The following is a 72,089-nucleotide window of genomic DNA, read 5'->3' as shown; positions in this document are numbered from 1 at the left end:
AGAGGCTTCAATGCTGAAATTTGTGTACTCTTTCTTCCCCTTTCCTCTGCGACGAAGTCAGAGAAGTGATATATCTTGCAGAGTGATGTTTTGTCAAGTCAAAGATGAGAACAGGAAGAGAAGAAGTTAAATAAATACTCTTAATTTCGTGGAGTTGTTCACCACTACAGGAAGTAAATGTGTTCCTCTGAGCCGTATACGCAACACATTTCCAGTCTGCTTTCGTTTATAGGGTTGAAATAAGCGTCATTGCCCTTTCCGCGACCCGTTCTCCACTTGTTCAAGCAGTCGACTGCCTGATAAATTCTTGTCGGGAGTCATTCGTTATACTGGCATCTCTGATTTGCTATCGCCTCTCGTGCTATCAGAAGTTTCTAAAAGGAGGGTTTCACAGCGCCACGAACAAATACCGATAATGCTATAAGTACAATTCAAACATGAGTGCTGCACCAAACGTTAAAAGTATCATATAATAAGAGATAAGTGTGCGTTCTTGACGTGAATGAGTGCATTAAACAACCATTTATTGTGAATTTAGACCCACCGACAAAAGCCTTAAACTTGTTCTTAAAGCTTCCTTTCACTTTTATTAAGATAGTCAGGATTTTAAGTGAAACGGGGAAGTTCTAACTGGTAAACGCTGCCATTAGTATACATTACCTCCAGATGATCTATTTTCCGTTGTACTGGCAGCGTCCCCTAGACCGAAATAACTTAGGATATGTATCTACACAATAACTGAAATAATGTAGAAAAGTGGCACTATTGAGATTTTGCTGCTAGAGGAGGTGAAATGTTCACTACGGATTCTCGTTTATTGATGAGGTATGCTTCAAGTGGGTCGCAGATATCGCTAGCACTCACGGCCACGTATCGGGTGGTGTACCTGTAACTTCGTAATCATTCGCTGAGGCTTCCTATTCCGCTCCCTCTAAATATCGTTTAGAACACACTTATGGAGGATGTTACCCTTACTGTACTAAGAAGCACATGGGTCCAGCGAATTCTTGCCAATGATGCTGTAAAGCTGAATAAAGCAAAGGAGAGCAGTATATAACAGTAGCGTGAGAAAACATGCTACATTTGTGAAGCTTGTTGCTTGGAAGCACAGTCTCTGCTTGAGAAGGTATTGGAAACCCACCTCCGTAGAGACGCTGAACTCGGAGGTAGCTGGTTCTAATCCTGGCAGTAGAAGAAATTTTCATCGCAAGTATTTGTTATCATCAGACACTGTGTCGGTGCCCTGTATTACATCCGAAAACACTCCGCTGTGACTCGCAGTGTGAGCGCAGGGGATACTGTTGATGATGATCAGTCATCCACGCGGCAAAGTTAAGCTCATGGCCAGCTTGGAGCTGTTCAGCCGAGTTTACGTTCTCCCTTCTCGCAATATCCACACCCCACATACAAGATTACACTCAAACGCTCTCATCAACGATCACCTAATTTCGATAGATGATACACTTAAGACAACTCTCATACTTCGCAAAAGAATGTTGCTATTATATCCGAAGAAAGAAAATCCTGTTAATTACGCAACTGCCCGTTCTCTTCGGGATCTGCTATTCAACAAAGCTATACAAATTTTTCGTTGGATTGTAGAAGCATTCGCAGCCTTTGAACAAATTCTGCATGAACCTCAGATGCTCTAAAGAATGACAATTATTGCTGTGGTAGTATAATGAGTGCAATCAGTTTCAACTTGGATATTTTCACAACCTTCAATAAACTGATCGCAAATGTACTTGAAGAATAAGAACATAATTTACTACATTTCTCTATCTGACTGACCCATCAACGTTTCTCTTTTTGATAACTCCTAATTTCGGCTATTAGCACTTTCTCTGTTTACGCAAGTTTCTCACGTACACAGCGGGTGGGAATGAGCACATACAGACTCAAATCTGTCAATTCAGAGATAGTTCGCCGAACTGCTGACAGACTCAGCGCAAACTCGAATTCAGAAGCAGTCATATAAGTGGCGAGGTGATAGGGAAAATTCCGTCAGTTATTAGATAGCAGAACGTTCGCTGATTTCGAATCGGTGATCACGGAAATATGATGGTTGACAACAGAGTGCATATATGTATTATGAGAGGCCCACCACTGTACTGACTAGATTCAGATCGTACTTGGGACACTTTGATGAGCTGCTACGGAGAAATCAGCACCCAGACCACCACTATAGCAACGGCGAGTTAACTCATCAACAACATACTGATGGAGCACATAAGGCCCGTGTTATGTATCGGAAAAAATGACGTAGAAAGGCTGAGGTTAATTTTAACGGACCTGGACGAAAATGTAAGCGACAGCAGAAAGGAAAATTTTGTGCAGACAAGAAAACATCACGAAAACCCAAATAGAGATGAACATACATATAGAAAACAAAAAAAAACAACAGTAACAGATTCCAGAAAAATAAAACTAATTGTCTGTATCAGATGCAACAAAACAATACTGCCAGATTTTATACAAGACCCCAGAAGGCAGTAGGAGAATGATGAAAATCGTGGGAATCCTTAATCTGGCTCCAGATGCCAGATTAGAAGGCGTGAGGTACATACGAGAGTTAAACAGTATAGATGAGGACCAGGCTTATACCTTAAACATGTTGAATTATGAAGGTATGAGGTACGACCTTCTGGCTGAGATGGATAATGCTGAAATGTTGGCGTGCCGTGTCATAATGATAAAAATAGGAAATAAAGTGTTCTGTTACTCTGGATTAACGAAATCTCAGAATCCATATTTCTTGCCTGAGCAGGTGGAAAATGGGACAGCATTCTGCTGCAGAGAACATAGCTGAGAAAAGCACTGAAAGGCGAAACAATATACATGAAGAAACAGGCAAGCTTTTCTTTTCGCTGCCAGGGACTAATGTTCGATACAAACACTCCAATAATTCCACACCTCACTTCAAGGGTTAGTTTGGGTGTGGAATTCATGCAACAGCATGCCGCTTTGAGAGACATGGGAAAACATGAAATTTCTCTCGTTATAGGGAGACCAAATGTTACTCTCTGTTTCAGAACAAAACCAGGCGGAAGGTTCGTTGGACAATTAATTTTTTCTAGGAGTTTCCTGGAGAATGACGTTCTGGAATCTCGCAGACTGTGCACTCTCAGAAGTTAAAAACGGCCCATAGACCTGGGATGAGGAAGTTTAATTCATTAAATCAAGATGTAATGAGCACGCAAGTCCTAGCTCGCCCTGATATCAGTATTCCATTTTTCCCATTTTGTGTCCCACGTACAACCGCAAAACTGGAGTTGTGGAGCTGTTTCTAGAAGTGAATGTCAAAGGAGAAACACAGCACAGAATGATTATGTTCACAAATGAAGGGCTGAACAAGTGTGAACAGAGCTACTCTGTCATGGAAATGGAGGCTTTAGGCATCACCAACTACTTCGAAAAATTCCATTATTACCTGATGACTGAGGTATATACAGACCCAAAGGCCACAGAAATTTTTATGTTGGTCAAGCTGACACATTGTCTATGCTAATGATCTGCAAGAATTCTATTTATAAGCAAAACATACCTCCAGAATTTAGAATAAAGTGCAGACGCACTATCTCGCTCACTTTTCAGGCTGAGTCACGGAACAGAAGAAGAAATCAATTAACACAGACTTATTATTTCATTCGTGAATAACATTCCATTCGAAAATATCATAGAAAATACCTTAATGAATATAGGTCAGGACAAGAGAAAGTAACAGCACTGCGATCAGTAGAAGAAAAGGTGAAAAATATGAACTTGCCAGTGGTGAGGCAGGATCATCTGCTGAAGGGCAATATGTTACTCCATCACCGAAATCCTAAAGGCTCCATATGGCAGGTATGTCTGCTGGAGGGGCTAATAAACAAACTCAACTGGTACACATGTGAGCTATGCCTATTTTGAGCCAGGCAAGTGCGTAATTTAATTTAAGGAGTCGATCTATTTCAATAGCATGGATTGGTGAGCGAGAAAGGCACTTGCTGTTGTGTGAAATACCAAAACCTCAGACTACAAAGCTGGCTGTTCCCTTTTTGGCATTCTTTCCAAGCAATTAAAAGACTATGCTGCCATCGATCTCTACACACCGGTAGCGAGAACAAAAATCGTTACCATTACATCTTCATAGCTATTGAGCTGTTATCTAAATATGCCACCTTAACACTACTTAATAAGGCTACAGATAGCTCTGTCTCAAAATCATTTACCAGATATTTTGTGAGAATTGTGGGATATGGCATGAACGGTTTGTATGACAATGGGAAAATGTTTCATGGAAGTGGAACGGAATGAAATGTTGCTCAATACAAAATAAAGGGAATAATCATTGCAAAATACCATCCACGGCCCAACTCAGCAAGAGGAATGATTCGAGATTTCGGGAAGATCTGTTGCACTTACTGCAACATGCAACATGACACGTGGGATATGTTCCTTAAGGATATAGAGTTGGTACTGAATCAGCTGCCACATCATCCAACAAAAGACGGCATCAAACAAGATCTTGTCAAATAAGAAATCTGCAGACATGATTATCAAAGTAGTGGCGTTTCTATCACAACAAAAAGCTAGACACAGACAGAATATTGCAGAAATAATCATTAACTTCAAGAAAGTGGCATTATAGACACAGAGACAGAGGAGAAACACCAAGGGTGCGAAGCAGCGATTTTTCCACATGGACCAATAGGTATTCGCGAGGAATCACCATCTGTCTCTTGGAGTGAAAAGTTGTTTCTTTTTGTACACAAGCCCATTTCGTCTAGCGCTCAGAAATGCAGCAGTCTTGGAAAATGCTAAGCTAAAAAAAGACAATAGGTTTGCAGCACCTATCGAATTCAAAGCCTTCCATTCATTAGAGTTTATTTCTTTGTGTTAAACTAAGTTTCTGTTATGATATGCCTAACTTTTAATTTGTGCTCTTGGCCAATAAGTATTTATGTGCCACATCTAATAGGCTGTGAACGTGTCTGTTTTGTAATGTGCTGGAAAAGCACACATATACCACACTATCTGTGTCAATCATAAGGTTTTATTTGATATTCAGTAGATATTATTACTGAACTGTTTGTGTTTAAAAATGTGTATTTTGATGGTATCCACAGAACAAAATGATGTTTTGTCGAGCTGAAAAATCATACGAAATACTGACCAAGGTGTTGTTGAGAGGCACTCCTGAGTCAGCGATCATGTGCATTAACGTATTCTTAATTCTATATTTGAATTGTGTGTAGGGCGTCGGAAAAAGATGCACCTCACAATTCCATAAAGTAAGACATAAGTTTGAGGAAACCACCTTGTCACTCAGAATGAGTATCTTTGTTGTGTCTGTCAGATTTTCCCTTTCGTTTTTATCAGTCAGTAAGTGCCTTGCTTTGTAATCTTTTCATGCAAGAATTAAAATGCTATAGCAATAGTCACTGAAAAGTGTTGGCAGGACCCATCTATATATAGTTTATTTCATTTTACTCTGTCACAGTCTGACAGAAAGGTAAAAAAAAAACCCATCAAGTATTGTTCCTCCTTAATTTTGAAATTGTAGAAACGGTGTCTCATTTCATTTCTATTTCGATTATGAATATCTTGTGAAATTCTTAACTTTTTAAGAAGACCATGGGTTCCTTTCTTTATGTAAAGTTTTGAAGAATGAGGCTGTATTAATTTATGTATGAGTGTTTGGAGTGTATAGTCCAAGGAATATTTGCAGGATTTTCTTAGGTGATCTGACTGGTCATAAGGATGCACTGCAGACTCTTTTTGTTATTGCATGCCACTGTTAACAAGTAAATGTGCTTAGGAACCGGGCAGAAGGTTTGATGTGGTTTATGAAAGTTTTATCAGACACCAGTTTACCAAGAAGGCGCTGATGAATTTTGAATTTTTTTTAATGTTGTGAGAGTTATCATGAAATGCATTTGCCTAGAAAGCACTAAGTGATATTGATTTTATTGATCTTAGGGACTACGTTTTTCTCTGCGTCAATTTGAATTGTTACAAAAAGCCAGTGGCAACAGTTTTTCTTTTTTGTCATCTACATCTACATTTATACTCCGCAAGCCACCTAACAGTGTGTGGCGGAGGGCACTTTACGTGCCTCTGTCATTACCTCCCTTTCCTGTTCCAGTCGCGTATGGTTTTGGTGGGAAGAACGACTGCCGGAAAGCCTCCGTGCGCGCTCGAATCTCTCTAGTTTTACATTCGTGATCTCCTCGGGAGGTATAAGTAGGGAGAAGCAATATATTCGATACCTCATCCAGAAACGCACCGTCTCGAAATCTGGACAGCAAGCTACACCGCGATGCAGAGCGCCTCTCTTGCAGAGTCTACCACTTGAGTTTGCTAAACATCTCCGTAACGCTATCACGCTTACCAAATAACCCTGTGACGAAACGCGCCGCTCTTCTTTGGATCTTTTCTGACTCCTCCGTCAACCCGACCTGGTACGAATCCCACACTGATGAGCACTACTCAAGTATAGGTCGAACGAGTGTTTTGTAAGCCACCTCCTTTGTTGATGGACTACATTTTCTAAGGACTCTCCCAATGAATCTCAACCTGGTACCCGCCTTACCAACAATTAATTTTATATCATCATTCCACTTCAAATCGTTCCGCACGCATACTCCCAGATATTTTACAGAAGTAACTGCTACCAGTGTTTGTTACGCTATCATATAATCATACAATAAAGGATCCTTCTTTCTGTGTATTCGCAGTACATTACATTTGTCTACATTAAGGGTCAGTTGCCACTCCCTGCACCAAGTGCCTATCCGCTGCTGATCTTGCTGCATTTCGCTACAATTTTCTAATGCTGCAACTTCTCTGTATACTATAGCATCATCGGCGAAAAGCCGCATGGAACTTTCGACACTATCTACTAGGTCATTTATATATATATGCAATGGTCCCATAACACTCCCCTGTGGCACACCAGAGGTTACTTTAACGTCTGTAGACGTCTCTCCATTGAGAACAACATGCTGTGTTCTGTTTGCCCAAAACTCTTCAATCCAGCCACACAGCTGGTCTGATATTCCGTAGGCTCTTACTTTGTTTATCAGGCGACAGTGCGGAACTGTAACGAACGTCTTCCGGAAGTCAAGGAAAATGGCATCTACCTGGGAGCCTGTATCTAATATTTTCTGGGTCTCATGAACAAATAAAGCGATTTATGTCTCACACGATCGCTGTTTCCGGAATCTATGTTGATTCCTACAGAGTACATTCTGGGTTTCGAGAAATGATATGATACGCGAGCAAAAAACATGTTCTAAAATTCTACAACAGATCGATGTCAGAGATATAGGCCTATTGTTTTGCGCATCTGTTCGACGACCCTTCTTGAAAACTGGAACTACGTGTGCTCTTTCCCAATCATTTGGAACCTTCCGTTCCTCTAGAGACTTAGGGTAATGTCACCACCCAAAACAAACTATCCGTGCAATGCGCAAGTCTCGCCAACTCACCAACATGATTACAACTACAAATGAGTGAAAGGGCATAACGATAAAAATATCTTTTAATAGACATTCATTTCTGGGGGGGCAGCACTTCATATAGTGTAAACTTAAAGAAAGAGTTAAAAATTTTGCACAACGAAAGAGATAACTGTGGAAACTTTGTTGGTATCACTTTTTAATTTTGACTAAATGACTCAGGAGTTAATTATTACAACTCTCATTTTAAAGTTCACACATACACATTTTTGCTTTTTTCTGAATCAGATATGAAATTATCTGATAGGAGTACCAACTGGCTAGCTAACACTGTATTTAAGTACTAAATATGGTACTAGTAATCTCTTTCCATTTTGTGGGAAAGGTGAGATATGACGTGAATGAGAGGACACATACGGGAAAGAGACAGCGTAAAGAGCAGACAAAGAACGAATTACTTTATCGGCCAGCCACGGAAGATCCTTAGCACCATGTTGGCCATGTCACTAACGCGACTGCCGACGGAAGCTCCAGAGACCTGCCTGATATAAGCCGCCAGGTAGTGAACACCCTATATCAAGGCGTTGTAAATTACAGAATAGTCAGAACTGAAAAGGAATTAGTTTTAAACATTCTTTTTGGCTGATGGTCTTTAAACATAGACTTTTTGTTTGCCTTTATGCTGGCATGTCATTTTTGTCAACCAATTAATTTTTTAATAACTTGTGTACTCAATTACAAGTTTTTTTCTTGTATGAATACTTTTGTCACCTCTCACGAAGTTAAATTTTTAAACAGAAATTTGTCGTTATGCTGGCATGTCATTCTTGTTAAACAATCAATCTTTTTACAAACTTGTATAATTAATTGCAAACTTTTTCTTGTAAGAACCATTTTGTCATTTCTCTCAAAGTCAGGTTTTTGAATGTAAACTCTTTTCCTTTTGCTATTATGCTGGAATGTCGTTTTGTTAAACTAATTTTCTTTAAAGCTGCATACTCTCTTATAAGCTCTTTCTGGTGCAAACACGTTTTCCCATCGCTTTGTATTATCCTCAAGAATTGGGAACGAAAAGTTTTGTATGAATTTGTATAGTAACACAGGTGAGTAATTCCTGAGCTAAATATTTGTTCATACCCTCTTTAATTTTATGCATTTTTTTGTGTTTGACATAATCATATTAGCATTCACATGATTCAGCAATTTGCTCTTCAGTGATTTGTACAATAATTTTAAGAATTCTGTTCAAATGAACAGACAAATTTACTAGATCTTAAGTCATTTATCTAGTCTTCCGTTGCCGCCCAGGGTAGCCGCGTGGTCTGGGGCGCCTTGCACGGACCGTGCGGCTCCCTCGGAGGTTCAAGTCCTCCCTAGGGCATGGGTGTGTGTGTTGTCCATAGCGCAAGTTAGTTTAAGTTAGATTAAGTAGTGTGTAGGCTTAGGGACCGATGACCTCAGCAGTTAGGTCCCATAAGACCTTACCACACTTTTTTTTTTACACTTGCGTTGTATCAAGCTTCTCAGCTGTCAAAGCAGGTAGGAAAGTAACTTATTTTCAGTTTTATGTGGGACTGAATTTTCAATGCATCTTAAAATTATTTTGTTTCTGTTAGTTGCTCTAGTGCAAGACGTGGTATCCAGAATTTTTATTTCCTTTTATCTTCCTGTAAAAATCACATAAGTGGCAACGTGTCTTGCCAGTACACTCTTCGGGTAGGAAGACTGTTAGGTTCCATTTTCTCTTATTTTATGGTATCGGTAAATTTTTTGCAGTGCCCAAGCCAGGTGAAGAACGAATGTAGCTAAACAAGAAAAGAAAGTACCATCAATCTTTTCTTGTGTGTTTTGAGGGAATGAGGAGGTGATGTAAGATGGCTCATACAGATCTCTTTACGATTCAGTTCATTTACATTTATTTCATAAAAGCAGGCAGTACAAACTATGGGGAGATGATTGAAAGGTTCTCACATAAGAAAGCAGATTCTGTGACACCCCGCGTTTACTGTCGAGTTGCGGCAGAAAAGCTTTCCTCAAGACTTGGGTAGTGTTCTGGACGGTTCCCAGAGACTGTTCGCCATATTTACGTTCGTCTGAAATGTGATAAATTTCATACCATCTCAACAGAATTTCTGTCCTTCCTATTCTGTACTGCCTGACCTACTTGATACTATGTGTGCTACGTCCGCCCATAGTAAAAGGCCATTCAGACTTTGTACCAACCCAATAAATTTTTTATGCACATTTTATCCACACAGTATAGTCCTTAGAAGGGGAAATATCAGATTTAGCGTTCTCATGTAATTTTAGATTACAGTGTTTACGCGAATCTAATGCGCCATCGGATGTGATGCTCACCCATATTTAAATGCTTAAAATCACAAAAAAAGAGTTTGTTGGCGCGTCACTGGTAGGGTACATTTATTGTACACAATAATGGATGTGTACATGAACTATCAACTCAACAATTTTTAAGTAACCCGTTCTTCTGTGTCACAGTCATTATTAAAAGAGAGCGCGTAACTTGATAATCTACATGACACGCCAACAAGCATACCGTAAATTACAGGCGCTACTCATCATTATTCACTAATGTCGTAATTAGGTCTACTTGTATCCTCGGAGGAGTCTACATCAGAAAGAAATTCATTTTCTCTTTCTCCATCATCTCCGATGTCGTTCCAGAGCACATCATCTTCACTCCGTCTTGAGTACCTGATTTTACGATCATTGGTGTTTCGATGGTTTTCTAGGGAGCTGCAACACAGAGTGCAATAATGTGGGGTGCAGAACACTTAATTTTTTTTGTCAACGTCAGTTCACGGTTCGGTTCGCAAAACCATTTTTCGTACTGTTTCTGAATGTAACCTTTGAAAGGTTTATTTACAGTGAGCTCTAGGGTTGTAACACAGAAGTCATTCCTCCAGGAATGTCGCTGGTCACTGGCTAGGCTGTGGATCTTCTTTGTTAGTCGACAGTGAAATGACAACGAAATGCATCAAGACAAAGCATTGATGGTAGTTTGGAAAGCCCACCAGGACGGAGTTCCCACACGTTTCGGAGACAGTCAAGCATTAAAGTTTTAGTCATCCAACCCTTCTCTCGGTTTCGAACAATGAAGTCATTAAGGAACTGTTTTTCAGTTTTATGTGTAGTGTAGCTTGTTTCCCGCATAAAGATTAAGAAAGCGGGAAGTCTGCGCCCATCTGCTGTGACTGCCAGCATTACAGTTATGCGCTGTTTTTCACAATCTGATGTTCTGATGGCAACTTATTTTGTGCTCTTCTTATCAACCGTGTAATGACATGGCATAGCCAACAAAACTGGCGTTTTAACAGCGTTGCCTATATGGTCCATCGAAAAATTCTTCTCTTTCGGAAGTATGATGATATACCGCTGAAATTCTTGAAGTTTTTAACATAGTGTCGTAGAGATAAGCCCGCCCGTTTCATAAAACGATCAACCCATCCACGGCCAGCCTTAAACTCTTGCCTCGGTGTAATTAAGAACTACAGTCACCACTTTTTCTTTGTTTCTTACGATGTCACTAGTCACAGGCTGCTCATTCTACTTCCATTCACGGACGAACTCCACAACTTTTACTTCAACGTCGGGATGTCTTCCTTTAAGAGGATCAGTGAATTTATTTCTAGTAGCGGCAGTTGCAAATAATGCCAATTTCTATTTCTTCCATAATCGAACGTTGCTCTCAGCTACGTTCAACGCTTGTACCGCCATCCTGTTACCATATTTTTCAGCGCAAAGAGTTATTTTACACTTGAAAGTAGCATCATACGATGTTCCTTTCCGCTTGCCTTCTACGCTTGCCTATTGGCGCAGTTATAGGCCAACAATAATGTACGTAATTGAGAATTACAACAGTGAATAGTTAATTTTAGTTCTTGTTGTTGCGGTCATCAGTCCAAACGGTCGTCAGTGCAAAGACTGTTTTGATGCAGTTCTCCATGCTACTTTATCCTGTGCAAGCCTCCTTATCTCCGCGCAACTACTGCAACCTACATCTTTCTGAATCTGCTTACTGTATTCATCTCTTGGTCTCCGTCTACGATTTTTATCTCCCCCCCCCCCCCCCCCCCCGGTTTCCTCCAGCACTAAACTTGTGATCCCTTGATGCCTCAGAATGTGTCCTACGAACGGATCCCTTCTTCTAGTCAGGTTGTGCCTCAAATCTCTTTTCTCTCCAGTTCTATTCAGTTCCTTCTCATTAGTTACGTGGTCTACCCACCTAATCTTCAGCATCATTCTGTAGCGCCACATTTCAAAAGCTTCCACTGTCTTCTTATCTAAACTGTTTTATCGTCCATGTTTTATTTACCTACACGGTTACACTCCATGCAAATACCTGCAGAAAATGTTTCTTCACACACAAATCTACACTCGACGTTACAAATTTTCCTTCTTCAGAAACGATTTTCTTGCCACTGCTAGTCTACATTTTATATCCTCTCTAATGCGACTGTTATCAGTTACGTTGCTGCACAAATAGAGAAACGTATGCACTGCTTTAAATGTCTCATTTTCAAATTTTTCAGCGTCACTTTATTTAATTCGGCTCCATCCCATCATCCTCGAACTTTAATTTCTACTCCAAACTTTTCCTCTTATAGTCACGTAAGAAACACCAAACAAATTTCAATGATGTTGCCGGTGAACGATGAATTCAAGTTTGTACTCGAATGTAATGCTCCATCGAATCTTATGCGCATCCCAATTTGAATAGAGCATATGGTAAAAAAAGAAAAGGTGCTCATCAGATTCGCGTAACCACGATGTATATGTAGATAATCTCATTATTTCGGATAGTTTTCTTCCGTTTATGCAATCAGAAAGTCTTCTAATAATTAGGAACATCATGTGTTTATTTATTGAAACAACGTCTCTTTTTCATAAAGTGTCTTAGAATAAAATTTTTACCCGTACACGGTCGTCATCAGAAGTGGAAAATCCTGAACTATCGTCCTCTCAAAATTCATGCAAAACTTCCTAGAAGCCCAAAAGCTTAATAAGTTTGAGTATTGTATCATTTGTGAGTCTACATATGCACTACATAGTCTTTGTTACGCATTGTTTGTACATTGGGCTACATATACATATCAAATGCAGACAAATATTTTCTTAGCAGAGTCATGTATGATCTACTGTGCAGCTGGTCCCGGCGGAGGTTCGAGTCCTCCCTCGGGCATGGGTGTGTGTGTTTGTCCTTAGGATAATTTAGGTTAAGTAGTGTGTAAGCTTAGGGACTGATGACCTTAGCAGTTAAGTCCCATACGATTTCATACACATTCATGTATAATCTATTATTATTATGATTCAGATCTGGATGACAAACTATACTCAACAGTTACTTTTAGAGGTGAGGACTGATATTCAAGACAGTGTTCAGAAAAGTGAAAATAAGAACTTAACATGGACATACACATAGCAATATTTTTTTTAAAATGCTTGGCAAATATTAGTTTCCGCTTTGTGGTTCAGATCTCTCACTACTCTATGAATTATTACGTTATTTCATTCACAGAATGACGATCAAAGCTGCATGTCGTGGAGACATCTTAAGATCTTCAGCGGAACATGACGATGTTCTCTGGTAAGTTCAGAATCTCTGCGTCTCACTCAGGTTCCTCATTTCCGAGATCAACAGTGAGTTGCCGACTACTTCCGCCGAATCGAGCGTCCATCTCCTGGTTGATCTGCGCGAACGTCTTGCCCTTGGTCTCGGGCAGCAGGAAGTAGGTGTACACAGCGCCGCACACACACAGCACGGAGAAGGCCCAGAAGGACCAGTAGGCGCCCACGCTGTCCGACACCACCTGGAACATCTTCTTCAAGAAGAAGCCGTACAGCGCTATCACCGTCGTGTTGATGGGTGTGGCGGCGCCCTTTACAGAGACGTGGTATATCTCGCCTATTATCGGGTAGAGGACTGAACCTGCGCCGAAACTGAAGGAGACCTGCAACACAGTTACAAACTTTTACAACAAGGTGCAATGGTATGTCGACCTATCAGTAAAAGTCTAATGCTTGGTTACTGCCAACACCACGCCAAGTTTCGTACCACATTTAGATGATATGATGAGTTCTATTAAAGGAAGAAATGCGCTCATAATCAGTCACTGAACAATTCGCGACGCGCTTCGAAGGCTTTGTTTCACCTTTTGCTGACACTCTTGAATTTTTACCCCTCATCGCATCTCTGATGAACGCAAGATCGTTAAAGATTTAATTGAATTTTACCTCAGATAACATAGAATAAGACTTCTTCAACACCGTATGCGCTCCTCTCTTAAGTTTGCTGCAAACACCAGCAGTTTAGTTACATTTTGTTGTATACTTCAGTCTAAGAATTCTGAAACAGAACTCTAATATGTTGTTGTTGTTGTGGTGGTCAGTCCTGAGACTGGTTTGATGCAGCTCTCTATGCTACTCTATCCTGTGCAAGCTTTTTCATCTCCCAGTACCTACTGCAACCTACATCCCTTTGAATCTGCTTAGTGTATTCATCTCTTGGTCTCCCTCTACGATTTTTACCCTCCACGCTGCCCTCCAATATTAAATTGGTGATCCCTTGATGCCTCAGAACATGTCCTACCAACCGATCCCTTCTTACTCTAATATGATCAATACCAAATATTTTTAAACGTTTAATGCTAGTTTGAAGTTACAAATATTCCTAAATGGCTATACATTTAAATACAGAGCTCTTGAAGTTATTACCGCAATATACAGAAACAGTCGGAAAAGTTTGTAACAGTGTTGCAGGGTAGTTTGTGCTGAAAAATAATTGTTAAGAAGCAAAATCGATAGTTTGCGCCGTTTTCGAGTTAATCAGCAGTGAAGTTAGCCAGTCAGGTTGTTGCGCGCACAAATCCAAGCAACCTGGCAGAAACGGTGTCGCCAGACGTGTTCTTTGTCTGGTTTCTTAAAAGCGAACAAGAGAGCGATACAAAAATCGGACAAGGGACTTTAGTACGGACTGAATCCGACCCTAAGGCTGAGCAGTCTCTTGCGCTATCATCTGCACTTTTAGGACGACCGTCACTAATTGTACCTAGCCGGCCGCTTGAATCTGCTCGCGCAACGGCCTGAATGGCTGGCTTCAGTACTAATTAACTCGGAAACAGCACAGCGTATCGAATTTTTTCTCAACAACTATTTCTCATCACAAACTATCCTGCAACACCCTTACAAGCTTTTCAGACTTTTTCTAACCATCCTGTATATTGTATATTCCTTGAATGATTTGGGGTAGGTGTGTAAAACTAGTGACGTACTAGCGGGCAGTAAGTGTGGATAAAACACACATAGTGTTACTGGGTCGAATACAGGGGTGTAAAAGAAGTAATATATGAAATTAATAAAAAAAACTACCTACAATGGTGTCGAATTCGTATTCTGGTGTTTCTACAGTGATTTCAGACTGTTACGATGTCATTTAAGGTCAAGTTTAGATGGTAATAGGAATAGTATCCTGTACGACCTTCTGGATTGACTAATGGGGCCAGAAACATTACTCCCGTGTCTCTATCGCTTGAGAAAATGGAATAAAAAATAATCGAGCACACTGTGTAATCAGTCACTTGCTGACAAAATTCTGATTATGTATACGATACTTTTACTTCTTTTTCCTCAGATGTTTTTTCCAATAAACAGCTGTAGTCAGACATGGTACTGTGCATACGCTGCAGCATAATATTATATAAAAACAGACGTCTCTTACATTGAAGCCAATCATGGCAGCGAGTGGCACCCAGGCGAAGGCGGAAGGGACGTCTCCTCGGACGTCGTTGACGTAGAAGTAGGCGCCCTCAACAGCGAGGCAGACGCCGCAGGTTACCAGAGACACCATGGCGAGCGTCTTCCGACCGAACCGGTCAATCACTAACGACGCACCGACACTCGACAAGAGCTGGACAGAGATCTGCATAATAGAGGACAAGTTCGGATCGAGTTCACTGCCGCTCATTTTGTATATCGTGTTCGTGTAAGTCGACAGCGCTATAGCGCCGGTGGACATTTGCAGTATAATGAAACCTAATGTTACGAGCAGTGTCCGACGATGCACTGGTATGGTCAGCAAGTCTTTAAGCTTTCCTTTCGTTTCTTGCTTCCGCCGTATGCTGTCATGCATCATGTCCAGTTCCGCCTTTAGCTCCTCGGGGCTGAGATTTCCCTTTATCTTCTGAAGTGTATTGACGGCATCTTGTTCCGTGCGTCGCATTAAAAGGAAGTACGGTGATTCGGGCATCCATACAAAGGTGATGAAAAAAATAACGGGTAAGGTTGCACAAATAGCAGCGGCATTTGTAATAGAGAGGTAAGGGCCGAGGCAGTAGATCAACAAACTGCCAGTATCCGTCAGCACATTGTGAACAGTTATGATTGTGCCCCGTATGTCGGCGTCGGCAATTTCAGACAGGTACATTGGCATCACGGTGTTGATGAGTCCGCCACTGAGGCTGCCGATTGACCTCGCGGCAAGCAGCATGCCGAAGGAGTCGGCGAAGGCGACCATCAGCCACCAGACGAGGAGGGGCACGGCGGCGGCCAGCAGCAGCTTCTTCCGGCCCACGCGGTCCACGGTGAACCCGGCGGCGAATATGCCGACCAGCATGGTGAGCGAGTTGATGGACGCCAGCCACGAGCCCTCGTCGGCCGTCAACAGGACGGGCGAGTCCTCAGACTCGAGGATGAGCAGAGTCGGCGCGGGCCATCCCATGAACGACCCGTACGACGCGTAGATCAGTGTCGCTACAACAGACAGATAATGTAATTCGTCAGTGCCCCTTCAGCATTGGAGACAGTTTTCAAAGCGCGGATACACGATGTAAAAAAGAAGGCTGTTGAAAGGTTTTTAGAGGTTTCTAACTGAGTACCCAGTGTTGCCCAGGTATGTACTTTATTCCAACTTTCTGTTAGTCCACCTCCCTCTTCCTTCTCTCTCTGTTCACTTCCTCCTCCCGTCCTCTATGTCCATCTCCTCCTGCCACTCCCTCGTCCATCTGCTCCTTCCCCTGTTTGCCCATCTGTTCCTCCCTTCGCTCTCCGCCCATTTGCACCCCCCCTCCCTTTGTCCATCTGCTTCTTCACCCTCTGTCCATCTCATCCTCCCTCCTCTGTCCTCCTCAAGTCCTCTGTCTCCTCCTCCCCTTTGTTCATCTCCTCCTGCCTCTCCCTCTGTCCATTTCTTCCTTCCCTCACTCTATTCATCTCTTCTTCCCTCTCCCTCTCTCTCTGTCCGTCTCCTCTCTTCTCCCCCGTATTTATGACCAACTCATCCTTTCCCGTCTCTGCCTGACCATCTGCTCCTTGCCCATTCTCTCTATATGTTATGGCTCTCACAATATTTCTTTCCAGATAGTAAGTAGTATGTGTACGAAGTTTTGTTGAAATCGATCCAGGGGTTTAGGAGGAGCTTTTTACTTTGGACTTCGACAGCATACTCACTTCTCATATTTTTCACATATGTTTAACATATTTCATAAGTGTTTGTACAAATATTTCACTTGTACCTCTAGTGATTTCGCTCTGCAGTTTCGTTTTCACGCTGGTCAATGTTTGTGACATCATATCTCGTGAACTATATGTCGTGCATTAACATAGTTTTTTTTAGGTTCATCCAGCGGTACATGTGAATACTGTCTACGAAATCCGTTGCGAATAGATTTAGTAGTGAAGAAGTAATAAATCAGTATGTCGTGCATTATACAGCTGTTTTCCACGCATCTCAGTGCTTATGGCACCATATCTCATGAACTGTATCGCACAATGCTTTATTTTTGCAAGTATATTCAGTGGTATATGTGAATACTGCCTGCAAAATTTGTTGCAAGCTGAGTTAGAAGTAAAAGTTCATGCCTGATGCCGCCGTTTTACTACAACCGCAGCAAAAACGTAGTAAGCGCAAACGTTTCTTCCATTCACTATTTTGTGGGGCGTGTCAGCTAGTAGAAGTCTCGTAAAGTTCGAAATCATGTGTGTAGGTGGTTGCAAGTCACTAACAGCTCTCATTCTCAAATACTGGATGAATATAGTCTGCCTATTTGTGCATCGCTAACTACGCGTCTGCCTCACCGCCACCCCCACTCCTACTCTTTTGGGAGGTAGGTAGTTCTTACCCCGACAGTGGTTCTTTCCAGACAGTAAGTGATATCCAGTTTTGGTTGAAATCCAACCAGTAGCTTAGGAAGAGATGTGGAGCATACATTCACTGATACTTTACACTTTCATGATATGTGTGGATTACTGAGAAACTTCACCATTTTGTTGTTCCCATGTAATTTAATTCACCTAATAGCTGAACAGAGACGTTTATAGAAAATTCGTAGAACTTATCCGTCCGCACTTTCTGGAAGTTGTATCGCTGAGAATTAGTTTTCAACACGGCACGGAGCCTGTTATGAACTGCACTAGATATTTATACAGCAGTACCTAACACGTCCAAATCATCGTGTCTAATGGTCAAACTCTTAGACCGAAAATAGTTACAATAAATAAACAAATAAAGTGGGTAAATTAATTCGCTGAATTGGGATCAAATTATCTTTCAAATAATAAACAGCCATTGAGAATAAAATAGCAAGATTTGTTCGGTGTTTGTATGAGGAGAAGTGGCAGTAGTGTTCTACTTCTTGCCACAGGATCTTGGTTCCTGACATAGATCTTCAAGGTTTCCATAATTAAAGTTCCACTTTCAAAACGCCGTAGAAAGAGAACTACTGCTTATAATGACATCAAATTTGAACAGCATATTTTGATGCAGAGGGAACGCTCATGGAAAAAAAGAAACTTAGATTTGACCAATAGATAGCGCTGTGTCAGATTATGCTCACCAACGAACGCGCAGCACACGGCTCTTACTCATTTTGCGCCCGAGACTTCCAACGTGACTGTCTGCACTACAAATTGCGCGCTCGTGGTCGAGCTATTTCACAAGAACACTGACTATTCTGATGGCCCTACAGAAGTTCCAGACACTGAAGGGTATAAAAAAACGTATTCGTCTGATGTTTGCCAAGTGTCTGGAGAAAGTAATTACAATATTCGAAAAGACACATTCTTTTGAACTCCAGTGTGGCAGAGGCAGCAAAGCAGTTGATCTGACGTCTGTCGCAAGGTGTGGCCATAGGACTGCGGGAGGGGTTGTAACGTGCGCGTGGGGCACACAATACTCGTTAAAGCCTGTACTATGGTAAGTGAGCGGGGTTCACCTTATGAGACAGGATTTTCATATAGATATCGACCGCGTGTACCTGAATGGCGGCAAATCAGACTTACACCCACTCTGTAATAACAATGATCCGTCGAGCAAGTCCGAAATGTAAGTACACGTCAGGATGGACCAAAAGCAACACCGAAGATACTACCAATTTAATAATAATACGGTCGCCAGCCTAATTAGGCATTAACTGAGTTTCTTCCCTGTACAAGTTGGTAGATATTCATGCAAAACAACAAGTAGTAACACTGCATAATATAGCAGAAATTTAGAACCAGAAAATCTATTGAACTGATAGTTTCACGTTCTATACTGATATGGAAAAACCATGAATACACAACACTACACTATAATGTATACTACAAAACTTCGTACTGTCTATTGATCTGATTAAAATCGGGCATAGGTTACCCTAGAAATAGCACTTTCGAGCCACACACAAAATGTTAATTTTGATAAAGATAAAACACTGATAAATTTTTACTTTTACATTGACTTTAACTTTCACTGGTCAAACCAATTTAGAACACTTCAGAATTCAAATGAATAAAAAGGGGAGGGGGGGGTCCTGAAACTGTTATGATCACTGTATTAAAAAAATTGATTACTGAAATTATTATGTGTTCAAGATCTCCAGTATATGAGTTACTACTCTTTTTATCTTATTTACTACTCATTTAAATACCTTCATATCTGTCTCGAAATAATTAAACTTCATTACTATATCAATATTAAATTCATCTTTCAACTTCGTTAGTCCTTCGTTATTCATTTACTGGTTCATTAACAAAACAGTTCTTTAAACACCATTCTAACATAGCTAGGTCTGCAAGTAATTATTATTAACACAAAGTTTAATTTTTCATTTCGGGACACTCGAATTACACAACATTTGGAAAGGACCCTGTCTAGGTTAGTTGTGAGGATAATGGGGGAAAGTTCTGGTAAAATTTAGGTTATTATTGAACAGTTCACTCTATGGTCCATATGAATACAGTACTAAAAGTTTCAACCTGCTTGTATCGATGCGGCGGTTGGCGGGCGGCGAGATGGCGAGGCACAGAGCACACATACAACCACAGCTATGGCTCTCGATGTATCCGCACTTTAATTCTTCTTAGCGTCGCAATACTTTTCCATTTAGTGCCTATGGAATTTTGCCATGCTGTGTGGAATTTGGAACGGCATACCCGAGGCTCAGTGAAGCTATGTCTCCCAGTAGAGCCTCCTCGATCTAGAACGTGTTGCTCAGACCAACGCCAAACTCCAACTACTACTGCTGAGCCCGTTGTGCCGTGCAGTGCCCGTGCGCATTTTCCCGCGCTCGCCTGCCATCCACCTTTTACCGCTCCCTTACAGACAGGGTATTCACCCGAGGTTTTGCATTCTACATATCCTAACACATTGCCTACGTATGGACCAGACGCACATTTACAATTTTAAACATCTTACAACAGTTTCAACATTTGTTACATTTCAATTCTATTACAATATTGCTTGACATTTTACATAAACATTAATATTCACATTGAAACTCGTTTACAGTTTTCTTAACACAATGGCATGAAACAAAAAAGAAATGAAATCAGAACATGAATTACACTAGTTTATCGAAAAAATCAGATGGAAAAAAATGTACTTATATGTACAATAGTACAACGTCGTTGTTGGTACAGGGTCGAGCAGTAGTGTGTAAACATGCAGTGTACCGGGAACTGCTCGAACGTAGGATATGCCTGCAGCCTAAGGTGAATTAAAAATTACGAAACATCCTGCATTGCCGTCCGTACAAAATCACCCGTGTTCAGTAGTTGCTTCCTGTTGGTCTGCCAGCAAGACAAACGATCGCTCTCGAATTTCCTGCTCGCATGGAAGTGGCCTATGAATGGTCATGGAGCATTCTGTGAACAAACGAAGCCCATTTCCATATTCAAGGACACGCCAATACGCACAATTGCATAATACGGGAAACGGAAAACCCGCACGATCATCAACCGGTAGTACTTTATTCTGCGAAGGTCACAATGTGGTGCGGATTGCCGGCATCATTTATCGAAGGACAGAATTTTTTCTTTGAGATGAGTCCTGAACGTCCTGTAGCGACTCATTTATCATTTGTAGCCGACCCCAGTTACGTTAAGGCGCTTATAGTGCCATATATTGATAATTATTTTTCCCCGTAACGTTTCCCCTTCGTCAGTATCACGCTGTTCAGATTTGACGTCATCCTGAGCAGCGGTTGTCTTTCTACAGCTCTTTGAAACTGGAACTTCAACTATGGACGCCAACGGCCTTTCCGTAGTGCTAACACTGGGTCCCGTCAGATCACTGAAGCGCTGTTGGGCTAGGTTAGCACTTGGATGGGTTACCATCCGGGTCCGCCGAGTGCTGTTGGCAAGCGTGGTGCACGCAGCCCTTGTGAGGCCAATTGAGGAGCTACTTGACTGAGAAGTAGCGGCACATGTCTCGAAAACTGACATCGGCTGAGAGGGCGGTATGTTGACCACATGTCCATCCGCGTCCCCTGACGCCTAGGGGCTGAGGATGACACGGCGGTCAATCGGTACCGTTTGGCCATCAAAGCCTGTTCGAATAGTGTATTGCCCCTTTTTTTAAAAAACTATTGGCACCCTGAGCATTAATAGACTGGCAATAATGTATAAGCATCACTGGTGTCACTGAAGTCAGCACATTGCGCTCGCTGTAATATTATGACTCTAGGGGTCGTGTAAACAACTATTTGCGTACTGATAAAACAGTCGTAAGAAATAGGGATAAAGTTTTGGCATACAGGTCAATATGTGCAGCGTGTTAGGCTGCAATTTTTCGTACCGCAAACGGGAGATATAAGGAAAGGAATATGTTTCAGTGCATGTTTAAGTAGAACACCTTGCGTATATTTGAATTTGTACTGTGTGTAAATGTAAATAACTACATTACAGTTTGTCTTGCCTGAAGCACCATCAGACTTTAAACAGTTTATGTATGTTTAAAGGGTTTTAACAAATCTAGTACCCTATTGACCCAAAAAAGCCGCACTTATTACATAAATTCCATCCTCTAAAAGTTAGGATGCAGCTTATTTCCGTTACGTTGTCTTTTTACACACAGCTGCTGTACAAAAATTAAGTTCATTTGCAACAGTACAACTAGCGTTTGTAGCCGAAAGAGGGGACAAGGTATTTATTACACAACAATTCTAACTTTTACTGGTGTTTTATTGGCTTTAACATTATGTAGGTCTACCAGTGTTGTTTCCTTAGCTTATAATTCAGTTTCGGTTAGATGCTAGGAAGAAAGCCAGATTTATTACGATATGAACGATCATTTAGAGCGAAAAGCAACATCAAGCCAAGGAATTCGGCGTAGTTTCGATGCAAGCTTCAAGCTTACCATTGTCCGTTGTGCCGAAACCACAACCAACAGAGTGGGCTGAAGAAAGTATGGACTGGACGAATCTAATGTGTGACGTCCGATTGGTTCAGAACAAAAATGAAAGAAAGCAGTTTCAAAGAGAAAATCGTTCAGGGGACCGAAATGAGCCAAGTATGCGGAAACTGAATCTAAGTTTCTTTCCTATGTGCAAGAATCCAACTCTAGGCCTTGGAATAAGCAAAAGTCTTAAATGTGCCACAACGAGAGTTTCGTGCGAGTATTGGTTGAAGCCGTCGCTTGATGCGGAAAATGGCCTTGCTTTCCGACGAAGTACTACGCTATCAAAGAGAATGTCACCAGATTTCGAGGAGAAGCTGGTCTGTCTCCAGCATTACGTCGTCCAGTTGCGAAAGTGTCACTCATAACCTTTTCATCAATTTGGAAATGCTGACAACACATCAGAATTTTTAACTTGCCGAGCAGTACGACAGTAGACATGATAAAAAAATGGCTCTGAGCACTATGGGACTTAACATCTATGGTCATCAGTCCCCTAGAACTTAGAACTACTTAAACCTAACTAACCTAAGGACAGCACACAACACCCAGCCATCACGAGGCAGAGAAAATCCCTGACCCCGCCGGGAATCGAACCCGGGAGTAGACATGATAGGAGCAAAAAGTATCTCATGAAGAGGAACTGAGGATGATGAAAATAGAATTACTGTGGTGTTAGCTCTTACAGCCGATGTGGGAAAGTTACCCTTTTATGTCATTCTGAAGAGAAAACCCACGCCCAAAGAAAACTTTCCTATGGGTTTATAGCCCAGTATAAAGAGGGTTTTCAGCTTACATTAATTGTGGCAAAAGATTTTTTTCTGTGGTCGTTTGGTGTGGTGTGAGTGTGCCAGATCTAAGTTTTCGACCTCGAAAGTGGGGGGGACAACTTTTGGTGGTCGAAAAATCTCGAAATTTTCGGACTTTTTCCATATTTTGGAAATAACCGTCCTATATTAAAACAAAGAGAGTGAAATATTGCGTCGATTAAAAGAAGAAATTGAAAATTGATCCTGAAGTTTGATTTTTATGGGGACCCAATGAACAGCAAATTTTTCCAACTTTGTGAAAATGTGCGGCAAGTGCATGCACTGGTGCATTCCATTTTGCAGCTGCAGGACGCCAGTTTCAGAAGCTCCTGGGGAGCAGGTTCTTTCATTATAGGAATGGGAGTGAGTCTGAACCTGTCCCATCCCCAACGTCATTCAAGTGGACCTAGCGTGTTTCCCATCCACCACTAAACTTGGAGGCATGCTCTGTAACTGTGCAGGTCTGCAGCATCGAGTGCTAGAGAAGTCGGGGTAAGATGAACTTCACCTTTGTTGACATCTTCACAAAAAGATGATATCTCAGCTCATTGATAGTGCGGATGGTCGTCCTCGTGCCATACATTGATCTTCTCCCCACAACTTTCTCTCACAACACTTTGGTAGTCGTACACATTGGCTGAAAGATCTTAACTGAAGAGCTTGATGGTAAAACTAAGGTAGGGGAGTAGGCCATCCCCCCCCTCCCCCACCACCACCACCACCACCACCACCACCACCACCACCACCATTCGGTCCCCTTAAGGCACAATGACGTGCCCACACAAGGGAACCGGCTACCTGCTCTTCCCTTTCTGCGATCCAACTCTTCGTCCCAATCCCTCCTTATCTCAACGTTACGAAACAGCTCGCCAAGCGCCCTTCTTTGATGTGCACATAGTCACCTATTCATGAAGATATAAGTCATGTGGGATTTTCTTCAGGCAGAATGTTTTCTGGATGACCAACCTCCCTAAGTTAGTAATAAAACCCAATTTTTTCATATGTATTTAAATGGATGTACAAGTAGGTACATGGAAAATATGCGTTTAGACCTAACATAGCTCTTCAATTATTAGAATATATATTGCGAACAAGACACCAGTAGTACTAGGCGAAAATTACCAAAAAATTAGATTTTCAAATTCTCACAAATTCCTTAAAACCAGTTTCCAATGCATTCAGAAGTCACATTATATACTCAGAATGAAATCAGACTTGTAGGCATCAAAAAAGAGCGAAAACCCGATAGTGTGAATAAAGGCTTTCCTCAGTTTTGCTTTATGTGGAGAAAAAATTTCAAAATTGGCCCACTTTGGAAGAATTGGAACTCATGGCTTGATGCTATATACAACTTTTAAGCAGGCTGGGGGTGGGGGGGGGGGGGGGGGAGGACGGTATTGATAAAATTTGCTGTTGGAAAGTTGCAGCACATTTAAAATAGATAAAACACAATTTTTGGCAAAGCTGGAAAAATTTTCTGTGTTTTGGATACCCTAAAAATCAACAACTGGATCACTTTTTAATTTTTTTTCTTTTAACCGACGCAGGATTTTATCCTCTTTATTTTACTATAGGGTGATTATTTCCAAAATATGGACTGTTTTCGGGTTATAAGCGGAAAACTGGAAAAAGTCCGAAAATTTCGAATTTTTTCGCCCACCAAAAGTTTTCCCACTTTCGAGGTCTAAAACTTAGATTTGGCATACTCACACCATACCAAACGATCCTAGAAAAAATCTTTTGCCAGAATTAATGTAAGCTGAACCACTTTTTGGATCCTCTGTGTACTAGGCTATTTGTGATTCGCTGCCAAGATTAGCGCTAGATGATAACGCAATATATGGTTGACTGTCCACTATTTGGAATCGCAGATCTGGCACATTGTTTGCTAAGAGAGCCATGTTAGTTTTGAGTGTTTTTAAGAGACATCTAACAACTGAAGTAAAAGATAAACTTGTTGTCCTAAAGACAGATCTTGTCGTAATACCTGGAGGAATGGCTTCAAAACTACGGGTACTAGATGTGGCAACAAGCAAACCGTTCAAGGACAACCTGCGAATATTGTATTCAGATTGCCTCTTGGAAGAAGACCACGTCCTTACACCATTTGGTAAGACAGACAAGCCGCCTATCACACTTTTGTGTGAGTGGCTTCTTACATCATGGCCCTCACACCGTCAGAGGCCATCATGAAGGGGTTCAAGAAGTGCTGCATATCCAATGCGCTGATGGCACTGAGGAGGACGTACAATGGGAAGACAATGAAGAAAATGATAGGAGTGAGAGTGAAAATTGTGAAGTGAGTACGGGTACTGGTAGCGATGAGACTAAATAACATAAAATACGTTGCGAACATTTTGTATCAAATGTTAGAACAAATGTTTTCGATACATACCTATGGCTTACGTGTAAGTACAAATAAATGTTTGGTATTTTTTCTCCTCTAAATCAGTGTGCGGCTTATTTTAGTGCAATTTTTTTTAAATTTGTTCCTTGAAATTTAGGAGTGCCGCTTTTATGCGTTGGCGGCTTATTTTTGGGTTAATACGGCATTAACAGAGGTAGCTTAATGATGTGTTTATAACCTATGGCTCAGTCACCTTGGCGTTAGTTATTTTACTAATGTTTCTTATTTCGTAATTATTACGATATTTCAGGATTCAAAGAAAAAGGAAAGATCTAATGCACGCCTGGGTAAAAGCCGTTAGCAGGCGAAACTGGTCACCCAAAAATGATTCATGTGTTTGTTCCCAGCACTTTCGTGAAGAAGACATGAGTCTAGCTGGTGAGACGATGAGACTTCGAGAAGTAATTGTTCCGTCTGTATTCCCTTAGTATCCACCGTATTTTCAGAAAATGGTCGCTTGATGGAGATGCTGGTGGTAACAATTTACAGCCATTGATAACGGTTTATCGTCAAGTTATGATGAGCTTGATATAGCTGATCCGTCACGACGCAAAACGAAACTGTTGGAAGAGCTGACAGAAAGAAACATAGTTAATGAGTCGGTAACGATGAACGAGACGTCATTTTGGGTCGGTAAGAAGTAGCAGAGAGTCTTTATTTGTATGTTAATGGCTACGAAAGTTTAAAAAATGTAAGAACAAAAAACTTGTATTATTCTTCACTATTTACTATTTTCTCATACATATAGTAATGAGTCGAGTTGCCTTAATGGTGTTACTGTATTCATAATTATATGTTGCCAGTTTCGGTCAACTTCGATTTTTCTTCGAATAGTATGCACTTTATAAAAGTCCTCCGATAAGTAGAACGTGACGTTTGTCGTGGATAACAAGTGGCTTTACTTATTTGAGTGTTCTTACGAAAACTACCGTTTGCTTTAAACGTGTGTATATGTAACTTGATGTTCTTCTCACAACACGATTTTACAATATACGTGTTAAACTCTACTAGTATGGAAATATTAGCTCAACTGTACAACTTGTTTAGACCACCTCAAAAGCCCACGTTTCGGAAAATCGTAGTACGGGGGTTGTCCAGAAAGTAATGCACTGCATTTTGTTTCTCAGCCGACAACAGTGCTACGAATGCGAAACATTAAGCCTAGTTTGCCGGCCGGAGTGGCCGAGCGGTTCTAGGCGCTACAGACTGGAACCGCGCGACCGCTACGGTCGCAGGTTCGAATCCTGCCTCGGGCATGGCTGTGTGTGATGTCCTTAGGTTAGTTAGGTTTAAGTAGTTCTAAGTTCTAGGGGACTGATGACCTCAGAAGTTAAGTCCCATAGTGCTCAGAGCCATTTGAACCATTAAGCCTAGTTTACACGAGTACATAGGGTTGTGCTTCTCGTTGTGTGGAATAATTTGCACGCAAATGGTTTCATATTTGACTGTAGACACTGCGAAACCAGTATATAATTCAGTTTCATAGTTTTGTGGGTTCCTGAGTCGTGTCTGAAATGAAAGTTTTGGCAGCTGCATGTCGCACAAGTTGTGATGGAGTTAACGCTTGTTGCGTGCAATCGCTGCATAAGAAAAAAATAAGAAACGTGTTTCGATTCGTGACTGGATGAAGAAAAAACGTCAGCTCGGTTGCTCAGCATCCTTGCTGAAATAATTTGTAATGGAAGACCCAAGAAGTTCTTTTAATTATCTTAGAATGCCACCAGAACTGTTAACGTTTCTTCTAAATAAAGTTAATTATGCGGTAAGGAATAAAGATATTGTAATGCATGAAGCACTGTCGGCAGAACTGAAATTACATATCACATTGCATGCATTACAATCGAGAACACTCGGCATGCTATAAGATGTGGTTTTAGTTGGTGATGACGCTTTTTCATTAACACCAGTAAGTATTGACAGTAATAAATATTAACATTAACATCAGTAATTATTCGAAGCAGGCCGCATTAAGAAGAGAATGGTTTGCAAACTACTCTCTTGAAGATGGATCTGTACAGTGGCGATATTTCAAAAGTCTAACATGTGTGAATGGGGAGCACAGCTGCGACGATTTGCGTAGTCTCCCTCCTGTCAACAACATTCCTTAAAAAATGAGTCGGCCAACTCGAACGATGGGATTTTAATCTTGTAGACAAGAGTGTTTCTACAGCTAGAATAACATTTGCTTGTATTTTTCATAATTCAGTTGCATATGTATTTATTATCTGGGGGCCGACCTGAGCGGCCGAGCGGTTCTAGGCGCTACAGTCTGAAACCGCGCGACCGCTACGGTCGCAGGTTCGAATCCTGCCTCGGGCATGGATGTGTGTGATGTCCTTAGGTTAGTTAGGTTTAAGTAGTTCTAAGTTCTAGGGAAGTGCTGACCTCAGAAGTTAAGTCCCATAGTGCTCAGAGGCATTAGAACCATTTTATTATCTGGGGTCTTCTGAGTGAGCGCGCCAAGTTTCCGTCACTTCCGACAGATAACGTAGCTGCAGTACAGTTTCAAAACAAGCAACGTACCGAATTTCTCACTGCATAGAAAGAAACTGTGTGAAATATTCACCATCGCTTGTGTGAAGTCTATAGAGCATCTGCTGTCGACAGAAGTACAGTTTGTCGCTGGGCGTGGAGGGTGAGGTCATCAGAAGGCGGTTCGGCGGAGCTTCAGCATTTGCAGCGGTCAGGTAGACCATCCACATCTATCACGCCTGACGTGTTGCAGCGAACTGATGTTGTCATTAGCATTGCGACTCGGCAGTTAGCACTGCATCGGTCAATCAGAAAAGGAAGTTTGGATGCAATTAACCGCACTCTTGGATATTTAAAAGTGTGTGCAAGATGGGTCACGTAGTGTCTAACGGTGGATCACAAATCACACAGAATAAACATTTGTCTTGATTTCTTGCAACGTTTTGAAGCTGAGGGGGAGGCCTCCTTGTCCCGGACTGCTACAGGTGATGAAACCTAGGTTCACCATTTTGAGCCCGAAACAAAATGACAGTCGATGGAATAGTGCCATTCCCACTCCCCACAGAAGAAGAAATTCAAAGCAATTGCTTCCGTTGCTAAGATAATGACCACTGTATTTTGGGACTGTGGAGGTGCGATTATCATTGACGTGATGCCAACAGGTGGCACCATTAATTCAAAAGCATAAGTCAACACATTAACAAAACTCAAGAAGAGCTTCCGGCGACTGCGACGCTGCAGCAACCCAGGAGATGTTCTGGCGCAACACGATAACGCTTGGCCCCACACAAGGTTGAGGACTGTTGAACACATCGCAAAACAGGGTTGGACAGAGGTACTGTATCCACCCTACAGCCGTGAACTAGCCCACTCACACTCGCTTGTTTGGGCCATTAAAGGAGGCCATTCATGGAAGACATTTTGAGCATGATGAAGAGGTGATTCACACAGTGAAGCACTGCCTCCGCCACCAGGACAAGGATTGATACCAACTGGGCATACACGCCCTTGTTTTGCATTGGAGAAAGGCCATAGAATGAGATGGAGATTACGTGTAAAAATAGTGTAGATAAAACACAATTATTTCGCGTGTGTAATTCTCATTATGTTCAATAAGGAATACCGACCAGCGTGGGAATGGTTTTTAAGTGGTTTTCCGCACCTCACTAGGTTAATACTGGGCTGGTACACAAGTTACTCCCCAGTTACACCATTTGAATACATTTAGAACATTTTCGCTCACTTTCATATGAAAGAGTGCACGACGACAAATGGGAGACACATATTCCATTCTTGGGGTAAAGGGGTGCAGACAGGGAGGGCATCCAGCCACCGTTTAAAATTAACCATGCCATTTTTGGAGTATTGTATGGTAGTGAAACATGGACTGTGGGAAAACCAGAACTGAAGAGAATCGAAACATTTGAGATGTGGTGCTGTAGACGAAGGTTGAAAATTGGGTTGACTAATAAGGTGAGTAATGAGGAGGTTGTGAGTAGAATCGGAGAGGAATGGAATATGTGGAAAACACTGACAAGGAGAAGTGACATGATGATAGGACATCTGTTAAGACATGAGGGAATGGTACTATAAGGAGCTGTAGAGGGCAAAAACTGTAGAGGGAAACAGAGATTGGAATACATCCAGCAAATAATTGACGATGTAAGTTGCGAGTGCCACTCTAGGATGCAGTGCTTGGCACAGGAGAGGAATTTGTGGCGCGCTGCATCAAATCGCTCAGAAAACTAGTTGCTCAAAAACAAAACAAAAAAAATTTGCTAATTCCGTTCATAAGCATACCGACACTGCGCCAATGCGAGACTAAGGCACAAGAAAAAGAAGAAAAAGAGTCATGATTGTACCACATGGTAAACTTAAGCGATTTGACATTTGAAGAAAACAAAAATTACTTCCAAAGTGTGGAGTGATGGACTCGGCTATTCTGTGCATTTATTCCTAAGGAATACTCTTAACAAAACTCACATTTTTTAAATATGACATACATTAAAGCAGTTCCCCAGTGAGAGCAATCTTCACAATTTGCTTCAGATAACGGAATACAGATTTTCTTTAAAATTTCTCAATACTTTTAAAAGGCTGAAATGAAGTTGCGGATAACCCATCAGCAAAATTCTACTACTACAAATGCAGAGAATAAGAACTCAGTCTGATCAAACTGGGAAATTCAGTTCAATCCTAATGTCTGTCCCACTTATACAAAAGGTAACACGTTAAATTGGGTCTTAGTATATATTCATTTAACGAACAATTAATTTAATCTTAATTTCCTTGAACAGGCGGAACGCTTTGGATGAAGACTTTATCAAAGGATAAGGCATAAGTAAATATCACACAATAACAAAGAATTTCCGAGGGTCTGCCCTCGTGTGACGAACCAGTTCAATTGCAAAGAAACGCGATCTAGCAAGCAAATTCGTCACACATCACGAAGCAGAGGTATGCATCAAATAAATATCTCAGGTAACTACTCAGATGTAGAAAAGAGTAATATGAAATTACGCCCATGCTCAGACTACTGTTGTAACTGCAGTCAGGTTTAGGGCGAGGAAGAGGATGTCTGGTAAATGGTTTCAACATAGAGGCCTGCAACGTAAATACCGCTGGAGCCGGTTTTCGTATCCAGAGTGCAGAGAAATTTAGGGGCCTCTCCTAAGTTAAGACTGCAGACACGATATAGTACCTCATTTCTCACTGCGTCAGGCACACCACGACGCTTTAACAACAGCAATTACACAGGTCTGCAAAAAAATATTTTTTTAAGTTGTTTGAAATTTGATAACTGACTTTTATGTACTTTTCAGCGCTGATTTCAAAACTGCATTCCATTTTTTTCCATCACGTCACGTTTTCTCACAAGAAAGGCAGTATTTTTGAGTATAATAACAAAATTTAAGCAATTTATCACATTTTTTCCAACGTCATAAAATTTTACTTAATTTATAAATCATGTTCTAAACTATATTTCCATTATATTCCATTTCTCTTTAAGCTCGTAAGTCCTTCTAATAACGCTTTTGCTTTCTGTCTAAGCTTCTTTTATTGCTTTTCCGGCTGTGGACTCGTTGAGGATCATCTCTTTTTATCATCCAACAGTAGTCCGCTATCATGTCGACGTTCTATCTTCCTTGATATCTTCTTTCCATTTCTTCGATGTCTTGGTGGAATCTTTCGCCTGCTCTTCAGTTACATCACCAAGCTTTGAAGGGAAGTAGTCAAGATGTCAGTGGAGAAAATGAACTTTAATGCTCATGTTACAGCTCAGCTTCTTAAAGTTGTCGAGCATGTCTGTGACGATTGTATTGTAGTTTGGATCTCTTTTGTTTCTTAGGAAACCGATAACAACTAATTTAAAAGATGTCCATGGTCCCTTTTCTTTTGTTTCCATTTTGTCCACAAAGTTGGGATCTGTCATTAATTTTCTAATGTCAGGTCCGACAAAGATTCGTACCTTTAGATTTGCCAAGGATAAACCAGGAAACTGTCCACAAAGATATCTGAAACACTCCCCTTCTTTTGGCAATGCTTTAACAAATTGTTTCATCAGCTCGAACATAATGTGAAGTGGTGGAAGTAACACCTTTTTGGGATCCACAAGGCTTTTCCTCTCAACATTTTTAATCCCTACCTGTAAGGTTTTTCTCAAGGACCAACCTTTTATCTGCAAGGTTTTTCTCAAGGGCCAAGCTTTTTTTATGTAGTGTTGCTTTCTGTCTCAGCTGTCCCATTCGCAGAGAAAGCAAGTGAACTTTGTATAGCCACTTTGTTGACCAAATCACCACATAGTGTCCATTTGTGGTCTGAATAGCAGAGTTTGCTTAAAACCATTTCAAGGTTTTCGTAACATTTTTTTAAGTGAACCGAGTGTCCAACTGGTATAGAAACGTACTTATTGCCATTGCGTACAAGTACTGCTTTAAGGCTTCTTTTTGAAGAATCAATAAAAAGTCTCCACTCCTCACAAGCATTATCTATTTTGAAACGTGCCATAAGTCCAGGAACATCACTGCAAGACACTAGGTCACCTTCTTGAGAGAAGAAAGATACAAACTCTTTTCCCTCGATCGATGCCAAGAAAAAGATGTACCTGGAGCCTAAAACCTCTGCCGATTCTTTAGAAAGGCCTAGTTCTCTATCTAAATAGTTCATTTCAGATTGTGAGAATGGAATGGGATCGGTTGTGCCAGGATCGTAGCAATCTCTGTCTTCTTCACCATGACATTGCTGAGTCAATGGCTCGTGATCATCTGTATCACCCAAAGGATCTGGAGGAGAGGGTATTGGTACTTCAGGTCCATGAGGAATAGGGCGAATGGCTGATTGAATGTTAGGGTAAGAAATATCCTTTTTGTTTTTCAAATTTAAACCTCGTACGTTGCAAGAACAAAATAGCAGTCATCACTATGATTTTTGGGCTCCCTCCAAACCACTGGTGTTCCAAATCGTAGGGACTGATTTTTACGTTGAAACCATTGCCTCAGTTCTTCAACACATACTGAACAAACTTTTCTGTGGGGCCCAAGGCTTATCTTGATCTCCTAACTTTATACCAAAATAGGCGAAATACACTTTTCAACAAAATCGGAAATGTTTCTTTGTTGCGTTTTAACGCTATAGTAACCACAAATGTAGCAGAAGCAATCTGGAGAGTTTATACATCCTCTGGTAGCCATTGTCCAGTGTCCATAAAACAACTTCACAACACAAGAAAACAATCACTACTTTAAAGCACTAGTAACAATAACACATGAACAGCACAGAGTGAAGAGGTACTGTGAACTGAAGGACAATAAGAGAAGCTCACTGCTTGGTGATGGCGGGGGAAGGGGCAGCGTGACAGACAGGCACTGACAAGAAAGTACTGCTGGTTTCTCCTAATTACTCTTTATTTTACGTGTATCTAGTATAAAAACGGCTAAATAACAGTTTATGGAGATCCTAAAAACCAAAATTCGAACTCACTAGAGTGCAGAAGTATCGAAAAACGACAAGCGGTTTGTGAAATAACTGTACGTGATGGAATTTTTCCCGAAATTAGTGTTGAAAACACTATAAAAATCACTTAAAAAATTTGAAACAATTTTTATGTCGCAATCCTATGTTATCCACCCCGCACACTCTGCATTGCTCCTGGCGTACTCCCGGTGCGGCAACAAGACCCTACCAACCGCGCCACGGCCCCTGTTCCGTTCCTCTGCGCCTTCCCCCTCTCCTCGCCGGCAGCGCTAGTTGCTGCCCTGCGCGCCCCCAAGCCAGGTCGACTGCCTGCCGGACCGCACGGCTCGGGTGTGCTGGCGGCCAGGAAACACAATTCCCGCGAGTTGGCGCGGACTCGGATTCCCAACAGCCGATCGCAGTGGGGCAGAATCTCCAAAACATGGCCAATACGCCAAGAAGACGTTTAATTCAGACAAAACGCATCATACGGGGATTTTTTGGTCGCTGGTTACGAATTGGAAGTTAAAAATCGTCTAAACAAAGTGGAGTATCAAAATGCCAACGAGACGCATGAAAACCCTTCCTAATTTATTAATAATAGCGTATTTAGAGGATTTGGAGATAAATAATTACAACAATTAACACAGCGACAACGTGATTTGTTTCTTAAACCAAAATACCAGAATATTCGTCGAAAAGATATTGGAGAATAACACTTTTTAGATGCCCCAAAAATTGCCATATAATAATATAATGGAACAAACTTCAAACTCGGAGATTAAATACAACTAATAAAAGTAATAGTATAATTAACGATTGGGTAATTTTTATAATAATAATAATAATAATTATAATTATAATTATTATTATTATTTCTACTATAATAATAACAGTACCTATTGAAGACAATCGGTCGCAACATTCAAAACGCAATCGGATTGATGTTGAAGATGTTCTGCTGCATACAAAATGATGTGGTTGGTTTCATTCCTTGTAATCCGAATCAGTATCGCTCGCAAAGTCAGCATCAACATCGTAATCTTCTACTGTCGGTCGTGGTGTGATTGGTATCGCAGGGGACAGTAATAGCTCTATTGCCTCCTCTGAGAAACAATTTTTATGTTTTTGTGACAGTTTTCTAATACTGGATATGTATGGATCGGATATTACCAGAAGCCGCTTGGAAACGTTTTCCATTGTTTTTACTCGTGAACACTTCCTGGAAAAGTCTTCGCCATATCTTTTAATATCTTTGTTCCTCGCTTCTTTTGCTTCTTCGGATAATTGACCGATTGGTAGCAAAGCGTGGGCTGTTATTTGTGGACTGTGAATCAATAGCTTATGCACTGTAGTGGACATGTAATTCCATGGATACAGCTCAGCGAATTTTCTCGCACTTCCCAGCGCATAACTGTGGAACTTACCAATATTGGTTTCAAGTCCACTCGAAATGACTTGTAAAATGACGTGAAAACATTCAACCAAATCTATGTCCAATGATCTTATGAGAGCAGATGTTTTGAATTTTCAAGCAAGCGTCGAGCTGTATTTCCATCGTTCGTACTTCAGTAGCCAGGTTTCGGAAGATCGACAATAAGTTCCAGTTTTGAGCTGAATCCTGACATAAAGTCCGGGAACACTTTTAATTATTTATTGCACAAGAACTAAACATTCTACAGATGTCATACATGTTGCAATTTGAAGAGAAACTCTGAACGTCTCTCTTTGTTTTTCTTTACACATTCGATATGCGAACCATGATTGACCCGGCAGACGTCAATACGGTAATCGAATTCTTTCCATACCCGTCCCAGCATGACATCGTCGACTGTGACAGTCGCTTCCCGTATTGTCTCCCGGATCTCTGCTACATCACGTGGTAGAGGCGGTACATACACCATATCTTTAATGTGTCCTCACATAAAGTCACGCAGAGTGAGATCTGGTGATCGCGGAGACTATTTCATGAAACAGCTGTCCCCTTCTGTAGTACGGCCTATTCATCGATACGACAGCTCCGTGATCAGGTACCCACGAACTACACGATGAAAATGGGGTCGAGCCCCATTCTGTTGAAAGATGAACAGAGAGACTGATTGCGTTTGAGGCATCAGTCATTGCTGCAACGTTTCCAAGTAGGAATATCCAGTGACGGCGCTCTCGGTGTAGGAGAATGGCCCGTACACTTTTCTACGTGACAATGCACAAAAAACATTTACCTTTGGGGAATCACGCTCAAATTCAAAGCATTCGTGTGGATGCTTCCTTGTTGGCGGCTTCTTACCGTACTTGGTTCTAAACATCCGTCGAACACCTGTAGCACACTTGTTTTTGTCGAACTCCGACACACAGAAAGCTCGCTCCACACCTGAACTCGTTATGTTTGCGACTAGCGCTGACTATCGGCAAATTACCAAACTATGCTGTGGCGGTATACATGAAAAAAAAAAACTTCAAAGTTTCTCTTCAAAATGACATCTGTACAATTTGGTTCTTGTGAAATAAATAATTGAAAGCGTTCCCGGACTTTATGCACACCCTGTATATACTCAGAGTTGTGTTAGATTACCACGGACAGACTTACGGTTGCGACTGACAAGGAAAACGTCATAGTAGTGAAGAAGCTTATTGTGAGTGCTGCCAAACGGTACCTAAATATCCTGGCGTTCTGTGGACGAAATCCCGCTTGGCAGAATATTAGGTACAGGCGTCGCTGAACGTGTGGGTGTAGCACTCAACTGTTATTTTATCTTCCACACTTGACGCAAGTTAGCAGAGATTACAGTGGGAAGATGATTACTCATAATTAGTGGCCCCTGTGAACGCTCCTTGAAATTCGGTGGTATGCACATATTTATTAACTGAATATCATATTTATGTATACTGAAACGTCCCCTTAGAAATTTTTTTGAATTACTGTGCTGATAAACCTCTTACGTTATTTGATTTTCAAACAGCTGAGCAAAACTGAACGTACTCAGACATTACTCTCTTTCCTTATTCTGATCAACACTAAACTGACACACAATTTTTTTAGCGCAACGCAACCCGACTTTCAAAAATCCCTACAAAAGAATGGCCCTGACTAAGAATAACCTATACCTTTCATTAATCACTTACCTCACAAAAATCTTCGTTACTCGAACTACTGCAATACAGCGAACGCCAATACTGCCAGCTAAATAAGATTCTACCTACTGAAGGCACTAAATACTGACAGGCATAGTTAGCAAATGAAAGATTGTGACAGAGAACAAACAATGTATTTACCTCAATAGTGTTCAAAAGTCATATATATATATATATATATCTCAGCTCATGACATCCAGTATTACAAATTTACTCTTTCTGATGGACACACGTCCAGATCATCCGCTCTCAAAACTCCATTTCTCTCCCCACATCCACCATTGCTGGCGGCTCACCTCCAACTGCGCAACGCTATGCGCTGTTCACATCCAACTGCCAGTCACTACAATAGAGAATATTTCAACAATGCCAACCAGCCACAGACTGCACACAGCACAGTCAGTGATTTTCATACAGAGCGCTACGTGGCGTTACCAACATAAAAACCTAAACAGCCTACTTACAATACCAACATAACTTGGGTACATTGGGACTCAACAATATAGCCTTTTCTTACCAGACGACTTTGTTCCTTAATTTCTGACCAACCAATCTCTTTCCAGAGCTAACATTGCATTCAAAGTTGTACACATGTGCCACCGGCAGGAGTGCCATGTCAGAACTTGTGCAGCGAAAGTAATGCAGGTGAGTTTTGCAGGCTGCAGTGCCGCTGAATGTGCCGAATCATTGAAACAAACAAGTGGGCTCACCGTAGAGCCCAATTGTGCAAGCCTGTAGCTCAGCCAGCCGCTACTGTACAGATTCTTCTTTCTTAGAGCCTTTGTGTGTATTTTACTTTTCACCCAACGTAGAAATCGATGCATTATTAAGAGATAAATGGTGAAGTTACAAAGTGGTGCATTGTAGTGCTGGAAACAGTTATGTATACTGAAACGGAGACCATCAAATGTTACTGAGTTTTGTATCATTCTCCACGTAACAGGATTTTTGAAGAGGCACTGAGAATACTCATTTGTAGCTTTAAAACCAGAAGTGAGAGTTTTATGACTGTCCACTACTCTGTGACCGAAGGCCGGAAACAGAGACTGCATCAAAGGTAGCAGGAATGTAGTTGGGCCATGGTATTGGATTGGTGAATAAATTAGTAGCGTTTTTCCACAAGTTTAGTAAAAACAACAGAGACTTTAGTCATCAATAATATACTCTCTTTCGCTGTGTACAACGGTCTGCCCACGCTGTGGTATCTTTTCGATTCCGCGACTGTAGAATCGCGTGGTTTTGAGGCGGAGAACTCGCCGAGTCATGTTCGGAGTTCATTTTCATCCGGAAAGGAGTCTCTTGAAGGTTTCTCGATAGAGAGTGGAAGAGGCGAAAGGGTGCAAGATCAACTTAATAAGGTGGGTGCGGGGTGACTTGTCAACCCAGTTCCTGTATAGTGTTTTTTGTCAGTCTAGCAGAATGGGAGCGGGCGTTATCGTGGAGTAGAATCACATCACGCTGTCTTCCTGGTCGTTGCTCTTGAATTGCTTCTGCAAGATGTCACAGCTGTTGACAACAAATACCAGCAGTGTAGGTTACCCCTCGGTGAAGCAATTCGTAGTACACCACACCGTTGCTCTCACACCAGGCGCGCAGGGCTTTGTACGGGGAGTTGATGCTTTGTTTGGGCTCGACCATTCCTTTCTTTTCCTTATGTTAAAATAAAGACACAATTTCTCGTCGGGAGTAACGATACGGAATAGGAATGGTCGACGTTGTTCATGAGCTAATTGGTGACGAGCAAGCTTTGATGCACGTAAGGTCACCCGCCGATTTTTATGATTTTGATGTATAGCGTCCGATACCCAAACATCCGATTTTCGAACCTTCCCCGTTGGATGCAAATGTCGCGCTATGGTGGTATGAGCAGAATTCATCACATTTGCCAGTTCTCGAGTACGCTGACGTGGATCATGTGGATTAATGCATTTGAACGATCTTCATCAAACCCCGAAGGTCTTCCTGAATGTTGAGAGTCACTAATGTCAAAACAGTTCTCCTTGAAACGAGAAAATCATATCTTGCCGTTCTTTGTCTAGTGGCATTATCCCCATACATTATGTAAATGTTTCTGCCTGCCCCACTGTTTTTACCCTTCCGTTGGACAAAACCGGAAGAATATGACGGAAATGCTACATTTTCTCCACTTGGCACTTTTTTCCAGCGTTCACAGCTCCACTCACTATCTCCAAATGACAAAATGACAGTGTGTAAACTCAAATAGCAACAGTGAACTATAAACAAAATATAACAATCGATAAATAAACTCATAGCAACTGGTATACCAACATACAAAACAAAAGCGCTACGAACTTATACACCAACCTATTATATCACGTACGTATCTGTCGGCTGGGCGAGGGGCGAACCCGTCATCCTTCGGTTGAACCTCACGCCTGGGGGCGAGCAAAACAATGAGATCACGGCTCTCTGCTCCCCAACCACCTCATAGTTTCTGGCTTTGTGTCAGAAATAATTACGTGAAGAGAAAGGCGTTACGCAATACGGAGAGGTTTATTATCGAAATTACGAGAGAGCACATTCCGGGAAGAGATGGGCAACACATTACTACCGCCCACATATATCTCGCGTAATGATCACAACGAAAAGATCCGAGAAATTAGAGCAAATACGGAGACTTACAAGCAGTCGTTCTTCCCACGCACAATTCGTGAATGGAACAGGGAAGGGGGGATCAGATAGTGGTACAATAAGTACCCTCCGCCACACATCGTAAGGTGGCTCGCGGAGTATAGATGTAGATGTAGATGTAGAGGTTCCTCAAAAGCTAAGTCGAAAAGTAATTTTGCAAATGCTGGGCGCTTTTGTAAAATTCCAGAACAGAATGGCCGAGAGTAACAGAACAAGTAGTTTCTACAGTATGTCATTTGGTGATGTTGAATGTAAAATTAATAGTTACAGAATTAAAGATGAGGTCACCACTACAGATTTCATGCCTGATTCCACTCACATTAAGGACGAGGAAGAAACCTTTGAAAAATTGCTCGTAGCTTAGTTGAAAACGGAATGGTAGAACTCGGGACTGGTGATTCAATATTAGTGCCACTGATAACACTCACGTAACGTCGGAATCAACAGCGGAAAACTGTGTCTGGCTGTCAAACAAGATGGGAAAATTAATAACGTATGAATATAATTTTCGTCTGAAATCTCTAACTTGAAATCGGAAATGAAACAGGGCATTGAAAATCAGTTTACCCACTACTGAGTACAACTGAATTAACATGTCGATTCCAGATTGAAAGTTATTGCTTCGAATATCAACCAAGAACTTACAGTAGTGTGACAACTTTGTGAAATGTGCACACAAGAATTTGAGCTAAAACTCGAGAAAAACTTGGAACCAAATGAAAACGCCTATCACACTTTCATTGAATAGACGAAGGTAAAGTAAGCTGCACACTAGAAAGCTATCTCTACAGGGTTAATATTAGTGCTAATACAAAGTGTCCCAGAATAATATATACACTGTTTAAAACTGAATATCTCTTTAATTAAAGGAGACAGAAGTACTGTTTTTGCGGTTAATAATTCAGAAGGCAGCTAGTAACATAACGCTTTCTTTTGTTTTAGGATTGTAAACAAACATGGCATTATCGTTGAATCAATGGAAATGGGTGCTAAAGTGTTACTGGAAAACAGACAATGTGAGTGAGGGTTGAATTTGGAACACTACTAGCAACAAAGGAACATTTAAAAGAGTACGAGATAAGTTTGACGTCGAAGGAACGGTGGAGGATAAGAGGACTACGGAAGAGAGAGATGTTCTACAGACAATGAAAATGTTGACGCAGCGATTCAAGCGTACACACAATCCCAGAAAAATTTGTGAGGTATAGCTCTCGTGACACTGGTATCTGCAAAAGCAGTATTGATAGAATCTTGCGGGCTCAGAAATTTAAGCCTTACATTCCAGCACTTTTCCGTGCTCTTAAAGAGGATGATCCCGACAGACGAAGTGAATTTCGTGAGCGGTTCATTAACAGTTGTGAAGAAGAGGAACGTTTCCAATATCTAATGCTTTCGCTGGATGAACAGATCTTTATTTAATCTTAACGGAGCAATTAACCGCCATAATTGCGGGTACTGGGCCAGTGACAAGCCGAGGAAAGGCATGTCAATCTGCCAGGAGTATCGGTCTGGTGTGGCCTGCCTTCTAGAGGGTTACTGAGGCCATACTTCTTTGGAAACATTGTCACAGGTGACTCTTCCTTAGAAATATTGCACTTGACGACTCTGGTCCTTTTTTACGTGAGGGAATTTCTGAATCGGACATTCGGTGGCGAATTGATACGGAAATCTCCTTATTTAACTCCTCTAGACTTATATCCACGGTATAATCTCAAGATCACAAACACTGGATGTTCTTAAAGAGCTAATTGAGTAACCCTGTGATGCTGTTCTATTAGGAACAATACAGTTTTCTTGTCGGTCTGTTGCAAGTTGTTGTCGACGGTGTATTGCGGTTTAAGGAGATCATTTTGAATATTTACCACCTTTAGCTGGAGCATAAGGTTGACCACAAACATTGTACTGTATTTCTGTCTCCTTTAATTAAAGATATATTCAGTTTCAAAGAGTTTATACATTATGTTGGGACACCCTGTACTATGCAAGAGCAGTGTACTAGTTTTACTAACATGTAGACGATAACCATCGTACACTTTGTACTGAAGCACTCGAATCGTTCCAAAATGTATAGTTGGTACTACTGTTGTGTTACTGCTATCATGCTCAGTGCAGGAATAGATTTCTTTTATAATGGGACAATCGAAAGGACATGTGGTTTAGAGACTGACTGAAATTTTGAACACCTGCACAGATCTGAAACAATTCTATGACAAATTTCTGTGTAACTATTGGTATGCAGAAATTCAGCAGGAATTATTAGCTGATTTATAAGTGGTCAAAGATATCAGTCAAACTCTAGCACAATGCAAGGTATTCGTGAGTTCTGGTGGTAGCATGTTGAATACGCTGACGGATACAGAGGTAGACACTATTGAGAGAATGTTGTCTTTCTACATCTTTAGATATGTAACTACAGCACCATGGGCAATTATCACAGCTACGTCAGATTTTTGGAACAGGTAGAATATTTGCATGGAAAGATGGCAACAGTAAGATCCCACAACACAGGCAAGATGCCGGTTGGCCCATGCGCAATCTATGGCACGCAGTCGGTAACACGCAACATAATGTGGACGATAATACGACGTCGGAATATGTAAATCATCGTATTCCACCTGAGCAGTTAAACCAGGTAGGGGCTCAGTACGACAACAGATTCCGTTGTCCCAAGGTATTTGTTAAATTTGAAAGATGATAGAAAATGTTTTACAGTAGACAAAAAAGAAGGGCAGAATGATGACCCCAAAATTAACCTTGAAGTGCGGAGGTGGGCGCATAGTTATACTAGCGACCCATAACCTGACAGTGTGACCATCTTGGCGGCACTTCAAACAAGCTTGACATTTTTGGTGAGATAAAAGCTGATGACATTTTCGTTATTGCAGTGCTATTTAATGAGTGGGAACTAATCTTGATAAGACAAGGGGTAAATGGTAGAACATTCAGCTGGCCAGTATGAGATTTCTGGTCTCAAAAAATAACTTAGAAGAAGATGTGGGCAAGTACACATCCATGGGGACTTATCTCGGAACTCAGCAAGGTAGAACAATTTGAATGCACAGAAGTGCCAGATAATGAAAGAGAGAACATATACCAAATCCGAATGAGAACCGACCTGCAGGCTAGATGATAATGTTACCTTTGTTTTAGATGCATGTGAAGTGTGATGCAAGTCACAGTGCCTATGTGAGCTGTTACTGCACGATACTGTTTACCAAAATGTTCAAATGTGTGTGAATTCCTAAGGGACCAAACTGCTTAGGTCATCGGTCCCTAGATTTACACACTACTTTAACTTAAACTAACTTATGCTAAGAACAACACAAACACCCAATCCCAAGGGAGGACTCGAACCTCCGTCGGGAGTGGCCCACTGTTTACCTTTGGAGAGAGCGCGAAGTATGATTTCACCTGTTAATAAAGGTTTTGATCACAAAGCAGTTATTGAAGGTTTGTTGTACACATATGACCCTATGATGAATGGAAGCAATATCAGTACTGCTGCATACTGCACGAATAGCGTTGACTCTGAAATCTTAACAGACAGCGATTCAGAGATATCTGCAGTGCCAAAGGAATATTAACGTTTATCCCAGTAACGAAGCAACAGTTGTAATTCTGATGTCTGGTGGAAAAAAAAAACTGGAGCAACCGTCCAAAGATAATAATCATGAGTTATGATGCCTTTGATATTTAATAACGATAAGCTTTCCTCGTCTTAATCTTGATATGATAATGAGTGTTGAATTCCTAAGTTATTATTACTGTGGTGAGCTTGATTTTAATGCATTCTACATAAGTTGAATGTCGGTGAAATGCACCTTTTAATGTGTTTTGTAAAAAGGAAAGACGAAAATTTGGGTGCTTCAGAAAATCATTACACTGAAATACTTGAAGGAGAAAAATAGATAAGAGTGAATAATTATCATGTGCTTAGTATACTGCGAAAAGAAGATTGACTTAGGATCAACAAGCCATTGTCTGATGAACAAAAAGAAATAAGGGCCGAGACAACCTACAGAATTCACGCAATGGATGTATTGTCACAGCAACAAAATGCAACTTTTAAAGTAAGAGGTCCTGCGAAATAGAAAATTGTGAAGTATATTCAGACCAACCCACAGTAGTCATAAACTTCGAGTGTATGGTGACAAGCCACATAAAAGTTCGCGACAAAAACGTATTCGGTGTCTTTCGCAAAAAAGATGCTGTACAGAAGGAAATAAGTGTGATGGTAAATTGAGGAATCGGTGAGCATGCTTGAACTTTTATCGACTCTTTTCCTGTCTCCCAAAACGAGACTGGAGTGTATGGCTGTTTCTCGATGCACAATGGTGTAATGAAATGGTAGAAAGACAAAGTGAAATACAGGTTCTATTGACGAACTTTTGTAAAGGTTCCACGGAGCGAAATTCTTGACATCACTGAATATCGCTCGTGGATACTGGATTCTACAGCTACCCCCCACGGCCGTCTTGGAATGTGAATTGCGTTACCAGTTCTGTGTAGTGCTTTTTGGGTTGAATATATACGTCTGGACATTAGTGAGGACAACACATAGGGTATTAGAACCAGAACTAATGAATCAATTGATGGTATATGTCTTTAACGTACTGCTGGCTATACCCAGTTGTCCAGAATATTTTGAGTTATTTAAACGGGTTTTAGTAGCGATGCACGAAGGCTGAATGAAATCAGAGCTCAGTAAGGCTGAGCTGGTCAGGAGAGATATTAAATTCTTGGGAACATCATTAGAGTGGATGGTATACTTTCTGAAGTAAGTGAGTTAAGATTTAAAGAAGAGTTCCCTAGTCACAGGAATAAGAAACAGTTGCATGTCATGTTTGGCTTGTTTTCTTTGAGTAAGAGTTTCATATCAATGCATCCTTGAATCAATTGCAAAATATTAATGGCACATGGGCATGGATAGAGGAATACGAAACTGGTTTCCAGAAACTGAAGTCGGAATTAGTCCAGAGTAATATTCTGTATCAATCAGATAACTTGAAATTATTCTTTGTGTCTTTCAATGCGTGTATTTATGGTACTGACGTTGAGAGTTTCCAGTTGGAAAGTAAGAATGGAGAGAGTCACCACTGCACTATAGCATTTGTGAGTAAAACGTTGTCAGCAGTAGAAAGAAACTATTGTACTACAGAACAGGAACCTTTGGCAGTTGTGTATGGGTTCCAGAAATTTGAAAGTTATTTGTTTGGTAACAATACAGCGGTGGTAACAAATCACAAAGTATTTAGTCTCCTTAAGAAGTGACGACTAAGTCATCGTAAGTTGGACCAAAGGACAATTTAGAATTGTTCGATTTGAAGGTACACTCTTTGAGGGTGAGGCAATATTATAGTTGGATGCTCTATCCGAATTACCTGCTGAGGTTCAGCCATAATGGTCTACAGTTGTTTTACTTGAGAGGAACACAGACTGGAGCTGCAATTCGGTAGATCTGCATATAAACACACAGGAACAGAACCGGGATGAATGACTGTCATTTGTTAAGAAAATCCTAGATTTTTGTAAACACTGTAAGGTGTGAATATGCTATAAATTGGACCAAGGTATTTTTCTCCACAGAATTAAAGACGATGGGGAGGACTGGAAGTTATGCTTGCCAAATGAACAGACAGATGAGCTAATTAATTTAATGCATGGTAGTTATGGCCTTTATGGTGTCAGAAAATGTATTGCATAGTTAGAAGAGATGCTGAAATTTGAAAACATGTGGAGGTGGGTATAGAACCAGGTCATGGCGTATGACTTACACCAAAATTTTAGAACAACTTCAATACCTACTCAGGGTTTAAGACAAAACATCGAAATGGAAAAACCTACACACCTAATAACAGTAGATTATCTTGGTCCGTTGCCAGTGTCCAGAAGTGTGTGTACCTGTACTTTGATTGTATTGGATGTTTCCACTAAATGCGTGAGATTTTACAGCATCTGCAAAATAACTAACGAAGTGCTGGTAGATCAGTTGGAAAGATGTTATTTTGTTCAAATTGTGGAATATCAGTCGTTACTTTCAGGTTATGGTTCACAGTTTGTAGCGAAGAAATTTGAAAAAAATGTTAGAAAGAAACAGCATTAGCTGTATTAGGATTGCCACTTATTGTTGGCATTTAAAGCCTTCGGTGCATGGCACGAGACAGCAAACGCTGACGTGCACGGAGACTGGATATCCAAATTCACGAGAGACAGTGCTGTTCGCACATGGCACTAGCTGGTTAACGTGGTGGTTCCACACAAATTAAAACTTCAATGCCTGCAAATGTGTAATAAGACGAAAATGAAAGATACATGTCCACTCAGTATGGATATCGGCCTATAAAATTTCGCCAAACCAAACAAACTCACTCTGGACAGAGAGCGCACTTATATTTATATAACATCAAATATTATGGAAACTATTTCTATTAATCTCATAGGAAAGACACACAACCTTTTAGAAAATATGAAGGCGAAAAAAAAATTGGTCACATCAGGACACGTACCTTCTATTGATGTGATCCTCAGCTAACTACGTTAATCTGTGAATTTATTTCTACCTCCCTCGTTGTTTATATTACAGTCTTCTAAAGGTTATAGTAGCTGAAATGTTATTGGTTGACATTCAAGTGTAACAAATTGTAACAAGAATGACACGTTTTCATGAATCTTCAGTGGGTTGTAGCCTTAACTCAGCTTACTCAAATAACACTCAAGTTATGTTGCGAAAATAATTGTATACGAAAATTAACAATATTATGAAAAGGATAGTTCCTACCCAACACACAGTGGATCTGTTGAGTTGCAGAGAGGCGCAACAAAAAGACTGTCACAAAATAAGCTTGCGGCCAACACGTCCTTTGTGAAAAATAACGGCAGACGCACCCCCCCCCCCACACACACACACATACACTCTCATGCAAATGCAACTCACACACATGTGGCTTTAACTGCCAGAGAATGTGGTCATGTGTGTGTGAGTTGTGTGTGTGTGTGTGAGTGTGTCTGTCGTATTATTTTTGACGAAGGCAGTGTTGGCCGAAAGCTTATTTTGTGACGGTCTTTCTGTTGTGCCTATCTGCGACTCAGCATCTCCACTATAATAATATTGTTACATTCCATTCTGGATTTTCCATTGTTTAAATACGAAAATACTTTAACAAGCAGTATGACATTTTGCGTCATTTTATTACAACAAATCGTACTAGAAACTATTTGTTGTCGAGACATTCCTTATGCTGGTGCTTGGAAGCAGTAAATATTCATAAGGTGCAACACATAACATGAAACCCACCGTTTAGTGTCTGATGAACACGACAAATACTATACAGGGTCTTACTTTCTGCTTGTGAAGTAGGGAGCGTTCTTGCTCCCTATCGGTTCTTCTTTAAGCACGTTGCCGAAATGTCGCAGAACCTACTTTGGCTTTCACGTGACGAAATGGCTGCTCAGCGTGAAACAGCTGGAATTAACGCCACAAATCTTGTAGAGCGCCACGTCAACTATAGCTAACTCGTCTCGTGTGGCGATGACTCGATCCTAGTGAACGAATTATAAAAGAACTGAGAAGGCAGTATGAAACTTTCTGTCATAGAAGAAAAACTGTCTCTACCATTTTTATTTTGTAATGCGACGAGATAGTCAAAAAACTTTTGCATGAAGCTACGTGATTTGCTCCATGCAAGTTAATTTTTCGCAAAAGATCAACCAACTTCTTTGTCAAAGAAGTGAATTTCCTCTTGGGACCAGTGCCGACTAGAGAAGACATCGAGGATTTAATGAAAGACAGAATGCAAAAGAAGGCCAAAGTATGGGAAATCAGACATTACGAAAGATCAAAGCCTATCTTATTCAATCCAGCAGATTTCGTGTGGGTAAAAACGAGGAAACGATCAAGGAAGGTGTTTCAAGAAATAAAGAAACTTCTGCTAGTTTATCATGGGCCATTTTTAATGGAATGTTCTGCTTACCTAAACGCATACTGATTACCGTACCTAAATCAGAGAGGCTCTTTCGGTTAAGGAATAAGCTGGACTTCAAGAACTACGTTTATTAAAATGCAGTTGCGGGCATGATTGACTTTGGGAGCTTCACAGTTGGCTACTGTGCGCACTAAAGCTGGTTAGGACAATTCTTCCTTTTCTTCTTTTACTCTCCCTGTTTCTATTCAGTTAGTTGCTTTCTAAGTATTGTTTGTTACAGAGGTAATACTTGTTTTCAGGGTAGTATTTGGTTACTTAGATTGTGTTTTAGGACAGCTTCTAGGTAATGTGAGGAATTATGAACATTAAAAGGAGAAAATAGATACCGAAGAATGGTGACAGAATACGTTGGACGGAAGACGGAAGTGTTAATCCAAAGAGATCTACACAGACCCAAGAAGAGCATAAGAAGTAACAGTAGCCTTTGGCATGAATATTCTTGCAAGTGCAGGAGTTGCTATTAGTAAAGATAAGAAGAAATAGACTGAGGTGAAGACAAAGTTGTACGACTTGCAGTAAAATGTTTCGTATCGATACTGATACTATCCTTGTTGGGTAATCATGTCTGGGATAAATGAAGGACACTTATCATATGGATGGATTAAGCAGCCAGGAGTGCTTTTCTGTATATTTAAGCGTATTATTTTTAAAGCTGTGGATACTGTAAAATGGACTAAGTTACCGAGAGCGCTAGTGTCCAAACAATTACTTAGCTAAGTGGTTTGAAATCAGACAACTGAGCGATGCCTACTTCTCCCCTCTCCAGAAGAAAGTTTCTACCCACTTGTGGCTGCACGTCTCCCGCTGCCGTCTTTCATCTCCTTGCATAACAATGACCAAATATGGTAGCTCTGTACCTCTCTCAATTCTGCTGTTCTGCTCGATGAAAAATTCCATAACTTCCAAACCAAACATTAAATATAGATGAAGACTGCATGAATACTTTGCAAAATTCCAGTCGCATGTTTTACAATCTACTTTACCATAAGTTATGCTTCCTCTCTACAAGGGATTACATAATACCATGTTCGGACATGCCCAAGGACAGGGAAATGGCGTTCATTGCCACATCCCAAGCCGTTACCATGTATCGCCCTTTCTCGCTACCCAAAGCACAATCTGCAGAGCAATTTCCATAGTTGGTAGCATCAGGGAAGATAGTGTGGCAAAGCATATCCTCTGGTATAAGCTTTAACAGAATGTGATTATCTGTAGCTAATCTGTCGGAAAGGTATCGACTCCAAAGGAAATTGACTTAAACGATATGAAAGTGCACAACCAATCGTGGAGTGACAAGTATCTACACTGTCCTGATAACGACTCATTGTACATTATTAAAAATTAATTTTGGACGTTTATTCGAATTTGATACTAACGAGAAAACTCCTTTTTAATGAAATTTTAATTTTGTAATGAAGTAACCCGGTGTCCAGTCCTAAAGCATACAATTTGTTCTTGAAATCAGCTGGCTACGGTCGAGCTGAAACATATGAAATAATCATTAACGCATGTGTAGGTGATGTCCGTTATTGCTTACTTGGAAACTAATTTGCATATATAAGTGACCAAAACAATTAGTAAAATCCAGGTAGACATTCAAAACTTTAAAATTCTATAAGCAAAAATCAAAACTGCATGAATTAGTGCATTAAGCAACATGATAATAATGACACAGTGTAGTTTCACTCTAATCCTTAGTGTCACTGATGTAGATTAAGCAACTCTTCCAAGTAATTGTAATTAACTCTGGTAATTATTGCAGTTAAATGTGAATGTTTTCAAACAACAGCCGTGTGGGGTGGCCGCGCGGTTAGAGGCGCCATGTCACGGATTGTGAGGCCCTTCCCGCCGGAGGTTCGCGTCCTCCCTCTGGCATGTGTGTGTGTGTGTTGTTCTTAGAATAGGTTAGTTTAAGTAGTGTGTAAGTCTAGGCACCGGTGACCCCAGCAGTTTGGTCTGTTAGCAATTCACACACATCTGAACATTCGAACAACAGCAAAATGCCATGGCAACGCTGAAATATGACAGCTGAGACATCTGTACATAAAATTAATCAAAATACATAAAATTAGTTAGTACAATTAAGAAAAAGACCCTATATGATTTAGCAGATTCAAGATTTGTGTAGTGACTTGGATTAATTAACAAGAATGAAATTTCAACTGAGAGTAAAATTTAGCGCTACTTTCTTATAAAATTATCATATTTTATATTAACGCACTTTTTTCACTGATAATACGATGCTTGGAAGATAAGATATTGGCCCTGTTCTAGGTGACAATGACTTGAGTTAATGATGACCATAAATTTATGATTACGGTACTCACACATGCTATATTGTCCCACTACCTCAAAACACTGGCAAACCTTTTACAAAACTAGAAGTCTGAATCGGCACAGTCATACATTCTGAAGCTCTTGAAGCCTCATTATAAATCACCAGTTTACATTGGCCTTTGCAACTAGCTTTGACTATAACAACTACAAGATACTGCTGCATGCATAGAGACTCCGCGGAAGCCACCTATCCTTGTGATTTTTCTCACTTGCAGCTGAGTCACATCTCCCTATCTCTTTGTTCGGTACTGTCTCGCTACTCTCCGCACGTACTCCAAAGAGTGTCTTTTACCCACTTACAACTAGATAAAGTCGTTGACATATACAACACTGCATTCCTGACATTTCCAGTGTGTACGTTATGCAAAAGCCACAAAAATAATTTTTAATCATATACAACAAATTCATTTCTCATAACACAATTAATAAAATATCTAAATTAACCACAGAAAACGTTACATTCGCGAAATGGAGTAGAAATCAATAAATCAAAATTAACTCTATCATACAGTGATGTACAGTCTTGTCGTGTCACAATGATATTCGCCTGAATGGTGCATCTCAATATGATGTGGTTCTGAGGTTTTCTGACTGCTGCGAAAGCTTCCTCCCCGGGAGGAGCTGGATGAACAGAATAACATATTCACTCATTACTGTGACCATTGCATGCACTTTCGTGGCGTTGTGTTTTCTTTTATTTTATTCAGTGACCCAAACAACTTGGCTATATGTATCTGGAGAATGCCTCCAAGCTTCAAAGGATAACCGTCGATGACCAATTGGTATGCATTGGCTGTAGGTGTTCAAAAAAGTTTCCTTCAAGCTCCCACACACAGCTGAGTTTTCAGCGATGATTCCAACAAACACCGCCCTTATAGCGTTACCTACTCAATGAATGCCGAGCCACAGCCCGTCCCAGCGGCACCGTCGGGCGTTACCAACCCAAGGGAGATAGACTGTTCAGTGTAGCTATCAAGAACGCAATTGCCAATATTACTAAAAACTGCTCACAATGTGACCACTATAAATCATATTTTGTTATGTTTTAATATAGATAAATTACACAGAATACTAGCCTTCTAATCTCAGTCTTTACTGATGCCGCTATTAACTACCAGTATGTGTCTATGATCCACTTCTTAAAGCTCGGAGACAGTCTTTAAACATCTTGTTTACGATGTCAAGTACATACAGTTTTGAAACATGTATCCCATTATAGCGTCTAAGGCGGTCTTCAGTGGAGCGACTTATCCTTTTTACTTGACGGCCGCGGTGGCCGAACGGTTCTAGGCGCTTCAGTCAGGAACCGTGCGACTGCTACGGTCACAGGTTCGAATCCTGCCTCGGGCATGGATGTGTGTGATGTCCTTAGGTTAGTTAGGTTTAATTAGTTCTAAGTTGTAAGGGACTGATGACCTCAGATGTTAAGTCCAATAGTGCTCAGAGCCATTTGAACCATTTTTATCGTCTGCTTCACGTGTGGGTTTGTCTTTAAAAGCTAACACGGCTCTCATGCTGAGCAGCGTACCAAGCCTGAGATTTGAAAGTCTGAGATTTAAAACAGTAGCTAGCCAGTCCACAATAAATTCTGCTGTCATACAACATTTTTCATTAGCAGAAAATAACTAATCTCTTAGTGAAATTTTCCGTGTGTTGCAGTTTCTCGTTCTTAATGTGATGCCTTTCCCCCTTTTGTAGTCCACTGTAGTATTGCCCGGCATGTCCTAAAAGATGGGCGTCTCGACCAAGTTTGCTACCTGGTGTAGTGCGTAAGAGTGCCACAGCCGCACTTGCCTCTGGAAGCTGACGAACTTCTCGGTAATATATTCTGGCAGTCTATGTGCAAGTGAAGTACTTTGTCGGATAAAGCGCTCACTTCTATACACAAAACTCTGGCATATATCTATATTCCAATGGTATCTTTAAGGTCTATATATTTCAGAGGCCTTTACATGCAAGATTTGTCGAGAGATGGGTATGCCACTTTTCGTTAGTGTTGTACAAATGAAGGAGTCTAATTCAGGGTTCTTCCCAGCTTTTGACTGCCTTTACGATTACACTGATTTAAAGGTAGTCTGCAGCTTATTCTTCAATGCGATCCAATTCGAAATCTTTCTTTCGCCAGCTTCTTGTTTAGATGCACTCTTCGCATAACAAATACACTCCTGGAAATTGAAATAAGGACACCGTGAATTCATTGTCCCAGGAAGGGGAAACTTTATTGACACATTCCTGGGGTCAGATACATCACATGATCACACTGACAGAACCACAGGCACATAGACACAGGCAACAGAGCATGCACAATGTCGGCACTAGTACAGTGTATATCCACCTTTCGCAGCAATGCAGGCTGCTATTCTCCCATGGAGACGATCGTAGAGATGCTGGATGTAGTCCTGTGGAACGGCTTGCCATGCCATTTCCACCTGGCGCCTCAGTTGGACCAGCGTTCGTGCTGGACGTGCAGACCGCGTGAGACGACGCTTCATCCAGTCCCAAACATGCTCAATGGGGGAGAGATCCGGAGATGTTGCTGGCCAGGGTAGTTGACTTACACCTTCTAGAGCACGTTGGGTGGCACGGGATACATGCGGACGTGCATTGTCCTGTTGGAACAGCAAGTTCCCTTGCCGGTCTAGGAATGGTAGAACGATGGGTTCGATGACGGTTTGGATGTACCGTGCACTATTCAGTGTCCCCTCGACGACCACCAGTGGTGTACGGCCAGTATAGGAGATCGCTCCCCACACCATGATGCCGGGTGTTGGCCCTGTGTGCCTCGGTCGTATGCAGTCCTGATTGTGGCGCTCACCTGCACGGCGCCAAACACGCATACGACCATCATTGGCACCAAGGCAGAAGCGACTCTCATCGCTGAAGACGACACGTCTCCATTCGTCCCTCCATTCACGCCTGTCGCCGATACCCCAGGAGCAACAGTGTCCCTAATTTGCTGGGAAGTGGCGGTGCGGTCCCCTACGGCACTGCGTAGGATCCTGCGGTCTTGGCGTGCATCCGTGCGTCGCTGCGGTCCAGTCCCAGGTCGACGGGCACGTGCACCTTCCGCCGACCACTGGCGACAACATCGATGTACTGTGGAGACCTCACGCCCCACGTGTTGAGCAATTCGGCGATACGTCCACCCGGCCTCCCGCATGCCCACTATACGCCCTCGCTCAAAGTCCGTCAACTGCACATACGGTTCACGTCCACGCTGTCGCGGCATGCTACCAGTGTTAAAGACTGCGATGGAGCTCCGTATGCCACGGCAAACTGGCTGACACTGACGGCGGCGGTGCACAAATGCTGCGCAGCTAGCGCCATTCGACGGCCAACACCGCGGTTCCTGGTGTGTCCGCTGTGCCGTGCGTGTGATCATTGCTTGTACAGCCCTCTCGCAGTGTCCGGAGCAAGTATGGTGGGTCTGACACATCGGTGTCAATGTGTTCTTTTTTCCATTTCCAGGAGTGTATATGTGGATTTGAAATTTGTTGACGCCTGCGCCTCAAACAAAATGTTCGCGTCCTTAAGACGACTGTAACAACCCAGGAAAAGCGACAGCTAGAGACGTAACACGGGCGTGCTCTTTTACCTGTTGCCGCAATCCCAAACTGCTTACGGCGGCTTCGGTTCAGCATGGTGCATAACGTTCTCCAACACAGATACAGAATAGTCTTTATTGAAACTCCATCAGCTGGTTATATAAGTAATTTGCTTCCACTGCTGATAACATAAAAATAATTATCACTAACTACGAGACAATTACGACCATTGTTTTCTCAGACGCCAACGGAGCTGTTATCTGATAGTGAAAAGGTAACTAACGATAGTAGCAGCACGTACTTGTCACATTAGCTCGTATTGTGGATCATCATCATCATCAGTTATCTGCTATATTAGCAGGTCCTTTGCCTCTCCATTTTCTGCGATCCATTGCTTCCTTCTTAAGGCTGCTGTATGTTGTACCGTCCATCATGTCATCCAGTATCTGGAATCTCTCCCTTCCTCGCTTCCTTTTCCCTTCTACATAACCTTCTAAAACTGTTTTTATCAGTCCGTCATTCTTTCTTGATATATGCCCAATCCAATTTCTTTTTCTTCTCCTTATTACATCTCTGTGGATATCCCTCTGCAAATGCAAGTATCCAAGTGCTGTCAGTCGGTAATTCATAGCCGTTACTCTCAGATAACTAAGATCGATACTGCTGACAACTTATCACATTGTGAGATAGGTCTCTAGCTGGGGAAATTTTCATTGTACAACGAACAACGCGGAATAGATGAATTCGTCCATAAATAAAAACGAAATTTCATGTGAAAGGTTACATTGCAACTAGGGCACACATACGTGCGTTAAGAAATGCGGTGTGTGTATGTATTATCAATGGACTGTAGAGCTCACTCATAACATTGGAATAACGCTTTGTATATTAAATGTAGTGTAGGTGACTCATTCTCAAGTCGCTGCTATTGAGCTTAGCGTACCTGAATCTTTATCATTACATTCCAAGCTATAGTTTCGGTTTGCAAAGCAGCAGCATTGATACTAGAACATAGCTGGCTAGAATTTAAACTAAGTCTGTCAATAATATAAGTTTTGTTTTATACAAGGCAGAACATTTTATTTGTATTAATTGAATTTCGGCTTGGAAATGATACAGTGCAGAGGTCAAGGTTGGCTGACGACTACGGTGGTTGGTGAGAGGTTCTGCTAGTGGTCAGCAAGTTCTCAGCTCTCCACCTAGGACGTGCTTGCAGCATTGTGGTGGGTAAGTAGAAGTAGTTTGTCTGACGTCCAGTCGTAGGAACAGCAGTTTCTATCATACACTTATTCATCGCCATCATCATCATCATCATCATCATCAATATCACCTACCGAGGATTAGGTGTTGTAGTCGTCTGTTCCAGCCTCTATCACCCATTCAGTCATCTCTTAAGAGATCTATCTAGTTCTCTCTTTTCAATTGGCCATATTTCATCTGGCAATCTGTTTCCTGTCATTCTATCAACATGATCCTTCCATTTCATTCTACCCTCTTCTACCTAGTCATTAATTGAAAATACTGCAACGGTCGACGCGGCAATGTGGTACCAAGCACTCCCTACAGTGAATCAAAGAATGGAAGCAGCAAGCCTCTCTGCTGGAGTTCAATTAAAAGAGAAAAAATTGGAGTTAGATCTCTTTACCGCTGGTCAGCATTCTACCTAGGAGAAGGTACTCTGATTTAAAACCTGGTCACTCACAGTGTGGTCAGCTGGTTGCCCATCCACATATACAACAGTCTCTAAGAAATAAGCCAGTTATTCTGTGCCAACATAAATCAGACATAATGAAACAAAGTATCCCCGACGCACAGGCTGATCTTGGGTGGTGAGAAGTGCTTAGAACAACAGACAGCCTCTTGTCACAGCATCGCCCCCGTGCAGTACGTGGCATGCGAAGCTATGAGGTCAGCACCCCAGCGGTGCGGCATTGACTCAGTCTCTAGGCAGGAAAATATGTGGTAGCCAGAGAAGGAAGCTGTGCCGACTGGTATTGATCACAGCTATGAGTGGGAGGCGCCGACACATGCAGACCCAAACAATGGATCCCACGTGGAGAGTAGTGACTTATAGTGGTGACGTTTTGACTGCGCAGGGCTTCGAACAATAGCAAAGTTGCTCGCACAGGTCTTCGAACAGCAACACAATTTATTCACACTGGTCGTGGTGGCTGGCAGCTAAGTGGTGCAGTGCGCCAGCAGGTTCCCCATCAGCTGGAAAGCAAACACGTCAGTGGCATTCGGTGCGGACAGCAGATCCACAGCTGCTGAAGGCAGCGACTGGTGGCACCGTTCCATGACCATTTCTTATTGATGTCTGGTTCAGCATTCCCTCGTAGTTGGCTTATAGCACTGATTGACACTGCCTGTTGAAAGTGGGTAGTATTTATACAAACTCAGTCTGTCATTGTTTCTGAAATGGTAGCATTCTTTCTTCTAAATCATAACAGAATCAAGGCGCATGGCATGATCATTGGAGAACCATAACATAATTGACAATTGCCTCAGGATTTTTGTTGTATCAACGATTTCACAGCCCTTCAGTTTTTCTCGTGCCATAGTTTAAAATTTGCTCATTTAGTGTACAGGCTTACCGAACAACTTGAAAACAAGTTTAGGTGCAAAAGTTCTTCAGATGAACGCCAAATTAAGAGACATGAAGTGTTCAATTACGAAAGGTAATTACTTAACTAAAGAACAAATCTGCAGCGTTAGAATTCATGAGCTGCTAACTCAGTGCATTTACAGAGCCGTATTCTTCCATCTTAATTTATTTCTCACGTCAGTCTTGTGCACACTTCCTGGCAATACATTACATACAACTCTAAATTGGTGTGATAAGACCTGACAAATAAATCAGTTACCACTGGTTCCACACGTACATACAAAATAATGGCCCCCACCAGGTCCTGCGTCCGGCCATCCTGATTTAGGTTTTCTGTGATTTCCCTAAATCGCTCCAGGCAAATGACGGGATGGTTCCTTTAAAAGCGCCCCGCCGACCTCCTTCCCCATCCTTCCCTAATCCGATGAGACCGATGACCTCACTGTTTGGTCTCTTCCCCCAAACAACCCAACCCCCCCACCCTTCCTCCCACCAGGACAAACTCAATGACAACCTCGGAACAGGATTAGTTAAAACAAATAAATGACCAGTTACAAAATAGTGGAAAATAATGGCACCCGGCAACGACATCTACATCTACACGGATACTCTGCAAATCACATTTAAGTGCATAGCAGAGGGTTCATCGAACCACCTTCACAATTCTCAATTATTCCAATCTCGTACAGCGCGCGGAAAGAACGAAAGCCTTTATTTTTCCGTACGAACTCTGATTTCCATTATTCTATCACGGTGATCGTTTCTCACTATGTAGATCGGTGTCAACAAAATATTTTCGCGTTCGAAGGAGAAAGTTAGTGATTGGAATTTCGTGAGAATATTCCGTCGCAACGAAAAACGCCTTTGTTTTAAAGATGTCCACCTCAAATCCTGTATCATTTCAGTGACACCCCCCCCCCCCCCCTATTTCGCGATAATACAAAACTTGCTGCCCTTCTTTGAACTCTTTCGATGTACTCCGTAAATCCTATCTGGTAAGGATCCCACACCGCGCAGCAGTATTCTAAAAGAGGATTGACAAACGTATTGCAAATCTTTACATTTTCTAAGTGTCCTGTCAATAAAACACAGTCTTCGATTAGCCTTCGCTACAACATTTTCTATATTTTCCTTTCAATTTACGCTGTTCGTAATGGTAATTCCTAGGTATTTAGTTAAATTTACGGCCTTTAGATTTGACTGATTTATCGTGTAATCGAAGTTTAACGGATGCCTTTTAGCACTCATGTGGCAGACTTGTTTACAATTTTGCAAGACGAACAGCTAACACAAAGAGATAGGCAAGTACTCTATAATAAAGTTACTCAGCTTCACGTGGAGTTATCCAGTATTTGTTTGTAAATGCCACCAGCGTGCAGCGACAGTGTAGTGACCCCTGTACAGACCTCCAACCGTTGCTTGACGCGCCAATCTTCTTTGGGCAACACCAGTATTGTGCAACAGAAGCGCTCTTGCATGAAAAATGGGAACTCCTTTCCAAATCACAGCTTTCTAAACAATGGCTTTCAACTATAACTAGGCCGCGCTATCACTCCAGGTGCAGCCAAGTCGTTTTCCGGCATATACACGGGTTGCTCCCAGCACAGTGTTGTGCCCGCCACCTTCCTCGTGCCACTGCTAACTCAAGACTCCCTGTCGTTGCCTCTCACACGCCGCCTCATAGACCACATTTGCACCACAAGCCTCTCTGGCAAAGAGAATCTACAGAACCAGCGATTCCACCAGAGAGGCACATGTCGAAGAATACCAAAATCATGTGGAAGATTTGGACGCACAGCACAACTTAGTTACAGCTTTATTATGTTGACAACTCATGGATTGTCACTTTTGGAGAAGGAAATGAGACGTCAAGATGACAATAGATTTGTTTAGTTAACTTCTTAATTCCAGCCCTCAGCCGTAGTATACCGGGAAGAGCTTGGCGGAAGTGTCTAGTTGCCCCATGCGAAACAATAGACGTCCAGCATTACTGACAGCGCAAAGAGCAGGGCTAAGCATGGCGATGGCGTCACTTGAATGCCGCTGTCAGTGGCGTCTCCAGCTGTGACCGTGATGACAGCACGGCTGACAATGCTGGATAGGCAGCTGTGACCTGCCTATAGCGAGCGGGTGGCTCTCTGCTCTGGCGACGGCTCTCTGCTCTGGCGACGGCTCTCTTGTATTCCAGCATGTCGCTCCGGGTGTCGCAGGCTGTGATTCTGACATGAGAATATTTTTGTACATGAATGACTGAGTAGTTATATGTTCCACACAATGTTCGCTTAGGACTTAAGGCACGTACTCTAAACACTTCCGTGGTGGCAAGTGAGGAAAGGCTTCCGCTCTTCTACTAGCGTATTGCAGTATCGGCTGTTGCTATACTGCGCACAGCTGGCTTTGCATCGCAACGCCTGTCGGCCGTGTTTTGCTTCACTGCCTGTGGCTGGCTTTGTTACTACTCACTTCTGCTTTATCATACTTGTTGACTGAATACAGTTGATACGTTCCACGGACCACTGCAGTGAAGGACACTCGTAGCCGACCAAGGCAGCACAGCCGACTGACTCCGCACAGGTCTCCACACGCAGTACGGGCCCACAACACTCTTCTCCACTCCCTCACACGACCGCAGTCCGCGTGCGTCTCCTCGTTCGCGCCGCAAACCCCCGACCTCTCGCGTCTGGTTTCTCTACTCTTCCTCTCGAAATTCTCTGAAAGATCTTCTTGCCAAAGGAAAGTGTCCCCTCGCACTGAGCGCCATGGTTCAATATGCAATATCTGACATACATTTCTACATGTCGGCCTGCATGCCGATACGTATTTCATGTCCCGCCACTGTCGCAGCTCCGAAATCCACTTCTGATGGATGGCGCATATCGATACGAACACGCCGTCTTCATAAGAACCATTAGCGTCCCTTCACCATCATCTTTATTCCCGTACAATCTATGAGTTTGCGATAAATCGCCACAGATGTCTATCGATGTTCTCGAAACTGATTGTGATTGGTTATCTCTTTTATAAAATTTTTTATCACAGACAAAATTATATTGAAGCACTTACTTTATTTAATGTAATGCACCTATTTCTTCAGTTGTAATTAGCTTTCGTGTAACCATTCTGTATATAACTTATTGTAATAACTGTTTTACTTACTGTGTGCCGTATTGGCTATCGCTACTGCAATTCGGTATGCAGTGGGCAGAGCATCGCGTATTTAAGCAACAACTGCATGGCTCTCCTTAGGTCAGTATTACACTTTGGCAAAAAAATATGATCAAATATTCGTCGTTTCTTTAACAAAGATATTTGACGTGTCTCTTAAAAGGGGATTACACTGTCGTCATATGTTCCATCAAAGTTTAAGAGGGTGATCGACAACAACTTGTTATTATGGGCTGCTGTTGCTTGTACCAGAATTTCATTGTGTGTGCATTTTGAAGAGAAGATGTGGAAAAAAGGGAGAACGTACCTGCGTGAAGCTGTGGGTTCTACGTCGAGATATTAAAAGCATTCAGCAAAACTTTGAACATAGCTGCTAAGGTTCAGTGACCGTGTCAGAATTATATTGTAACAAATAAGCCCTCGGTCACAAATATAGAGTCAAAATTGACCTGGTTTCGACGCTACTATGAGCGTCGTCTTCAGAATTAGACTCACTGTACTAAAACATTAGGTATATAGAACATTAATAAAATTAAAGTTTGTACTGACTCGAAAAGATGCAGTACTTACAAGTCACATAATAAAACCAACATCGTCTTTACTGAGAATGAAAAAGTCCTATTAGGAAAAGGACTAAAATACAATGTCAGGCCTAACCTGTCAGGCAGAAATGTAAGAGAAAATATGCTTGTTGATTTAAAAATCGGTCTCGATTATAATAACATAGATAATGCTTCTCAAGCCAGAATTGCGTATGATGTAACGCATGCTAGAGAAAAATGCAGCTACTTTGTCTAATGCTACACATAACGACATAATTTTAGTAACTTCCATTAATAATAAACTTAAAACAGCAAATGCTTTAATAACTAAATCCGATAAAGGTTGTTGTCTAGTCATTGCTTATATTTCTGAGTATATTTCTAAAACTGAAAATTTCTTCAGTGAAAACAACATATCGGAGCTGCATGATGATCCGACTCCTAAATTACAGAAAGAAGTTAGGTCAGCCATTAACAATGCAAAATTTCTTATAAAACCTTTCCAAAAGAAACTACTCATCAATATGAACCCTCAGCCCCCTAAACTTCGGTCCCAGTTTAAAATTCATAAACCTAATCATCCAATACGTCCAATCTCCAATAGCATGAATAGCGCATATCACGATTTGGCCCGATTTCTACACGAAACTTTGAAAAATCCTTCGTTTTCGAAAATAATTATTCCGTTCCTAACAGCCACGTTTTGGTCCAAAATATTAAAAACTTAGTATGCAGTTCAGACACCAAGCTTTTTTCCTTAGATATTAAAAATCTTTATACCAATGTCCCGGTACATGAGACGCTCATCATTGTGGAAGAAAACTTACGTCAATTTAAAAAAGATCTATCAGATGAACAGATTACTGATTTTATGAATCTCATTAATGTCGTTGTCAAGTAAAACTACTTTGAATTCAACGGACAACTGTACCAGCAGTCTGATGGGCACGCTATGGGCAACCCTTTAGCCGGCATCCTCGCCGACATCTTTATCAATTCCTTAGAAAAGAAGCTGTTTAACCGTGTCTCAGCCGCTTCACTAGGTATCCTTTCTTACACAAGATACGTTGATGATATTCTAGTCATCTATAACGGACTCTCCGATAGAATCGATCATATATTTAAACTTTTTAACGACCTCCATCAAAAAATTTCTTTCACTATTGAACTCGAAAACGATAACAGCCAATTAAATTATTTAGACTTGACGCTTACAATAGAAGACAATAACATCACTTTCAATATTTTTCGAAAAGAAACGTATACAGACCAAATCGTGCCTGCTTCCTCTTTTCATTCACAGTCTCAAAAAATGGCCTTTTTTCACTCTACCGTCCACCGAGCCACCTCCATACCACTTTCAACAGAAAAGTTTAATGAGGAGATAAATTCACTTAAAAGCATAGCAGTCAATAATGAATATACGCCTAACATAGTGGACGATATCCTAAAAAAGAAAACTTCAAGAACTACCACGCTCAACACCTCATGCACTGAAATTAACCCAAAGAAATGTTTTTCTATTCCTTTCATAGGACCCATTTCCTATCAGATTCAGCGCATGCTTCGCAACAAATACAACTGCAATGTTGCCTTCTCTACTAATAATAATCTAAAGAGAAATTTCATTCAGAATTTGAAATCCATTCGCTCCCCTACAGAAAGTTCTGGCGTTTATAAGATCATCTGCGATACCTGCTCCTCCTATTATATAGGGCAAACCGGACGTGCTTTCACCGTCAGATATAAAGAACATCTTGTGAGAAAGAACAGCACCAGTCCCCTAAATTCATCCTTTGCCGATCATCTCTTAATTACTGGACACGTGCCTAAAGCCATAGGCGATAACAATATTCTGCATTGTTAGATGTCTTAGAGGAATTGGAGAGTTTCAAACATCTCACTCATCATGATGGCCACATTCTCAACGAACAGCTGCAGCTGCGAAATAAAAACTTTTTTGACTGTATAAAGCAATTGCTTCATCTTTGATTCAGATTTCCTCATGCAGTTTACCGAAATGTTGTTTTCCTGTCACATCTTTGCTGTTTTCTTGTATGTCATAACTAACGTTTTTACATTACAAAATGTATCTCTATTTAAAGCAGATAAATATGTAACTTCATCCTGTTATTATTAATGCTTACGTTATGCCTGAATCAGCTGCATCACAATTTCATGTGTCTAATTTTGAATGTACAGTAGCCTAGTTGTTTCTGCTGCTACTAGATGGCGCTCGTAGCACCACCATGTTTACTTGCCCACACTTTCTAAAGTGGGCACCTCAGTCTTGTTGCAACCCTTGTCCACAGTACGAGCAGCCCTTAGCGGCTCGCCATCGCACAAGTGTTCATGACGTCGCCTTTCCGGCTGAGATCTTTTTTAATATGTGACATGTAAGTTCTGCATCTTTTCGAGTCAGTACAAACTTTAATTTTATTAACGTACTATATACCTAATGTTTTAGTACAGTTAGTCTAATTCTGAAGACGACGCTCATAGTAGCGTCAAAACCAGGTCAATTTTGACTTAATATTTGTGACCGAGGGCTTATTTGTTACAATATCATTCAGCAAATTTTGTTACGAGGGTTGCAAGTGGAGGACGTCAAGTCTTATATAAATTACTTACCAATGGATTGGAGTGCTTTTCGGTGTTTGCTCAACAAACCGACTCCTCATATTACAAAGACGATTTCTCACTTAAGAAAAGCTGTATGTGCAGAAGACAGGCTCACCACAACACTGCGATCGCTTACTACAGGAGAAAGCTACTCTAGCTAACAATACGACACGCGAATACTACACAGAACATTTACAAGAATAATTCCATAAAAATGTGAAGCGATTTATAAACCACTGATATTGAAATAACTGAAGATAAATAAATGTTCTGTACACTATATGGACATTAAGCACTATTTTTATTTTTGAATAATTTAATTAACATAATTAATGTTCCAGAAACTACAAAATTAATACAAAGTAAGAAACAGATGAGGCACTTATAAACTTTTGCCATCCAGAAATCAAAATTAGACAAAGTAATTTTAGAGTGTGCGCTCCTTCTCTATTCTGGCTTTCTGAAAAGGTGCCTGGATATGATGTAGAGGTGGATGGCCGTAGCTGTATTGTGTATTTGAAGTCGTCTGCAGCTTATTCCACCTGCCAGTCAGCACACGATTAGTAGCACGCACTGTGCCCCTTGCTCGTCCCTCACCCCAGTCGAAGCAAGGTTATTAAAGAGTCGAAGGAATACACTAACGAAACTTTTCAGCCGCGTTTACCAACAAATTATAGACGTCAAATTGCTGTCGCGATGCCAGCGCTCCAAGTGGTTACATTTCACATTGCAATGAATAGAACACGAATGCCTTTCGTGATAAAATATACGGTGAGGACCTAATTTGGTCATATTTCTTCGACAAAAGGCAAGATTTGACAAACCTATTACACATCAAATTTCTTTGACATAAATATTTGACATATCAACTTTGACAAATAAATATGATAGTGTAATACCAGCCTTAGCAGTTGACATGTGTGGTGTTATAAGAGCCGCTCCATTCACCCTCATCACCTACCATCATGGGTGTAATCCTTCCGAATACTGCTTACTGCTAAGCCAACGTTTCTGTCTCGTCTGCTCCATTAGGAACTCTGCAGTTTATGTAACATTAAACGAAAAAATAATACATGTTCTCAAGGATGTGACAAACAAAATGTTTGAATGACATAGTGCTTAAGCAGAATAACGCTTATGTCGGGATCAGTGTAATTCGACCTGTTCGACTTAAGAATACTTGATTAATAGACGACAAAGGATTACACTTAACGAGAGCTCTTTATTCAACGAATGCAGGAGGCTAACTGACCTGTAGCTCAAGTGACAACGCAGAGCATAAAACATGGAACGTAAAATGCGGGATTAAATATCGCGTATGCAGAAGACACAAGAATAGACCAGAGCTCCTGGTGGCCGGGCGCGGAATTCTTTCACAATCGTGATTCATTTGTTGCACATAAAAAATATCGTCTTTGGCAGCCGGCGACGAAATACCTTGACACTCGCGATTCAGCTGTTACACCACGTGACACTACACTGTAAACACACTATGCGAACACTTAGGACGTCTGCATTAACGCGTAACAGCTGTCATGTCGGACGCTATATCAGCCCACTCAGAGGAAGCAGAGCGTCGATATCGAAGAAACTGGCGAAAAAGTGAACACGGCGACGGGAGAACGTTGTCTGTTCCCGTGGATGCTCTGCGGGTGGCTGCGGCGGCGGTGGCGCTTGCAGCTGGACGTCATGTTCAGGAGGGTTCTGATGTCTTCGTTGGGTAGCGGTGGGTGACGCCTCTCGAAAAATGTAAGCAGAGTTGACTCTGTTCAGAGAAACGGTCGTTGACTTGCAGTTCACCAATATGTCCATCGTCTGTGCACTTCTCCATAACATGTGGTGCGTGCCAGTATACAGAGGTTGTAATGTTGGCGTTGCGCCGTCAGTAAGGAGAATGATATGAGAGCAGTGATCCAGATCCTGGTGCATCTAACAAAGCGGTGAGCCGTGTCGTGCAGCATTTGGAATACGGATCTGTGCGACATGCTTTCACAGGCGTTATAAGCAATCTGACTGGTCTTGCGTGGATGTTTGTAATGTATCGGCTTGGACGAAGTCAATAGAAAGACGCAGCCGAAGAATCATTGGCCAAGTAGAAATATTGGAAAGATTGAAGTCCATCTTTTTTGTCATAGTACATGAGCACCGCCTTCAAGGAATGATTCGAGCGCTCGATCATACCATTGCTAGTGAGATGGTAACTGGTGGTCTTACGGTGGACATACCCGAAAAAATTGGCGTGCTGCACGAACAAGTCCAATTCAAATTGCCGTCAACAGTCGGTAATGACATGCTGTGGCATCCAAACCTCGTTAACCATCCTGACAAAAAGGTAGAGTCTAACGTTCCTCCGGTAATATTATCAGTTACCTATTGCCTGTGGCCAGTAGGTAAAACGATGAGTCGTTGTGAGGAGATAGCCTTGAAAATTCTTTGGAGGAAGCGGTCCCTCAACATCCAGATGGACATGGGTGAAACGTACACTTGCATCTGGAAAGTTACCAACTGGAGCGTGCACAAGGTGGGACGCTTTACACCTCTGGCTTTGCAAACATGTCCTTGTGCATTCTCGACAGTCTTTTTCCATGTCTGACCACGCAAAGCATTGGGACACGAGTCGAGAAATGGCACAAGTTATGCAGTCGAAGGCTTGACTTCTGAACGGCGGTGGAAGAAACGGGCGAGGTCGTCCGCATGAGACGACGCAGTAGAGCTTGACACCTTCTCTTGGAGCATCAACGATCTGCAATTGCAGTGCTGACACGTCGTTGTCGACGAACATTCAGAGATCATCTACTCGTTGCAGTCGAGCCAGAGCTGGAATGTCGATAGCACTTGTCACACTGCTGACGCATGAAAGACGGCCAGCCAGTAAATTATCGATACCTGAAATGTGCTTGATGTCAGTAGTGAACTAGGCTATGATCTACAGCTGATTGAAATGGCGAGGAGAGCAATTGGCACTGTTTCGCCTGAATTCAAAGGTCAACAATTTATCGTGTGTGAATATCGTGAACACACATGCTTCGACTTGAGGGTGGAAGTATGTCACTGCTTCATGTACTGTCATGAGCTTCCTGTCATAGTCGCTCCACTTTCTCTGAGATGGTGACAACTTTCGTGAGAAGTATTCCAATGGTTGCCATGAACCTTCTGACCACTGATGTAGCGCCTCGCCATTAGCCGGCTGGCCAACATCCACTACTGATGCAAGTGGTGCATCGAGCTTAGGATGAGCTAGAAGGGGTGTGTTTCGTGATCTAGAAATCGGAACATATAGCCTCAGTCCACCACACTGGGGAGCTGCCGTTCATCTCAGGACCAGTCAGCACCGCAGTCAATGGTTCCTGCAGTTCTGCTGCGTGAGGCAGGTGGCGACGATTAAAAGTTCAGCATACTGAGGAATGGACAAAATTCCATTATTGTGCGTCAACCTACTCTGTTAGAGAGTCTACAGCAGAAATTCTATGTCCCAAGAAGATCACTTCATATTGCCTGAAGACGCACTTGCCAACGTCAACACGACTCCGCAATGCTCCAAATACTTGAACACCCCCTGTTGACGTTGTCAGTCTTGTTCCTCCGTCTCCGAGAAGACGAGCACGTCATCCTGGTAGGCAAAACAGAACAGGGGGCTTTGAAGACTAGTCAATGAATCTTTGCTACGTCTGCACTGCGGTTTTATTATCCAGAGGTCAAATACATACTCTCAAACAGGCCAAATGGTGTTATAATTGCGGTTTTCAGATTGTACCCTTTACCAGAGGTATCTGGGTATAGCTTTTAACACAGTCTAAGACGCTGAATATTGTCACACCATGTAACGTGTAGTTTAGTCTCCTAGTAATGGCACAAGATGTCTGTGCGGGACTGTTCTCGCGTTCAGCCCATGATACAGGTGCCAGGCTACAAATTTTCTTCGTCATCAGATGTAAGGCAGAGAGGCACGGACTATTGGTGACAGTCTGATATGCTCTCCGGCAACACAGTCTCGAATTCAACTTTCATGATTGCAAGGCAGTCCAGTACTACACGTCTAGGTTGGCACTACACTGGTGGTTGATCCGTCGTTCCGATGTGATCCACTGTATTGTGCGGAATCTGTTTAGATGCAGTGGGTAGCCTGGTCAAATTCTGAAACTGCCTTAACAGCGAAGCGTTTTCATCCTCAGGTGCCTGCGCGAGTTTTTCACTGTGGACGGTTGCATTGCGATGAAGGCCAGTGACATTTAACCCAGTGATGCTGTCGACGTCTGGCAAGAAGTTCTAATGTGCCAGGACATCTGCACTGATGATCGCTTCCGTGACGTCTGCAACAACGAAGTCTAACGGAAACGGACGATGAAGAACTAAGTTCAGGTGCATTCTTTGGGTTCCTTAGGTCACAATAGTCGAATTGTTGGCAGCCGTTAGGTGGGAAGCAGTTAGTGGCCTAGAACGATGCAACGAAGACCGTGGCAGGACACTGAGTGCCGAACCAGTATTTACTAGGAATTTCAGGCCAGATCCTCTGTCTGATGAACAGGTGCCTGGATGGCTACGGGCAGTCGGTATGACCGAGTCCCGCCGCCTTTTAGGTGGAACCTCGGTGACGTACATTTTCGCGTATTCTCGCCACGTCTGCGGTCGTACCGACAGACAGGCTGCTCACCTCGTGAAGACGTTAGCGTTACTCGAAGAGTAGCTCCTTGAGTGTCAATGGGAACGCCCTTTGTTGTTTCCGACACTGCGTTGCGAGAGCACTTCGGTGACCTGCGTACGTAACTGGGTCTACTTTACTTGCGAGCGACACGTAATCCGCGCGCACGGCCATTGCTGAGGCTGTTATACTGCTGATTTTTGCCATAACAGCGCTAATCTGGGCAGGTGCGAAGGTTTCCTGTTTGCGGTCTGCGAACCACAGCACGGCGTCCAATGATATATTAGTTTGTGATGCCACTACTGTCTTTCTTTATGGCGGCCATAAGTTGCCTAAAGTGGTTCAAAAAAAAATGTTCAAATATGTGTGAAATCTTATGGGACTTAACTGCTAAGGTCATCAGTCCCTAAGCTTACATACTACTTAACCTAAATTATCCTAAGGACAAACACACACACCCATGCCCGAGGGGTCTAAAATGGTGACAGTGTCCACTTTACTGCGCAAATGCCTCAGATATTGTGACGGCTTACTATCACCAATGTCTTCTTGCCTAAGAACTTGGCAAATTCGATCCTCCTGCATCGTTCTAGGCCACTAACTGCTTCCCATCTAACAGCTGTCATGTCGACGCTATAATTACATTTTTTTTGTCGAATTTTCCGACTCTGCTCTGTAAACTAGCAAATGATTCCATGATGTTGACTGTCCGACGGTTCAGCAAGAACTGAAAGCTTCTACGCTAGTTTCGTTCCTTTTACAGCCTTGCTTCACTGCTGAGTCAACGAAGATTTCTTATCCGATGTGCTGAAACAGAGCTTCCATAAACATGTTCACAGGAAACACCAGTTTTCCACTAACACCGAGAACGGCGAAACAGATAACCCTAAGCAAGCTGAGACTAGTTTGTTTCCCAAGACAAGAGATAAGACTTTTTACTACGGTTTTCTACTCAGAGGCCTTAACGCACTCAGCTTCTCCCTAGGCTCTAGAAGCAGAGGCGGCTTACTGCATTAAAAAATTTCGTTGAACCAGCTTTCAAACATCTCTACGTATTTGTGTGTGTAAACCACAATGAAATCCAACACCCATAAAGAATTCCAGAGAGAATGACTGCATAAAGATGATCTACCAACTGTGTTGTGGGACATCATGTTCTTGTTGTTGTTTCCCTCTTGTGTTAAAACATCCACTTTTTAATGTGTGTGTTCTGTGGCACATGAACCATAATGGTTTTCTTTTCAGAAGATAAGATAATGCTCACCTGACTTGAAGGTACCTGAAGATCTTACCCTCTTTCGTACGCGTCACAGACGAAGCAGTGCTTTGTTGCATGTCCGGAATGGAACCATCATAAAAATTTTAGACAATAGATACCGCTTTCGATTGATTCATGTTAAAGCAACGTCGTAAAATTAGAATGGGTAGAAATTTCTGCTCCAATATTTTCAGGTATAGGAAACAGAGCTGCTACTTATAAAAAGTCACTTCTCTTTCAACGTCTATAACGAGATAATAGTGTTTTTCTCTTTTAGTAACATTATGTTTTTAAGAGCAAGTATAATGGTGTGTCTATGAAGTGCGTTATTTGTGATGAAGAAAAGACTCATGTGTATGAAACATGCAGTCACAATGCGGAAAAGTTTGGAGTGGTCAGTTTAGTAGCTAAGTTATCTTTGTAAAGCAATACCCGGCTTTTGACTGACATACTTGACTGTCTTTCCTTTTTTTACTTTACCTCTTCACAGCTGCTATCTGTTAAGATGCATCTACTGACGTAAGTGTCTTTAAATGGGACTAATCACTAATATTTGTTCAAAGACTGTGTCATGTTCTTTTATTCTGTACACCACTAGTACCCTTAATATGCCACTGACAGGCTTTGCATTGGACCTGTGAGTGAGTTTTATTGTATGAATGGAAAGAACCGGCATCGGCGATATCTGCTAAGCTGCCATTGCGGCCATGTCGCTGAGGTAACTACGAATTGTAATAAGTACTTCGAGCATGTTTGTTATTGTAAGTCCTCGAAGTTTGATTGCTCAGTGCTAATAAAATTGGCATGGTTAAGATATTTCAAACTTATACGGTCGCGAAAATAAGAAACCAAGTCAGTTATTCTCAACGAGTGATATCTGGCGTCTTACAGGAATTCCATCTGTAGACCTTTTCGTCAGTTCAACTCACTCACTGAGAAAGGATAGTTAAACTAGCCACCACTCGTGGTAGGGTCATTAAAATAGATCATTATCATGCTGTATATGTAATTTTATTTCAGAAGATGTTGTTCCTTTTTCATATACTCAATAACACAGATGTGCTGTGTCGAACAACTAATCTACAATTTTTTAAATTATTGAAAACCTTATGTATGAATGAATGGAATTCATCCAAAACGGGTAAAATCAAATGAAAATGTGTAAAACTGCAAGAAATCAAAACTGTTGAAGTCTGACAAAGACATTCATTCCACAGTAAAACATAGATTAAATTCTTGTAGCTGTAAAATCAGTTTATATGAGGCTTTTAGTTTGAGAAAAGTAGCCATTTGGGAAAGTTGTAATTATTATGTAATTATCGTAGGTTTTGTAAAAACTGCAGCTGAGCTGTTTCTGTGTTTACTGCATTACTATCAGCAACCTATTCTACAAATTGTATTGCACTTTAATATGTTAATAACCTGATTTCCAGAATTTCATTCTGGAGAGCTGACGAAGTCAACGAATGTGAAAGTGAAATATAGGTTGTGGCAATAGCCTGATCTGTAGCATAGTTTGACGTCTATTTTAGCTTTATTTTGTTTACTTGTGTCTGGAGTCATGCAGTAGGAGGAATGTGTACTAAAAACCGCCGTAATCCGTTCCTGGTATTTCCTATTGTTTTTATCAGGCCTGAGATTGTGTTTTGCGTAGAATTTGTAGATACTCCGAGTTTTACCCATTTAAGTGCAGTATAATATATTAAATTCATTTGGAATATATTGTTAACTCTCCAATTATTGATTTTTGTAGGAGCTTATATTCCGTAAATTTCGAAAACTTGTTATGTACCATGTGGATGGTTAATCCATACTTCGGCAGTCGTGCACCTTCATGTGCCTTGAAACGGGAGGAAGTCTCTTGCCATGTAAGATGTGATATCTGCAAATGAGCTGTATTTATTTAATCTCTTAACAATAGCTTCTACTTAAAAACTTATTTAACTTCTAACTGGTTTTTGGCTATAGACTTACTTAATTTGCTGTCACTTACTGGTAGCTGTTGTGTAGTAGAGCAGTAATGTAACAAACTGACTATTAAATACAGAATTGACAAGAATTTCTTTACTACAACGCTTTGGTCTTTGGGTGTGACGTCACGTGTGCTGCACTGCTGTTGAAATAGCTCATTAATATTTTATAAATTTTAGACTTCATTTACTTATTTTAAAGTTTATTTGTTTTAATATTTGCCGTAAAAGTAACTTATTAGTGGATTTTCATTAATCTCAGTCTTTCTTCCTGTGTTATTGACTCGAGTGGTCTATTATTTGTGAGTCTGCTTTCGTCGTTCGTCTAAGCCTTGCACCTCAGTAGAGTGTTTAAATTTTGCAGCGTGCACTGCGGCTGTAGCGGTTATAAGCTAAGTACTGACAAACTTATTTGTGCTCTGTAATACAGTTATTAAATTTAATAGATTTCAGCGGTGTTGCGTGCCGTTTGTGGTGAAATAACGACTTAATAAACTTTTGTAATCGTTCGCTCGCTGTGTTTTATAGTTTTCAGTGTGTTGAAGTCGTTTAGTAAATTTCGTGCTTTAGTTTTCAACTGACGTTTATTAGTCTTTCTAGTGAAATATATCAGTAAAATTTTCATTTAGTGTTTTAACTTCACTTAGTGTTACAGTGGTCGTTTTAATTTTTTGGTTTTAGCTAATAATATTGTGAAGTTTTGCTGGTATTGGTATCGGCTGTGTTGTAGTAGTATTAATACAAGTAGCTGCTTTCTTAGTAGGCAGAGAATTTCGAGACCATTATTGTTAGTTCTTAAATAGTTCTACTGGTGTAACTGAACTTTGGTAACGTAGACGTATAGTTTTTTTCAGTAACTGTAAAATTTTACCATGAGTGAAAAGTGTGGGCTCTGTCGTAGGTTTGTGAGTAGTGGATTACGGTGTGGGATTTGTTCAAAGTATTTTCATTGGGGGGAATGCAGTGGGGAAGCCAGTGGTCATTTTAGGGAGATCCTCTCCTGGGAATGTAGAATCTGTGGTAGAAACAAGTTAATAGAGGAGCAGGAGCGTAAGATCTGTGCCCTTCAGGTGCAGTTACAATGCGCAAAGGAGGAACTAGATAGGTTGAGGACGGTGAAGGGTGGTGGGGAATGGGAACTGGCAGTTGGCAGGAAGGTAGCTAGGAAGAGGAGGTATTCAGACAGTTTTACTTTGCATACATGCAATAGACACGACCAACTGTCAGAGTTGAGTGGAGAGGAGCCTCGTGTAGCCGTAGATGAAGGTAACTTGCAGCAGTCCTCAGCAATTAGCAGGCCTAGGTTAGTTGCAAAGTCTAGCAGAAAGAAGGTTCTGCTGCTAGGTAGTTCCCACGGTAGAGGTGTGGGCCAGCAGTTGCAGGAAGTGTTGGGGAGTGAGTACCAGGTCACCAGCATTGTGAAGCCTAGTGCAGGGTTGGCTCAGGTGACTGAGAGCATAGGGGAGTTATGTAAGAATTTTACGAAAGAGGATCAGGTAGTGATAGAGGGTGGAGCAGGGAACAGTCTCAATAGGGACGGGGAATATGATGTCAGTGGTGACTTGGTTAAGATAGCTACTCAAACTGGTGGCACTAATGTGCATTTCGTGCAACTGTTTCAACGTCATGATCGGCCTCACCTTAATGCGGCTGTTAGGCGCGTTAATGTGGGGCTGGGGAGGGCACTGATGGCGGAGGGCATGGATCACATCTCACTGGTGCCAGTTGGGTCTATCAGTAGATGGGGTTTCACTAGGCATGGCCTGCACCTCAATAGGTATGGGAAGAGGCGGCTGGCTAAGCTCATAGGTGACTGTGTAGTGGGTGGTGGTGGTGGTGGTGGTAGTAGTGGTGTTGGTATCACTCATGGAAAAATTCCTGTAGTAGTTGGTGTTAGAGCTGCACCTTTCTTAGACTGAAGTCAGCTGATAGGTATACCTACTTAAAGGAAGTGCCTCTAACTAAGGGATCACCTCCAGAGGATGTAATGTTTCCAAGTAGAGAAGGAATTAGCATATTTCATCAAAATATGAGGTATTAGAGATAAAGTTAGTGAATTGCTAATAGATGTTAACTCTGAAATTATGGGTATATCAGAGCACCACTTAAATAATTTGATAATTCAGAGGCTTCCTTTACCAGGCTCCAGACTAGCTGGCTGTTTCTCAAGCAGTTCCTTGCGGGGTGGGGGAGTGGCTCTGTACGTAAAAAACAGTATTTCATTTGAGTCCATAGACGTATCACGACACTGCACTGAACAGATATTTGAAAGTTGTGCAGCATTAGTTGAATTTAGTGAAACTAAACTTCTAATTGCTGTTGTTTATAGGTCCCCTAACTCCAACTTCAGAGCATTTTTGCTTAAGCTAGAGAGGTTTTTGATTCACTTTGTAGGAAGTACCAGAAAATAGTTATATGTTGTGACTTCAATATTAATTTAGTACATGATTGTGCAAGAAAAAGGATGTTGGTAGATCTCCTAAATTCATATGCTCTGATGCAAACTGTGTTTTTTTCCAGCTAGGGTGCAGGGGAACAGTAGCACAGTCATAGACAATATTTTTATTCATTCTTCATTACTAGATGGGCATTCTGTTAGTAAAAGGGTGAATGGCATTTCAGACCATGATGCACAAATTTTAACACTAGAAGGTTTTTGTACTCAAACCAATGTCGTATTTAATTACAAACTACGTAGGAAAGTTAATCCAACAGCAATAGAGTTTTTCAAAACTTGTCAAGGAACAAGAGTGGCAAATGTTTATAGTGCTGATAATATAGATAAGTACAATGCTTTCCATTACACATTTCTCATGCTCTTTGAGAGTTGCTTTCCATTAGAACATTCTAAATTGGGTACTAGCAGTAATGGACAGCACGGTTGGCTGA

The 72,089-nt window shown here is 41.5% G+C and overlaps 1 protein-coding gene across 1 annotated transcript; it reads right to left on the bottom strand.

Moving 5' to 3' along the window:
- Nucleotides 1-13,072: 13,072 nt before the first annotated feature.
- On the bottom strand, nt 13,073-66,146 carry LOC124762954 (facilitated trehalose transporter Tret1-like). The gene is made up of 3 exons (XM_047249124.1): nt 66,113-66,146; nt 15,181-16,211; nt 13,073-13,414 (listed from the first exon to the last, which is right to left on the bottom strand). Exons 1-3 carry the CDS (start codon nt 66,144-66,146, stop codon nt 13,073-13,075), a joined length of 1,407 nt encoding a protein of 468 aa, XP_047105080.1.
- Nucleotides 66,147-72,089: the final 5,943 nt, after the last annotated feature.

Source organism: Schistocerca piceifrons, chromosome 1 (assembly GCF_021461385.2).
Source record: "Schistocerca piceifrons isolate TAMUIC-IGC-003096 chromosome 1, iqSchPice1.1, whole genome shotgun sequence".
Classification (NCBI taxonomy): Eukaryota; Metazoa; Arthropoda; class Insecta; order Orthoptera; family Acrididae; genus Schistocerca; species Schistocerca piceifrons.
This window is presented reverse-complemented; position numbering and strand designations above follow the sequence as displayed.

Bases quoted from the DNA above. Each gene is read 5' to 3' on its own strand.
- LOC124762954 (XM_047249124.1), bottom strand. From the start codon at position 66,146: ATGGCCGTGCGCGCGGATTACGTGTCGCTCGCAA. The intron at 16,212-66,112 runs GTAAAGTAGACC...TGTCTGTTGTAG, and splicing joins GGATTACGTGTCGCTCGCAA to CGACACTGATCTACGCGTCG. The intron at 13,415-15,180 runs GTAAGAGACGTC...ACTGTGTTGCAG, and splicing joins CTGCCATGATTGGCTTCAAT to GTCTCCTTCAGTTTCGGCGC.